We start from the raw sequence: 53,997 nt of genomic DNA, 5'->3' as shown, positions 1-53,997 counted from the left end.
CATGACACAATATGTTACCGCATATGTCAGCAGACAAATTAGGAGCCTTTGTTTGTTTACTTACTAATAAAAGACAAGTTGTCTTGTATGTTCACTATTTTATTTAAGGACAACATTTTTCTTAGATTGCAATAAGAAACATATGTTTAATGTACCCCAAGGTTTTTTGGTTAAATAAAGCCAATAATGCAATTTTGTGTGGTCCCCTTTATTTAGAAAAGTATCAACAAGTATCAAAGTACATTTTGGTATTGGTAAGGGGGAAATCCTCACACACTTAGACTTAGACTTAGAAAATCTTTATTGTCCACACACAGACACACACACGCACGCACGCACACACACACACACACACACACACAGCTATATACAGGTATAAACATGCACGAGTTACCTACATTTCTCTCATCTTTACCAAAGTTTATTAATGATTATACAACAGAAATCTTCTGGATATAACTTATTAAATAGGTCTATTTTCTCTCTAACACTAAATGTAAATGTTTTAATTTCTCTCATATCTGCCGATTTTTTTAGGGATCACGTATTAAAAAAAAAAATCAAATGCATTGGCATTTGTGTAATAATATCATGAGAGCAGCCGAGCCTGGAGGTCCTGCTATAAGCGCTGAGCAAAAATGTTACTTGTTTCCCCCCTTCTTATCTTTGGGGCGCGCCCTGTGACACCCTAACAAGTAACTTGTTCAAAAGTGCTACAATTCAAAAATAGTGATGCCTGTTGAGTATCTAAAAGCCATTCAAGTGATTAACCTGCTCCAATTATTTTTAAATACTCTGACGGTATGAGGATAGTCTTTGAGAGAACCAGCAGGTTGTAAAAACCACAAACAGGGTTGAAGAGCAGGTATATATAAGCGCACTGTAATGATTTACCAGCCTTTAACAGTATTTTTTCAGTCAAATGCTGTGATCAAAATGTACTCTGACATTACAACCAATGACTGCGAACATGTAAAAAAAATGCAGTTTTTACAGTGCATGTTTGTATATGAGGGGCGATTAGGGACATTATTCAGAATTACCTCTTACATACACTACTGAAATGCTCTCACATAAACAACTGAAATCTTTTTCTTTTATACACACTACTGAAACACTCTTATAAACACTACTGAAATGCTCTTACATACACTACTGAAATGCTCTCACATAAACAACTGAAATATTTTTCTCTCACACACCCTACTGAAGCACTCTTATAAACACTACTGAAATGCTCTTACATATACTACTGAAACACTCGTATAAACACTACTGAAACACTCTTATAAACACTACTGAAATACTCTTACATACACTACTGAAACACTCTTATAAACACTACTGAAACACTCTTATAAACACTACTGAAATACTCTTACATACACTACTGAAACACTCTTACATACACTACTGAAACACTCTTATAAACACTACTGAAACACTCTTATAAACACTACTGAAACATTCTTACATACACTACTGAAACACTCTTATAAACACTACTGAAACACTCTTATAAACACTACTGAAATACTCTTACATACACTACTGAAACACTCTTACATACACTACTGAAACACTCTTATAAACACTACTGAAACACTCTTATAAACACTACTGAAACATTCTTACATACACTACTGAAACACTCTTATAAACACTACTGAAACACTCTTATAAACACTACTGAAACATTCTTACATACACTACTGAAACACTCTTAGAAACACTACTGAAATACTCTTACATACACTACTGAAACACTCTTATAAACACTACTGAAACACTCTTATAAACACTACTGAAACACTCTTATAAACACTACTGAAACATTCTTACATACACTACTGAAACACTCTTATAAACACTACTGGAACACTCTTATAAACACTACTGAAATGTTTTTGTCTCACGCACACACACACACCTGGCATTATTTTTCACTAGTATGTATAAACAGGTTTCACCTGTGCGTGTGTGTGCTTTTTACACGTGTGTGTAAGGGACAACAATTTCAGTAGTATGTGTGCAAAGATTTCAGTTATGTGTATGAGCGCATCTTACCATTGTGTATACGAGCATTTTACCACTACGTGTAAGAGCATCTTACTAGTGTGTGTGAGCGATGTTGCATTCCGGTTCCGGTATAATCCCCGCCCCTTTTCAGACAAGTTTATTTTTATTTTTTTTAAAGCCAAGTTGTGGACAAAATGTCTGCCGACAAGTAGCTTAACCGCGGCGGGAGCTCCACTTCATAATTTGAGGGCTTCAGCGGAGAATATAATAACACTTTCAATGCAACAAGGGTCGGACTGCCGCCATGGGTCTCCCCCGCAGGACGCGGCACCTGAGCGGCCACACAGCGGTGCCTTTCTCCTCCCGACAGCCGCAGCCTGGAGCACTCGTTCCATTGCGAGTTTGCACCGCACACATACAACGTTTCAGTTCATGGACATCGGGGCAAAAGGAGGAAAATGTAATTAGACATTATTTATTTCTAAATGATTGTTGAATCACACGAAATGTAAGACAACATGGCATTGTAGTGAGCTACAATGGTAACATGTCGAAATGTGAGTCACGTCGTGTTACGTCAGTAGCTAATCATATACTAATGATAATGGATTGCATTTATTTAGCGCTTATCATCGACTAGATAAGGGGTCCCCAAACTACGGCCCGTGGGCCGGTTACGGCCCTCCAAAGTCCAACATCCGGCCCGCTGGGAAAAACAATTTTTTTGTATTATTATTTTCAATCTGTCTTTTCTAATCTAATCCATTTTTTTGGTGTTCCCTAGCGGCTCAGGCAAATAATATTGTCTACAAATGCATTTCCCTGTATGACTTATATTGTCTTAGCTGTTTTCATGTGATCTGATTGTTACATTCTTATTTCAGAGTCACCACACAGCTGCATGACCATTTCAACAAGGACGGAATAAACAACCTCTGGATTCATGGAACTTCTTTGCACACAAATATATTAATTGGAATATTCAATAAATTTCACATAGAAACATTGTGAATATTATTTTCAACAGTGTGTTGAAAACAACCTTTTTTGTCTCAGAAAGGTTCCTTATGTCTCATTATTCATATCCTTTCAATACTTGTCGGTGTGTAATTCCAGACATAGATGTAAACATTAATGAGACAACAATGAACATTTTTCAACAAGTGAACCCACTTGAAAATGATGGCAACTATGGAATAGACATTTTCACTTCAATTCTGCACTTTATTCAGTGGACAACATGGGAATAATAAGGTTTGTTAAAATGTTTTCTTCACTTGTGCAGTGTATTCTGCAAATTAACATTTTGTTTAAACATTTTGTAAAAAATAAATAAATAAGGAACCTGTTATACAGACCTGTATGAAGTTGCCCACTTTATTATTGCAAATATCAGAATAACACCACAATACGTTTGTGCTGTGAACATTTATGTTTCTACGGTTGATGTTTTTAAGTTATTTTATGTTCTGACTAGTAATGTCATCCAGCCCCCACCCCCACACACACTTTGTCAAAATCTCCCCAAACTTGTCCCAAACGCTTGTGATACACAATTTTTTTGTCTTATGATTATTTTATTTAGGTTAGGGGCTAGGTGTAAATATTAACACATTAACTTAAACTATAATTTTAGACAAACAATATCTATTGTCTGACTACAAGAAGCATTGAAAAGTATATAAATAATAAGGCATAGGGAACCTTTTTTGAGAAAAAAAAAGAAAAATATATTTAATATGTTTATGAGAAATGTATTGAATATTCCAATTAATATATTTGTGTGCAGAGAAGTTCCACGAATCCAGAGGTTGTTTATTCCGTCCTTGTTGAAATGGTCATGCAGCTGTGTGGTGACTCTGAAATAAGAATGTAACAATCAGATCACATGAAAACAGCTAAGACAATATAAGTCATACAGGGAAATGCATTTGTAGACAATATGATTTGCCTGAGCGGCTAGGGAACACCAAAAAATGGATTAGATTAGAAAAGACAGATTGAAAATAATAATACAATTTTTTTTTTTTTCCCAGCGGGCCGGATGTTGGACTTTGGAGGGCCGTAACCGGCCCGCGGGCCGTAGTTTGGGGACCCCTTATTTAGTCGATGATAAGCGCTAAATAAATGCAATCCATTATCATTAGTATATGATTAGCTACTGACGTAACACGACGTGACTCACATTTCGACATGTTACCATTGTAGCTCACTACAATGCCATGTTGTCTTACATTTCGTGTGATTCAACAAATCATTTAGAAATAAATAATGTCTAATTACCTTTTCCTCCTTTTGCCCCGATGTCCATGAACTGAAACGTTGCATGTGTGCGGTGCAAACTCGCAATGGAACGAGTGCTCCAGGCTGCGGCTGTCGGGAGGAGAAAGGCACCGCTGTGTGGCCGCTCAGGTGCCGCGTCCTGCGGGGGAGACCCATGGCGGCAGTCCGACCCTTGTTGCATTGAAAGTGTTATTATATTCTCCGCTGAAGCCCTCAAATTATGAAGTGGAGCTCCCGCCTCGGTTAAGCTACTTGTCGGCAGACATTTTGTCCACAACTTGGCTTTAAAAAAAATAAAAATAAACTTGTCTGAAAAGGGGCGGGGATTATACCGGAACCGGAATGCAACATCGCTCACACACACTAGTAAGATGCTCTTACACATAGTGGTAAAATGCTCGTATACACAATGGTAAGATGCGCTCATACACATAACTGAAATCTTTGCACACATACTACTGAAATTGTTGTCCCTTACACACACGTGTAAAAAGCACACACACGCACAGGTGAAACCTGTTTATACATACTAGTGAAAAATAATGCCAGGTGTGTGTGTGTGCGTGAGACAAAAACATTTCAGTAGTGTATGTAAGAATGTTTCAGTAGTGTTTATAAGAGTGTTTCAGTAGTGTATGTAAGAATGTTTCAGTAGTGTTTATAAGAGTGTTTCAGTAGTGTTTATAAGAGTGTTTCAGTAGTGTATGTAAGAGTATTTCAGTAGTGTTTATAAGAGTGTTTCAGTAGTGTTTATAAGAGTGTTTCAGTAGTGTATGTAAGAGTATTTCAGTAGTGTTTATAAGAGTGTTTCAGTAGTGTATGTAAGAATGTTTCAGTAGTGTTTATAAGAGTGTTTCAGTAGTGTATGTAAGAATGTTTCAGTAGTGTTTATAAGAGTGTTTCAGTAGTGTTTATAAGAGTGTTTCAGTAGTGTTTATAAGAGTGTTTCAGTAGTGTATGTAAGAGTATTTCAGTAGTGTTTATAAGAGTTTTTCAGTTGTGTATGTAAGAGTGTTTCAGTAGTGTATGTAAGAGTATTTCAGTAGTGTTTATAAGAGTGTTTCAGTAGTGTATGTAAGAGTGTTTCAGTAGTGTATGTAAGAGTATTTCCGTAGTGTTTATAAGAGTGTTTCAGTAGTGTTTATAAGAGTGTTTCAGTAGTGTATGTAAGAGTGTTTCAGTAGTGTATGTAAGAGTGTTTCAGTAGTGTATGTAAGAGTATTTCAGTAGTGTTTATAAGAGTGTTTCAGTAGTGTATGTAAGAGTATTTCAGTAGTGTTTATAAGAGTGTTTCAGTAGTGTTTATATGAGTGTTTCAGTAGTATATGTAAGAGCATTTCAGTAGTGTTTATAAGAGTGTTTCAGTAGGGTGTGTGAGAGAAAAAGATTTCAGTTGTTTATGTGAGAGCATTTCAGTAGTGTATGTAAGAGCATTTCAGTAGTGTTTATAAGAGTGTTTCAGTAGTGTGTATAAAAGAAAAAGATTTCAGTTGTTTATGTGAGAGCATTTCAGTAGTGTATGTAAGAGGTAGTTCTGAATAATGTCCCTAATGGCCCCTCATACGTCACCTCCAGTGTTGCTTTGTGTGCAAGTTCTTAAAATAAACTTTACTTATCTGCACAATATCCCGTGTTGTGGTATTTCAATTAACTGGAATCCAGAGTGCTGTGGGGCCCTATTGTAGTGAATCACACCTGAGCCATCATGAATTAATCAAATCTTTAATGGACACGTAAAAGTAAACAATGTGACAAATAACATTTGACAGCAATCAATCTAGGGATCTAGATATCTGGTCAGGACACTCCTCACTCTTTTGCCTTCACCTTCATTGTCCATTCATTTTTGTTGACTTTATATACTCTGGACCTAGACGTTGAGTCTGCGACATACGTGGCGGACAATAACTGATACAGTCTGTTTTGCCAGTCCAAATGCATTCAATGTTTTCCGTAGTCTTCCCTCGACGGCCAGGTAATACAAAGCACACGCGACCTTTTTTTATCACATCCACGGGAGCTCGCATTCTCCTTGTCTCTCCTTCGACATATGGACAAAGTTTTTCGGTAAGTAGAATCACAGCTGACCTGGACTTTCCAAAGTTCTCTTGCCGTCTGAGAAGTGTTTTATCCGAAATAGCTGCAATCGCGAGTTTCCTTCACTTGAGGTATTCATGTGAGACATGGGTCCCACACAGATGCATATGTGGCTCGATCTAAACGTTCGTAAAACAATAAGTTCTCAAATAGGTGATTGAGGTTCCACTGTACATTGTTTAAGTTCTCTACTAATCCATCCCATAGTTTAATCCCTCACACAGATACACTAAAAACTTTCAAAGTTGTGCGTGTATACAAATACTTTAGGTTCCAGTCTAGTACCTGCACTCTTTTACTACGAAGCCACACTGTTGTAACATGTGCAGAATGTGGCTTGGCATTGTCTTGCTGAAATAAGCAGGGGCGTCCATGAAAAAGACGTTGCTTGGATGGCAACATATGTTGCTCCAAAACCTGTATGTACCTTTCAGCATTAATGGCGCCTTCACAGATGTGTGAGTTACCCATGCCTTGGGCACTAATACACCCCCATACCATCACAGATGCTGGCTTTGCGTCTATAGCAGTCCGGATGGTTCTTTTCCTCTTTGGTCCGGAGGACACCACGTCCACAGTTTCCAAAAACAATTTGAAATGTGGACTCATTAGACCACAGAACATTATTCCACTTTGCATCAGTCCATCTTAGATGAGCTCGGGCCCAGCGAAGCCGGCAGCGTTTCTGGGTGTTGTTGATAAATGGCTTTCGCTTTGCATAGTAGAGTTTCAACTTGCACTTACAGATGTAGCGACCAACTGTAGTTACAGACAGTGGTTTTCTGAAGTGTTCCTGAGCCCATGGGGTGATATCCTTTACACACTGATGTCGGTTTTTGATGCAGTACCGCCGGAGGGATCAAAGGTCACGGACTTAGCTGCTTACGTGCAGTGATTTCTCCAGATTCTCTGAACCTTTGGATGATATTACGGACCGTAGATGGTGAAATCGGGGACGGCGTGACGAAGTTGGTAGAGTGGCCGTGCCAGCAATCGGAGGGTTGCTGGTTACTGGGGTTCAATCCCCACCTTCTACCATCCTAGTCACATCCGTTGTGTCCTTGGGCAAGACACTTCACCCTTGCTCCTGATGGGTGCTGGTTAGCGCCCTGCATGGCAGCTCCCGCCATCAGTGTGTGAATGTGTGTGTGAATGGGTGAATGTAGAAATACTGTCAAAGCGCTTTGAGTACCTTGAAGGTAGAAAAGCGCTATACAAGTATAACCCATTTATCATTTATTTATAATTTATAAATCCCTAAAATCCGTGCAGTAGCTGGTTGAGAAATGTTGTTCTTAAACTGTTCGAAAATTTGCTCACGCATTTGTTCACAAAGTGGTGACCCTCGCCCCATCCTTGTTTGTGAATGACTGAACATTTCATGGAAGCTACTTTTATACCCAATCATGGCACCCACCGGTTCCCAATTAACCTGTTCACCTGTGGGATGTTCCAAATAAGTGTTTGATGAGCATTCCAAAACTTTCACAGTTTTTTTTGCCACTTGTGCCAGCTTTTTTTAAACATGTTGCAGGCATCAAATTCCAAATTAGCTAATATTTGCAACAAATAACAAAGTTTACCAGTTCGAACGTTAAGTATCTTGTCTTTGCAGTCTATTTAATTGAATTTAGGTTGAAAATGTTGTATTCTGTTTTTATTTACCATTTACACAACCTGCCAACTTCACTGGTTTTGGGTTTTGTAGATTGAATAGTTTTTGGTAAATGGTAAATGGGTCGTACTTGTATAGCGCTTTTCTACCTTTTTAAGGAACTCAAAGCGCTTTGACACTATTTACCACATTTTGGGACTAAGAACAGACCTCTGGAGTACACCACAAGCAATATCTAAGCACTCTGAAGTTAAGTGTTTAAGTGTACAGTTTATATTTAAACTAGAGTGATCAAACCTTGTATCGCACATTTATTTCCACCTTGCTATAAAACATGCAATATTTGTAGTCTCCTTCAAGGGTTCAGTGAACTTTATTGTCATAACAGCATGACACAAAACTTAATACCAGAGGTCCACACCACAAGAACGGTAGTATGTACATCCATCCATCCATTTTCTATCGCTTGTCCTTTACAGGGTCATACATAATAATTTTAATTTAAATATAATATGATATAAATAGAGTTTATTATAAATAGCACTATTACCAAATAAAAGCACAGTTCAGCACAGATTGGACAAGTTATAGGGGAACTTCCCTTTTTTTGGAATTTTGCCTATTGAGACAATAACACATATGTCTTTTTTTTTTACGATTTTATAAAAAACGCTTAGATGTGGCTAATGGGAATCACCGTTGTAGCATTCAAGGCCCTCTAAAACAACTTCAAAACCCTCCATCAATGTTTTATATACACACTGCAAGTATAAATGAAATGTAGTAACAGACATGTTCATAACAATATATAATATGTTCAATATTTACCCTATTTTGGTCATTTTAATCATTTCTGGGAATGATTTTTTCCATTCAATTCTGTTTCCATAGCAGCACACTTCTGACTTCTAGCAACATGTGTGTGTTCCTACTTATGGAATCAAACACGAGAGTGTTTTCTAATCATGGCAGATTTGGTTATAAACAACGGAGACGACTTATTTGGACAAATGAGGATTCACAACCTCATACTTTTGAAGCTGAACATACTGCTGCTTCTAGAAGTGTGCACGAAGGAAGAGTGAGACGTTGGAGCAGACGGAAGCCGGCAGATGGGGATGAAAGCGATTTTGGCACTTTGGAGACAAGCTATTTCGACATAAATGGATTGCTTACCCCAAATCAACAGGAAACGTCCCAGGCCAGCTGGACCAGACGAACAACTGTCCATCGAGTGAGTCATTTAATATAGATCATGATACACGCAGCACGTCATACCTGTTAGTACAACTACAGTACATACACAGTCTGGCTAGCTCAGCTGTGTACAAACAAAACATGAAATAATACTTTACAGATACTGTAATATGATTGTTCATGTGTTTCACTCAGTACAGATTGGTGTCGTATTAGCAGTGTTGTGCATTACAAACTGAAACGCCATTCATGTTGATGTTGAAGCTAGCTTAAGGGCGGCATGGCGTGGTGGGTAGAGCAGCCGTGCCAGAAAATTGAGGGTTGCAGGTTCACTGTTGTTGCGTCCTTCAGCAGGACACTTCACCCTTGCCCCCAGTGCCGCTCACACTGGTGAATGAATGATAGGTGGTGGTCGGAGGGGCCGTAGGGGCAATCTGGCAGCCATGCTTCCGTCACCCCAGGGCAGCTGTGGCTACAAATGTAGCTTACCACTACCAGGTGTGAATGTGAAATGAATGAATGAATGAATGATGTGTTCTCACTTCTCTGTGAAGCGCTTTGAGTGTCTAGAAAAGCGCTATATAAATCTAATCCATTATTTATCTCTTACCGTAGTTGGCTTATTTTGCTAATACCAAAGCACGCCGATGTGTTACCGTGCTAAAAAAAGAGTTCCTCAGTTCCTCTTACAATAACAATGTTGCTACAGTTTGGTTATTATACAGGTTATGGAACGTAAATGCAGTATTGTTGACGGTTTATGAAGGCATTTTTAAAGTTATTTAGAGGTAAAAATGTATTTCTTCCATTACCTGCATTGCTAACTACCCAGAATGAGACGATTTTTTGTTAGAAAGCAGAAAAAAAAAGTTTCTCCGGCAGCTGGGTCTGCCAGCACCTCCGTTTGCAGCCGCAGAGACACGCCCCTGCTCGCGCTGGCCGCGTCACGCCCACATTTCGACAAGGCTGTGGGCGATCAGCAATCAGCACACCTGGGACTGATGAGGGCGAGCTGTATAAAGACCAGGGGACCCAAGGATCTTAGTCTTCTGTTCATAGTAAGCATCCCGTGTCTGGCTTCCCTCTTGTGTGCTTGATTGCTCTCCTGTCTTCCGAGTTCCCTTGTCTGATCTCCCTTGTGTCTTCCCGCAGTTCTTCCTGTGTCTTCCATAATCGAGCTGTGCGCCTCGACTTCCCCCTTGGACTTCGGACTGCCTCCCTCGATCCTCGACCCCCGCTTTGCACACGGACCTCTTGACGTCTTCCTCAGCCCCACGGACCTACCGCTTGTCTCACGAACCTTCTTCTTCTTTGTCCCTCCTCTCGCCCAACACCTCACGGTAATGCACAACAATTAATTATACACATTGTCACACACACATACACCCCTTGTGGATTAGTCTCACGCCATTCTTTTGTTTAGTATATGTATATTTAGTATTGTGTATTATTATATACCGGGGCGGTATAGCTTGGTTGGTAGAGTGGCCGTGCCAGCAACTTGAGGGTTCCAGGTTCGATCCCCGCTTCCGCCATCCTAGTCACTGCCGTTGAGTCCTTGGGCAAGACACTTTACCCACCTGCTCCCAGTGCCACCCACACTGCTTTAAATGGAACTTAGATCTTGGGTTTTACTATGTAAAGCGCTTTGAGTCACTAGAGAAAAGCGCTATATAAATATAATTCACTACTATTATACATATTGTGTATATATATATATATATATATATATATATATATATATATATATATATATATATATATATATATATATATATATATATATATATATATATATATATATATATATATATATATAATAAAACATAGAGCAACATCACCCCCTTGTGGCACTGTGCCGTCACTACTCCCTCCTGCAACCATAACACAACTTTTGTCTTCTTGTCTCTCATAATTGTGAACGATGGGCAAAATTCCCCAATAAAAGTGCAGTTTCCATTTAAGTGTTCCTCACGCATGGATGGGGAGGGGGGATGGTAATCCATTGCAACAGAGAACATTCAGAGAATCTGTTCCTCAGTCTGTGTGGCGTTCTTTGGCACCAGTCAGGTTACATTGTCTTTTTTTATTTTTTTAAAGGCAGTGGAAGGAGACTTATAGATAACTTTCATATTTGTCAGCATCACCCAAAGGGTACACTGTGTGTGATTCATATGGTGGAGGGAGGTCCAGAGGTTGAGTTGTTGTTGTTCTACACTGGGGTGTTTGACTCCAGGTTGGTTGGTTTGAGTTCCCAAATGCTTCAAATCCAAAGGCAGCTGCGGGATCTGGTGGTTGTTTAATGTCAGGAACATCCAAGGCGGGTAAGACGACTATTGGAAGTTTGACTTTTGGGTTGATTGCATATTTGATATCCAGAATGATCTGTAAAAAACAGAACTGTATTAGTTCCTCTAGTCGTGGATCTAAGCAGTCTGTGTGGTTTACCTTCAGCCTGTACTCCAGCTTGATGATGCCGCAATTCAAAATGGACGACGGCAGCTCTCTAGGGATGGTTATCACCATTTTCACCGTCTCTTTGCTGTACGCGTCAATCGACTCCGCTTTTTCCTCAAGAATATCCATGGTGGAATGTTTCCTTTCACCCTGGGCAAAGAAGCTCTTCTTTTTGTACAACACCATTTTGGGCTTCACCGCACGAGACGATTGGTTATGGACTACAACTTTGACCCGGAGATCTTCACCTGCAAGGAGGCACGACACATAAAAATCACACGTGTCGTTGCACCAGTTGCAGATACATGTGCACATGTTGTTAAATGCCAGGCTTTTATAATGTAAATAAGAAGACACACAAATACATTCAGAGATTTTTCCACATTTCGTGTCAACTATAAGGGTTTCCCTCTAGATTGCCAAGATACCTGTGGCGGAGGGGGGGGGCGTGGTTAGGGGCGTGGCCAATATGACATCTTCACATTATTTGCTATGATGCACATATTTTCTTTAAAAAAGAAATAAATGTAAACATACATTTAAAACAAATCTAAAAGTGTACGCCCTGAGCTCGGTAGGTCGTGAGTTCAAACCCCGGCCAAATCATACCAAAGACTATAAAAATGGGACCCGTTACCTCCCTGCTTGGCACTCAGCATCAAGGGTTGGAATTGGGGGTTAAATCACCAAAAATAATTCCCGGGCGCAGCCACCGCTGCTGCTCACTGCTCCCCTCACCTCCCAAGGGTGAGGGTGATGGATCTATTTTGCTTATTGTGCTTTTATTTATTATATATTTTTCTACAGATTTCTCCAATCCTCTAAGTGACTTTTTTCTTAATTAAAAACGACTGGCAACAAATCTAGCATTTATTTCTGGTGTTATTGTAGATTGTACTAAAGTTTTGAGAGTCTTTATTACATTATTTTGTTTTCACGTCAAAAAGCCTCATTTTTAAGGTGTGGCGGCTAATATATTGCCATGGCGCACCGCCACAATCATTTACATTACGGGGAAACCCTGACTATAGGCAACTTGTCCAGGCTGTACCCTGCCTTCCGCCCGGGTGCAGCTGGTATATGCTCCAGGAGGTGTAAAGTAACGAAAAATGTGGACGCTAAAAACTAGGGATGCACAAAAAAAATTTTTTACAGCTAATACCAATGATTGATTAACTTATTTATATCTAATGCTTTTTAAAATTTAGATATAATTAGTTTGTGTACATCTTCTTTTGCAGTTGGCTTTGGAAACTTTCAAAACTCAGTCATAGCGATGTTGGCTTTTCAGGTGGCTGACAAGGTTTGATGTGTTAAAGCGCAATTTTTTATTTCCTTCCCCATGTAATCTTTGCAGAACATTTATAAAAAAACTAGTACGCAAAAGTTTCACACCATCGACGCCATATTTATTTATAGTGAGCTCAGGGGAGGTTTAGGAGCGCTTCATTTGCTCACACTAACACACCTACAGCACAGTCTGGGTAATGCCACATTTTTAAATAAACGCTTATCAGAGCTTTTTTTTTTTTTAATCTGATTTATTGGTGTTTTGTCATAATTACTATGACTAAATACTGTTAATATTACATGTTATTATGAATGTTGCAACATTACATCCAGCATGTATTCAAAATGATGTTGGAGGGTTTTGAGTGTTTTTTAGAGATCTTTATAGGCATACTACAGGGGTGTCAAACGTGTTTCATTGAGGGTCACATCGCAGTTATGGTTGCTCTCAGAGGGCCGCTTTTAACAGTGAATAATATAAATGTGTATATATAAAGGGTGGCTGGCAATGTTCCCTCTAATTTTTCATGTATTTGAGCAAACGTAAAAACACCCTGAGCACTCAGTGGAATACAGACGTGCACACTGTGGTCATACCAGCAGCACATTTGTCTCAAACCTGACATAACAATTTAAATGTCTTATTATTATAATCAAGTGACAGTAGTCAATTTCAAGAAACTTGTTTCATTGAGGGCCACATCGCAGTTATGGTTGCTCTCAGAGGTCCGCTTTTAACAGTGAATAATATAAATGTGTATATATAAAACATTTGAATAAAAGTCTTTTTTTTACGTACGCTGCACAAAACCAAATCTTTATATTGTACTGTATAAAACTGGCAGTTTAGTCGCCACAATTTCACCATAATATTTGCAGGGTTTTATTTATTTTTTTACAGCATATAAAATAAAATAAAAACCATGGAATTTAATTAAATGGAATGGAAAAATGGTACAACTGGGGTTTTTTTTAACGTAAAAATTAGTTTTTTACACTGTAAAATCTATGGTTGTTGTGTTTTATAGTGTATTATTACTCTATATGGAAAGTGGATTTTACTGTAAAAAAATTGTACTGTAAAATTTTCACATGAATATTTTGTTGGATTACTTGCTTTGAAATCATTAGTCAAGCAGATATTTAAGTATTTATCTTTATTTCAACAATAACATTGTTTTGAAATGAATGATGATATAATTTTTTGTTTTATTATTAGAGATGATTAAAGTGTAAATATATGTAATTGTACACAGTACATTTATATTTGTAATATATTTATTAAGAAAAGATAAGGTACTTTATTTACACATATTATTTCCACGCTTTCGGGGGCCACACAAATTGATGTGGCGGGCCAGATCTGGGCCCCGGTCCTTGAGGTTGAGACCTGTGGCATACTAGATGGTATCCGCCTTTTACTGCGTTGTTAGCCGCCTCTTGCGAGCAGTTTTTCACTAATTAGAACGCACGGAAAAGTGAAAGACGTATGTTCTTGTCTCACGTAAGGATTGTGGATGAAGGGCAAATTTCCCCCCAAAATGTGCCCGTTTCCTTTAAGAGTGTGCATTTTTATGCAACCTGGTTGTTACAGTTTTTTTTTTTTTTCCTCAGTTCACCCTAAAATATACCATCTTATTTTTCAATTGAGTTGTTCACATTGTAGTTCACAATAAAAGTGGCCGCCATGATGTCAGGTGTCCGATCGACGTCATTAAATAGTTTTCAAATATATCACCACCTTGCTGGTATCCCATTCTGCTTGTGTAAACATCCATTGCGACATTTCCGGAGCCAAAAACGCTGAGACTTTTATCAGTGCACTCATGCTGAGGTTCCTGAGAGGAAAAAAAAAATCAATTGGTTAAGTGAGGATTACATTCATGAATCCATCTAAACAGACTTCTCACCATAAGTCCGTGTATATCCATGTCAGCTTTGGAGACAAATGTAAAGTGGGCTTTAGCTTCCTTTGTCAGTTTCATTGACTGTTTGAGCTCTGCCTTAACCTTATGAACAACTTTACCGGTCCCTGACTTGAAGGAAGACGGCATTTTTCTGCAATGTACAAAAGCAGGTTCATGATTCGTCAGCAACACCCAGAAGACAAAATGCATACCTGTCAGGGACTTTGAAGGTAAAAGGGAACACATGTCTTCCTTTGGGAATTGTTTCATTACCTGGATGTATAATCAAAGCATCTTAATCAAAGCTGGGAACAATGATGAAAAAAGAGCTAATTCGATACATTACCGTATTTCAAAATACGTTGTTTGATTTCATAATATTTCTCATCAGACCAGTAGTAACGGTGGTAATATTGTCCATATTGTTCGTACCAGCAAACCGTAGCCTTTCCTTTTCCAATAAAAATTAGAGATTGGACTGTTGTGTCTTTCGAGACCTCCAAAATAATCCTTCCGGTTATGGTATCTCCATTTGTGAAGATATTCTGGCTATTGATGGAATTATATTCAATTAAAAAATCTTTGATGGTCATTTTCCCAAAAGAAATACGGATTATAAAGGCCTCGGATTGATCCAAGCAGTAAAGTGCTGTCTGTTTAGAGCCGGTAGACATGCTATGAACAGGCGGTGTTGACTATGCAGATAATGTAAAACCAGTTTTTCTTGTCCGTCAAAACTTTGTGAACACTCATTGAAGTGAAGTGAAGTGAAGTGAATTATATTCATACAGCGGTTTTCTCTAGTGACTCAAAGCGCTTTACATAGTGAAACCCAATAACTAAGTTACATTTAAACCAATGTGGGTGGCACTGGGAGCAGGTGGGTAAAGTGTCTTGCCCAAGGACACAACGGCAGTGACTAAGATGGCAGAAGCTGGGATCGAACCTGGAACCCTCAAGTTGCTGGCACGGCCACTCTACCAACCGAGCTATACCGCCCCTTTAATTGAAAATTAAAGTCAATACAAATTCTAAACTAGATAAGATATACTGTAGGTTTAACAAATCCAGTGCATTTGTTTGGGACATACAACTTAAAATTATTAACAGAAATGAAACATATGTTTCGTAACACAAATTTCTAACAATTGATAACCATTTTATGGTAAGACAAGTTTTGTGTAAAAAATATGTTCTCCTATATATATCCTCTTTTAAGGTACAATATATCAACAAAAGGGCAACAACAATTATTTTAGTAAAACTGTTAACAATAAAAGGGAAAAAAATGACATGCCAGACTGAACTGACTTTTATTTTATCTTATAAATGAAAGAAAAAATGGTGCATAATAAACCAATGTTTATTGTCATGTTTTGTCTCAGTTTAGTATTTCTTTAGTTGTTGATGTAGTTCTGTTTCGGCACCTTGGTTTGTTTCTTTGTTGCCATGGGTGCTGATTATTGTCACCTGCCTCCGATTAGTGGTCGGGTCGCTCACCTGCAACCGGTCACTAATCAGAGAGCTATTTATCCTGGCCTCATGCCATACTCTGCCTGGCAGTTATGCAGTTGGACGTTCGAAAGCAACGTACAGGTAAGAAAGATGGTTGATTACCGCAATCAGGCAATAATATAAACATAGGAACATGCCGATGGCACGGGAAGATATAAAAAATCTTAGCACAGGAACAAGAAGCAAGAATCACCAACGTAACGTGTTGCATGTAGCGAACAAAACTGCCAGGCAGAGTATAGTGTGAGGCAGGAATGAATAGCTCTCTGATTATTGACCCGGAGCAGGTGAGTGTCCCCACCACTTATCAGGGGCAGGTGACCATAATCAGCACCCATGGCAACAACGAAATAAACCAGGGTGCTGAAACATAACTAAATCAACAACTAAAGAAATACTAAACTTGGACAAAACTTGGACCGGGCGAGGGATCATGACAGTTTATTATCAAAGAGAATGCATATGACTTTGACTTGACAAGGAGACTACAGGAGTACAAAATAATACTTAAGTGTTGAAAGTTTAAAAAAAAAAAAAAATCAGATATGACTAATAAAACTTTTCAGCGCTGAAAGGTTTGTTGGGATTTTTTGGGAAAAACTGTCATTGCTCCAAAAATATTAATACATCACAAAAAGTGTTATTTACATATTAAAAGGTGTAATTACCTTATCTTAAGTAGTTCACTTTGAAACAATGTTTAGAAATACTGCATATTTTGTGTTTTTCCCACGATAAGAAGGCATGTTTTGTTTTGTTTTTTTTACAAAAAGAGCATGAAATACATTTTCCTAAAAAAGCATAATCAAATATATCCATCTATCTATCAATCCATCTTCTTCCGCGTATCCGAAGTCGGGTCACGGGGGCAGCAGCCGAGGCAGACTTCCTTCTCCTCAGCTACTTTGTCCAGCTCTTCCCGGGGGATTCCGAGGTGCTCCCAGGTTAGCTGGAAGACATAAAAGCTGTGTCTCAATTTCGGGGGCTGCATCCTTCCAAGTACCCAGCCCATGGAGTCGACAAAGTGTGGGTCCTGGCGAGAGTCCTCCAGCAGCAGCTGGAGTGATATTAACTAGGACAGTCTAGCCTACGGGACAATTCTTGGTTTTGTCAGTTGTCCCCGCCCTTACATTTACGTCACGTTTCTGCTGCTCAGTTTCCCGAGGTTTACTAATGACGAATTTAAGAGAAGAATGTCGAATAGTTTTTTTGTGTTCTCTTGGTCCTTTACCTTATTCCAGAGGAAGTGTTGACAAGCGTTCTAAAGCTGTTAATCCTAATTATTAGTTAATGATAGATTTTTATGCTTGTGAATGCTTGTTGGAGTGGGACATGTACCTTTTTTAAAAACATGCAGACAATCCAGAAGATGTCCCAGAAAGAGTTCTCACCGTCTATCCCTACCACAATCTCTTATTTAGCAGTTACTTTATTAATATTCGATTCACAATTGATGTAATTTTCTAAACGTGTCACATTGCTTGCATTATAGCCAGAAACGGTAAATATTGGAATTGTATATTATTATTATTATCATATAATTATTTGCCATGAAGGCAGAGGAAATGAATCACAACAACTACAGTTTCAGTACATGAGTTTATTAATGTGAATAGGTTATAAAAATACTTAGTTTTTAAATGATCATCCAAATTGGTATGAACGTGTTTTTGTCATTTATTTGTGCTCTGTTGTTGTCCAAGTCCTCCTTGATTATTCTGCACGGCAAAAAAAACAGAAAAAAGAAACACAAGACCACAATAATCATTGATAGAAATTAACATTTTCAAATAACATGCAAATTTACTTAGAAAACAGCAATAATCAATATTGGTTCATTGATGCACATGTTTATAGCAAATTTTGTAAAAAAAAAACAAAAAAAAACGTTATTTACACAAACAAAATACTATAAAGATATTTTAACATTCTGCTCTGATCAGACTTTTATAATCAAATAACATGTCTTGGAATAGGTGCATGTACTTCACATACAAATAAAAGGTAAGACCACAAATTGTTTTTAATGTTATAAAGTAAATGAACGTATATGAATACATTTTTATGAAAGTGAATTATTCTCTTGTTATCCTATTAATAAGCAGCCTGCATAAGCATTGATGAGACCATATGGAATTAAAATAAAATAAAAAAGGTGCCTAATCTACCTTGAAGCTCATCGCACATCACTGGTGGAAGGATATTTATAGAACATTTCCATATTCGTCAGCATTATTTAAGGAGGGATACACTATGTGTGATTCATATGGTGGAGGGAAGTGAAGTGGTTGGGTAGCTGCGCTATACTCGGTGTTTGGCTCCAGGGTGGTTGGTTAGAAGGCAGCTGCAGGACCTGGTGGTTGTTCTCCGTCAGAAACCTCAAGGGCAGGTAGGACAACGATTGGAAGTTTGATCTTTAGGTCAATTGCAAATTTGATACCAAGGACGATCTGTAAAAACACTACTTAGTTGCTAGCATAACTATATAATAGTTTTAAAATGGTCTTTTCAGACTTGACAGTATTTATATCGATATGGTGGATCAAAGATTACCTTCAGCTTGTATTCCAGCTTGATGATGGCGCTATTCAAAATGGACGTCGGCAGCTCTCTAGGGATGGTGATTATCTTCGTCACAGTTTTGTTACTTTGCGCCTCAACGGGCTCCCCTTTCTCCTTAAGAATCTCCTTCCTGTAAAGTCTCCTGTGACCCTGAGCAGAGAAACTCTGCTTTTCGTACAATACGAATTTAGGCTTCAAGGTCCGAAATGATTGGTTGTGAATTTCGACTTGGACTTGGAGATCTTCACCTGCAAAGGGAAAGTACTGGTGGTGTACTGAACACAAAATCACGGACATGAACAATGTGACTACTTAAAATAAACGAGCAAAAACATGATAATTTACTTTGTTCCTTTGCACGGCACTGATCTGGTGGGGTAAAATGGGAGGAATGCATTATTCAAGAACCGACAGGTTACGGCAGGTGTATGGGCAACCGTCAGGGTTGCACGATATAGACCACAGGTGTCAAACTCAAGGCCCGCCACATCATTTTGAATGGCCCGTGAAAGCTTGGAAATAATATGCATCAATAAAGTACTTTATCTTTCTTTCTTTTTCACAGAAAAAAAGACATGTATTGCATGCACTGATATATCTTTTAAACGTTATCTATCTAATAATGCAACAGATATTATATTATCATACATTCTAAACATTTTTGGGGGTAAAAACATACATAAATATCTACTTAGCCTTATGATTTCAAAGGCCTCAAGTTATCCATAAAATCGTACACTGTAAACATGACAATATATATATATTTTTTTAAATTCCGAATCTTACCGTAAGAAAAAAAACTGTGGTACCATTTTTACATTTACAGTAATTCACTGTAAAAACAGCAAAAAAAAATGTATGCAAAAAAACACCAAAATGTGTGTAGCCTATCACTACATTTTACAGTAAAATAATGTGACCATTTTACTGTAAATGTTATTGTAAAATGATGCCACTTTTTTGACCGTGTAGGTAAAATATACATTTACTAATCAAATGAATAGGTAATCGTGTGACAATATCATGCGGCTAGTCCTTATACTTGTATGTTTCTATTATTAATGTTACAAGCGCCCGGCCCTCTGAGGGCAGCCAAAACTGCAATGTGGCCCTCAATGAAAACGAGTTTGACAGCCGTGATATACACGATAAACGATATTAATTATATAAATCTGGCCGACGATAGAGCTTTTAATTCTTTAGTTGCATCAGGATATTTAGAGATGCAATAGTATTGCAGATATCGCGGTGTTGAGGTTTCAAAGTCCTCACAATAATGTTGTGACGTGTGACAGTATCAGACGGAGACTTGGTTAGTGTACTTTTTCCCTGGATCTTTCAGCGCTCACATTTAGATTTCAGATTTAGATTCAAGACTTAGATTTCAATTTCCATCCATCCATCCATTTTCTACCGCTTATTCCCTTCGGGGTCGCTGGAGCCTATCTCAGCTACAATCGGGCGGAAGGCGGTGTACACCCTGGACAAGTCGCCACCTCATCGCAGGGCCAACACAGATAGACAGACAACATTCACACACTAGGGCCAATTTAGTGTTGCCAATCAACCTATCCCCAGGTGCATGTCTTTGGAGGTGGGAGGAAGCCGGAGTACCCGGAGGGAACCCACGCAGTCACGGGGAGAACTTGCAAACTCCACACAGAAAGATCCCGAGCCCGGGATTGAACCCAAGACTACTCAGGACCTTCGTATTGTGAGGCAGACGCACTAACCCCTCTGCCACGATTTCAATTTAACATTTAGTTTTAGATTAAATAATTCACAATCACATTTAGATTGAAGATTCATATCTAAGATTTAGATTTAGATTGAATATTTATATTTAAAATGAAGATTTATATTTAACATTTAGGTTTGGATTTAACATTTAGATTTACAATAAAAATTTACATTTGGAATTCAACATTTAAATTTAGACTTAACATTTAGGTTTAGATTTAATATTTAGTGCTCAAATTTATATTTAGCTTTAACATTTACATTTGGATTCAATATTTAGATTCTAGATTTAGGGGCAGCATGGACGTACAGGGGTTAGTGCTGGTGCCTCACAATGAGAAGGTTCTAGGTTCGATCCCCGGGCTCGGGTTCTTTCTGTCTGGAGTTTGCATGTTCTCCCAGTGACTTGCTGAAAATAAACCACAGTGCATCCGGAAACTATTCACAGCGCTTCACTTTTTCCACATTTTGTTATGTTACAGCCAAATTCGAAAATGGGATATAATTATTTTTGTCCTCAAAAATTCTACATATTAATGATAATGTGAAAAGTTTTATTTTGAAAAGGTTTTATTTAAAAATAAAAAAATTAAAATGTACATGCCAAAAAGTATTCAGAGCCTTTGATCAATACTTTGTTGATGCACCTTTGGCGCAAATTACAGCCTTTTTGAATACGAGTCCACACACTTGGCACACCTATCCTTGGGCAGTGTCTGCCATTCCTCTTAGCAGCACCTCTGTGCTGCTAAGTATTTGGCCACCCATCCAAATGATCAGATTCAGGTGTCCTAATCACTTGGCCCGGCCACAGGTGTAAAAATCAAGCACTTAGGCATGGAGACCGTTTCTACAAACATTTGTGAAAGAATAGCCGCTCTCAGGAGCTCAGGGATTTCCAGTGTGGAACTGTCATAGGATTCCACCTGTGCAACAAATCCAGTCGTGAAAATTCCTCGCTCATAAATATTCCAAAGTCAACTGTCGGCTTTATTTATAAGAAAATGGAAGAGTTTGGGAACAACTGCAACTCAGCCACAAAGTGGTAGGAGTGTTTGGAGAAGGAGGAATTATGGTGTGGGGTTGTTTTCCAGGAGTTGGGCTTGGCCCCTTAGTTCCAGTGAAAGTAACTTTGAATGCTCCAGGATACCAAAACATTTTGGACAATTCCATCCTCCCAACCTTGTGGGAACAGTTTAGAGCAGGCCCCTTCCTCTTCCAACATGACTGTGCACCAGTGCACAGAGCAAGGTCCATAAAGACATGAATGACAGAGTTTGGTGTGGATGAATTTGACTGGCCTGACTGACCTGAACCCGACAGAACACCTTTGGGATGAATTAGAACGGAGACTGAGAGCCAGGCCTTCTTCACCAACATCAGTGTGTGACCTCACCAATGCGCTTTTGGAAGAATGGTCGAAAATTCCTACAAAGACACTCTGCAACATTGTGGACAGCCTTCCTAGAAGAGTTGAAGCTGTAATAGCTGCAAAAGGTGGACCGACATCATATTGAACCCTATGGGTTAGGAATGGGATGGCACTTCAAGTTCATATGTGAGTCAAGGCAGGTGGCCAATTACTTTTGGCAATATAGTGTACCTCAGATTTGATGGCAAGTGTTGGTTTTCATCCAGGAACGCGTTCTCAATGCAATGTTGCATCCTTCCTAGCGAGTTAGCCTTCCATAGTGCAAAACCACTTCTAAGTCAGCAATCCTCGCCTCAATGGCAGCAAATAAAATACGTAGTATCACCATTGGAGGACAAGGAATAGCTAAATGTTACGGATGGGTGGCATGGTAATGCGCTGGTCGTCTTCCCAAGATGCAGATGAACGTTCGGAAGTGCCGTGCAGGTGAGAAGTTGATTTATTTTCATAAATCAGGCAAGAATACTAAACAGGAAAAATGTGCCGATAGCACGGGAAGCAAAGCTAAAACTTAGCAAAAGATAAACCAGCAAAGGAACCAGAAGCAAATGTATTCAAACGTAACTTGTTGCGTGACGCAAACAAAACAGCCAAACCAAGTGTGGCGAGAGGCAGGAATAAATGGCTCTCTGATTAGTGCCCGGGAGCAGGTTAGCGTCCCGTCCACTAATCAGAGGCACGTGAAAATAATCAGCACCTATGGCAACCAAGAAACACAAACCCAGGGGTGCTGAAAAACAGAACTAAGCGAATCCTAAACATAAAGAAAACATGATCCGCATGGCAGCGGATCATCACACTAAACATGCTACACCACCGGGGGAGGATATGTTAACTGCAAGCTGGAGGTCTTGAATGTAAACAAAGGTGGGCTGATCCATAGGTTTGGTTTAGTTAGCTATGTTTATTATTTATAATGCTTATTTTTGGACCAAACATTTTAAAATATGCTTAAAAAGTTCCACAAAACTATAAAGTTAAGTAGAGGGCCGTAGATTATGGGCCAGTGGGCCACAAATGGCCCGCAGGTTTGAGAGACCTGATTTACAGTACAGTAATGCACTGTAAAAGCAACACTAAAACTGTAAAACTGGCTGCTCAGTTACCAACAGTGGTACCGTATACAATCTTTTTTTTATTTTATTTAAAAACAAAATAATTTACAGTACTATGGTCTAAAAAAAAACAACCAACAATTTAGCAACTGAGCCAGTTTTTTACCATTAAAATTTACCTTTTTATAAAGTACAAAACCCAGGTGTAGTTCGAATATAGCTTTACCTTGCTGGTATCCCATTCGGCTCGTGTGAACATCCATTGAAATGCTGCCAAAGCCACAAGTACTGAGACTTTTATCAGTGCAATCATGTTGAGGTTCCTGTAAAAATAGAACATACTGATGTGAGAACTACATCCATGACTTTTTTAATGAAACCACCATCTGTTATTGGGTGCCAAATTTTAAAGTTCAGTCACACTTTTCTTGCATCTATATTTCTTAGATTAAACTCACATTCTCACATTTAGGTCACTCTTCTCACATTTAAATTGAAATTAAATGTTGACTCTAAATATTATATCCAAGTGTTAAATCTAAATCTAAATGCTAAATCCAAATCTGAAATCTAAATATTATATCTAAATGTTAAATCTAAATCTAAATGATGAATCTAAATCCAAATCTGAAATCTAAATATTATATCTAAATGTTAAATCTAAATCTAAATGATGAATCTAAATCCAAATCTGAAATCTAAATATTATATCTAAATGTTAAATCTAAATCTAAATCCAAATCTAAATCTAAATCCAAATCTGATATCTAAATCTAAGAGTTATATCAGAACCTATATCTTAAATAAGAATCTAAATATTAAATATAAATCCTAAACCTAAATGTTAAATCTGAATATAAATTGTTAAGTGAAGGGAGGTTAATCATAATTATATAGCGCTTTTCTGTAGTGACTCAAAGTGCTTTACATAGTGAAACCCATTATCTAAGTTACATTTAAATCAGTGTGGGTGGCACGGGGAGCAGGTGGGTAAAGTATCTTGCCCAAGGACACAACGGCAGTGACTAGGATGGCAGAAGCGGGGATCGAACCTGGAACACTCAACCGAGCAACGCTGCCCCTTAAATCTAAACTTTAATCTTAAATCCATCCATCCAAATCTAAATACAAATGTTGAATCTAAACCTTAATGTTGAATCCAAATCTTAAATCTAAACTTCAATGTTAAATCTAAATCAACATCTGAAATGTAAATCTTAGCGCTACCGCTAAATGGTAAATCTAAACCTAAATGATGAATCTAAATACAAATGTTATATCTAAATGTTAAATCTAAACCTAAATGTTGAATCTAAATCTTAAATCTAAATCTAAATGTTAGCTCTGAATGGTAAATCTAATAATAATAATAATAATAATACCTGGGATTTATATAGCGCTTTTCTAAGTACCCAAAGTCGCTTTACATGTAGAACCCATCATTCATTTACAACTGGTGGTGGTAAGCTATTTTCATAGCCACAGCTGCCCTGGGGTAGACTGACGGAAGCGTGGCTGCAATTTGCGCCAACGGCCCCTCCGACCACCACCTATCATTCATCATTCAATTCACCGGTGTGAGTGGCACCGGGAGCAAAGGGTGAAGTGTCCCGCCCAAGGACACAACGGCAGCGATTTTTTTTTGGATGGTAAGAGGCGGGGAGCGAACCTGCAACCCTCAGGTTTCTGGCATGGTTGCTCTACCCACTATGTCATGCCGCCCCAAATCTAAACCAAAATGATAAATCTAAATACAAATGTTAAATCTAAACCTTAATGTTAAATCTAAACCTAAATGTTGAATCCAAATCTTAAATCTAAACTTCAATGTTAAATGTAAATGTAAATCTTAGCGCTAAATGGTAACTCTAAACCTAAATGATAAATCTAAATACAAATGTTATATCTAAATGTTGAATCTAAACCTAAATGTTGAATCTAAATCTTAAATATTAATCTAAATGTGAGCGCTAAATGTCTCGCCAAGTGTAAAGATCAATATTTATAGAACGTCAATATTCCACCAATCCAAGGCCTCTCAGCCGCAAAGCCGTGCCCACATCGCTGCCTCTCAGAGCAGACACTCCTACATCTTTCCTACTGCGGAAGAAGGAAACATGACAGATGCTTAAAGACAAATAATGGCAATAAAGTTGCATATTTAAAAAAATGGCAGCTCCAAACGTGTGAGTGTGCATGGGGTGTTGAGACAATCCGACACCCAAACGCGTCGACGCTGCACTTTTACATTGAATGGAATTGCTTTTTACACCGAGGCATGCAGTCTGCTGGAATACACCTATTTCTATTTGTGTGTGTCTTTCATCATTTCGCTGCGCTATTACTTCATGATAGTGTCACATATGAACGTCACGATCATTGTCATATAAGTTTGATGCAGCTGACTGGCTTTGGATCGCTTCTAAAGAATATGTCTTCATTGTGAGATAAATGGTAAAAACATGATCGTAGTGAGTGTGAAGTCATCATTTGAGAAGCGGGAATTGAAAGGAAGTAAGATGAAGGAAAGATGACTTTAATTCACACTCACTATAATCATGTTTTTACCATTTAGCTCACAATTAAGACATATTCTTTAGAACCGATCCAATGTGAGCGTGTCAGCTGGCTTGTGAATGTCTGCACTGTAAAGCAGAGATGTGGGCGCGGCTTTGCGGCAGGGAGGCCTCGAATTGTTAGAAAAATGGACGTCCTACAAGTATTCATCTTTACACTTGGCAAGAGATTTAGTGCGCCGTAGAGATGCGCGGTTTGCGGACACAACCGCGGACTCCGCGGATAATCCGCGGGTCGGGCGGATGCATGACGAAAAAAATCGATTTTAAATATATTCGGGCGGGTGGCGGTTGAACCAATTTGGAAATATATTTACATAGTTAAATGTATAAAGAGAATCCAATGCGTCCCAGCAACAAGTGCCGTAAGTGAGCGCTCCTTCAGCGTAGCAGGGCGCATTTTAGAGGCCAGGCGCTCTCGCCTGAATCCTGGGACTGTAGATGCCATTTTATTCCAGTGTTATGAGAGTAGCGTGTGTGTGTGTGTGGCCCTTTAACAGGTGACAGCATGTGAGGTGAGTGACGTCAGTGAGTGTGTGGGCGAGAGAAGAGAGGGAGCGGTAGCGTGAGTGCGGGCGGGGACTAGTTTGTTTTGTTTTGTGTTGGATTGGCTGTGTGCAAGCAATCAATAAAGCAAGAGTTGCAACTAATCGCCGGACTCTTCATTCACCCTAAAGTCGTCCGATGTGGAGACCCACTGCCGGGTAAAGTGAAGGGTGTTGCCCCGAGCCTACATCGGCCCTGGAGAAGTGTCTCCCCTGCGCTCTTCGACTACGGTCTGGGTGCAGGAAGCAGGAAAGGTGCAACACCTGCATAGTGCTAACAAAAAAAAAAGTAAGTAGACATACGGTTGGATATGTTAAACGAATTACTCTACGTTACCTAGGCTATACCAAATAAGCCCATGTCTAACCTATATTGAGTTCGGTCAGTTGAATAATTGTGATGGTTACGTGTTGTTTGGGCGCACTACAATGCAAAGGGATTAAGGCAATTGCGTTGTTTATTGTGTTTTTTTTCTATTGGAGATATACTACTGTGTGTTAATTATTTGGCCTCGCTTTCAAGTGAAGCGTATCTCCGATTGGCTACAATGTAAGGCTATTTAGCCTGCTTTGTTTGTCGCGACCGTCTATTTTCATTGTAATTCAATTATTATTATTTATTTAATTTATTTTTGTTTAAATAGGGATGACATATATATTTTATTGTATAATTTAAGTTTGTGCGTGTGATTGACAGCCTAAGGCTTATTAGGCACTTTTTTTTTTTTTTTTTAAATTTCAACTTAAAAACGTATGAGCCTATGCCTATGCCTACAACATAGGCTATGTGTTTATCTTTATTTTCCTGCCTGTCGTTGACAATGGAGATTGTCTGATATTTTGTCATGGCTGCAGATCAATCAATAAAGGTTCATCTTTGTCGCAAAATTGTTCGCTGTTTCACTGTGCACCCCACCCTCGTCCCTATTTGAGCATTATAACGTTAACAAGTTAATTTTCATTGAAATACATTCAGAACATTTTTTTACCTAATGAAAATATAGGCCTAATCTTTCTAAAACATGTTTTTAACTTCTTAAAGGCATCCTTCTGCTTGCTGCAACTGCGCACACAAAGTCTCCTTTCTTTAACAGGCATAAGCTTTCTAACCTCACTAATGCTTTGCATCGTCTATATTAGATATATAACAACGGGCGGATGGCGAGTGGGTGTGGTTTTGATAAAATGTTGGTTCGAGTGGATGGCGGGTGGATGACGACTTTTGTGATGCGGTTGCGGATGAAATAATTGCCTATCCGCGCATCTCTAGTGCGCCGATTTAGATTTGCATTTAGATTTAAAATTTAGGTTTAGATTGAAAATGTTGCGCTCACATTTAGATTCAACATTTATGTTTAGATTTAACATTTAGATTTGACATTTAGGTTTAGATTTTTCATTTAGGTCTTGATTTAACATTTAGATTTTACATTTGGATTTAAGATTTGGATTCAACATTTATATTTAGATTCAACATTTGGGTTTAAATTTAACATTTAGCGCTCACATTTAGATTTAGGATTTAGAATTAGATTTAAGATTTAGATTTAACATTCAGCGCTCACATTTAGATTTAAGATTTAGATTTCGAACGGGACAAGCGGTAGAAAATGGATGGATAGATGGATTTAGTTTTAGATTAAATACTTCACGCTCACATTTAGATTTTAGATTTATATCTAAGGAGTAGATTTAGATTGAAGATTTAAAATTATATTTACCATTTAGGTTTATATTTACATTTAAAATTAAAATTTAGATTTAACATTTACATTTCGATTCAACATTTATATTTAGATTCAAGATTTATAGGCAGCACGGTCGGACAGGGGTTAGTGCTGGTGCTTCACAAGAAGAAGGTCCTGGGTTCGATCCCCGGGCTCTGGATCTTTCTGTGTGGAGTTTGCATGTTATCCCCTTGACTGCGTGCAGGGTTCCCTCCGGGTACTCCGGCTTCCTCCCGCCTCCAAAGACATGCACCTGGGAATAAGTTGATTGGCAACACTAAATTGGCCCTAATGTGTGAATGTGAGTGTGAATGTTGTCTGTCTACCTGTGTTGGCCCTGTGATGAGGTGGTGACTTGTTCAGGGTGTACCCAGCCTTCCGCCCAAATGCAGCTGGGATAGGCTCCAGCCACCCCTGCGACCCGAAAGGGACAAGCAGTAGAAAATGGATGGATTTAGATTTGATATATAGATTTAACATTTTGGTACAGATTTAACATTTAGATTCAAGATTTAGATGTGCATTTAGATTTGAAATTTAGATATAATATTTAGGGTCAACGTTTAGTTTAAACTTAAGTGTGATGAAAATGAGCTAAATGTGAGAAATATGTCTGCTACCAAAGATTGACTCAACGTTTTCATTCGGCACCCAATAATCGATTGTGTCTGTCACAGACTTCTCACCATGAGTCCGTGTATATCCATGTCGGCTTTGGAGACAAATGTAAAGTGGGCTTTAGCTTCCTTTGTCAGTTTCATTGACTGTTTGAGCTCTGCCTTAATCTCATGAACAACTGTACAAGTCCATGACTTGAACGAAGACGGCATTTTTCTGCAACGTACAAAAGCAGGTTCATGATCTGTCAGCAACATCCAGAAGACAAAATGCATACCTGTCAGGGACCTTGAAGGTGAAAGGGAACACATGTCTTCCTTTGGGAAATGTTTCATTACCTGGAAGTTGAAATGATTTGCCAAAATTGTCTAAAAATAGTAAATATGACAAGATGCAACATTACCATCTCTCAAGATATGCTGTTTGATATCATAATATTTTTCACCAGACTGGTAGTGATGTACAATATGTGAAACAAATTGACTGGGATATTCATCTTCAGTCCAGTGAACATTTGCACTTCCTTTTCCAACAAAAGCGAGTGACTGGATTGTAGTATCTTTAGAGAGCTCCACAATAATCCGTCCGTTAATTGTATCTCCGTTTGTGAAGATGTTCCGGCTATTGATGGAATCATATTCAATTGAGAAATTCACAATGGTCATGTTCCCAAAAGAAAGAAGAAATACAGATTTAAATGTCTGCTGTAATTCCAGGCAGTAAATGACCAGCTGGTTGAGCTCACAAAGACACTATGAACTGGATGGGAGGATACAAGATACAAAATATGTCAATATGATAAACATTTGGGGAGGAGCTTGCACACTTTGTAAAACCTGTTTTTCCCGTTAGAATCTTGATACCGTGGCTAAGGGAGAATAAACACGAGAGCATCCGGAAAGTATTCACAGGGCTTCAATTTTTCCCCATTTTGTTCTGTTGCAGCCTTATTTCAAAACAGAATAAATTAATATCTGTCCTCGAAATTGTACACACTGTACCCCATAATGACAATTTTTTTTTAAAGTTTTGCAAATGTATTAATAATAAAATAATCGAATAAAATCACATGTACGTAAGTATTTACAGCATTTGCTTAATACTTTGGCAGCAATTACAGCCTCGAGTCTTTTTGAATATGATGTCACAAGATTGAAAGAACTTATCTTTAGGCAGTATTGTCCATTCTTCTTTGCAGCACCTCTCAAGGTCCATCAGGTTGGATGAAAAGCGTTGGTTTTCACCCAGGATGTCTCTGTACATTGCTGCATTCATCTTTCCCTCTATCATGACTAATCTCCCAGTTCCTGTAACTGAAAAACATCGCCACAGCAATAATGCTGCCACCACCATGCTTCACTGTAGGGATGGTATTGGCCTGGTGATGAGCGGTGCCTGGTTTCCTCCAAACATGATGCCTGGCTTTTACGCCAAATAATTAAATCTTTGTCTCATCAGACCAGATAATTGTGTTTCTTGTGGTCTGGGAGTCTTTCAGGTGCATATTGGGAAACTTTTTACTTAGAAATGGGTTCAGTCTGCTGCGATGAGGTGGCGACTTGTCCAGGGTGTACCCCGCCTACCGCCCGAATGCAACTGAGATAGTTCCGGACGGGTGGTTGGTTGGGGCCACTCCATCACCGCCTCGACCTTCTTTGTGTCGGCTCTGATGTGCCCTTTCTCAATGATGTAGCCCAGGAAACCCATCGAAGTAGAGTGAAACTCACACTTCTCAGCCTTCACAAAAAGGTGGTTCTCAAGTAGGCGTGGTATTAAAGGCCTGCTGAAAGCCACTACTACCGACCACGCAGTCTGATAGTTTATATATCAAAGATGAAATCTTATCATTGCAACACATGCCAATACGGCCGGGTTAACTTATAAAGTGCAATTTTTAAATTCCCGCCACACTTCCGGTTGAAAAACTCCTTTGGATATAAGTTAAGCGCGTGACGTCGGAAAATCTACGGAAGTGGTTGGACCCCATCGGACCCGATAGAAAAACCTCTTGTTTTCTTCGACAAAATTCCACAGTATTCTGGACATCTGTGTTGGTGAATCTTTTGCAATTTGTTTAATGAACAATGGAGGCTGCAAAGAAGAACGTTGTAGGTGGGATCGATCGGTGTCTTAGCGGCTAAGTACAATACTTACAGCAACACAACAAGGACTACTTACTTAGAAGACGCCTAGCCAATGCTTGCCCCCAAACCCACGGATGAAGTCCTTCATCGAGCCGTTGATCGCCATATTAACCAAGATACAGTAAAGATAAATTATTTTTGTAAGAACTGACACAGAGGAAATACTTTTCTGGCGTAGTGACACTTCGCCTTGCTCACTTTTTTTTTTTCTTTGACATTTTGACATACTTGCCAACCCTCCCGGATTTTCCGGGAGACTCCCGGAATTCAGCGCCTCTCCCGAAAAAGAAAGAAAAAGGAAGAAATTTTCTCCCGAAAATCTCCCGGAATTCAGCCAGAGCTGGAGGCCACGCCCCCTCCAGCTCCATGCGGACCTGAGTGGGGACAGCGGCAACAGTCTGTTATCACGTCCGCTTTCCCAAGATATAAACAGCGTGCCTGCCCAATCACATTATAACTGTAGAATGATCGAGGGCGAGTTCTTCGTTTCTTATGTGGGTTTATTGTTAGGCAGTTTCATTAACGTCCTCCCAGCGCGGTAACAACACACAACAACAGTAGTCACGTTTTCGTCTACCGTAAAGCAGTTCGTCTGCCGTAAACAGCAATGTTGTGACACTCTTAAACAGGACAATACTGCCATCTACTGGATAGCCTCCGGAACATTGAAATTCAAGTATTTATTTTATTTGTATGTATAATAAAATAAATATATATATATATATATATATATATATATATATATATATATATATATATATATATATATATATATATATATATATATATAGCTAGAATTCACTGAAAGTAAAGTATTTCATACACATTATATATATATATATATATATATATATATATATATATATATATATATATATATATATATATATATATATATATATATATATATATATATATATATATATATATATATATATATATATATATATATATACACACTAGGGCTGCAACAACTAATCGATTAAATCGATTAAAATCGATTACCAAAATAGTTGGCGATTAATTTAGTCATCGATTCGTTGGAACTATGCTATGCGCATGCACGGAGTCTTTTTTTTTTTTTTTGGTTATTTTTTTGTTGTTGTTTTTTTTTGTTTTATAAACCTTTATTTATAAACTGCAACATTTACAAACAGCTGAGAAACAATAATCAAAATAAGTACAAAAACTGTACAAAACAGCGCCAGGGCGGCGGTGAGGCTACGTCTCATGAGGTGGCGTAAGCTAGCCAATGATGTGTCATGTGCAGCTCAAGTGACGACGGCGTCTCCTTTGCTGGAAAAATTCGAAAAATGGCGCAGGAAAACACTACCGATAGTTTAGCGGAGAAACATCTTGAGGTTATTGCTTCAATGGAGAAAAGTGTACGACCTAAGTCGTCAAAAGTGTGGGAACACTTCACTTTAAAGACTTCAAAGAAGACCGTTTCCTGCAAAATGGCACGGAAGTACAACATTGCTTCAGGAGCACCTGAAGAAGAAACATGTTGGCGCCATGGATGAAGGGAGGAACTCACAGTACGTAACTTTTTAAGTCCATAGTGGCAACAGGCATTCATGAGTTCAGCTTTTTTGTGAGTAACGTTAGATGCCTTTGTTGCAACGCGGGGCTGATAATGTGTCTCCGGCACATTTGACTCCATTTTGAGAGAGAAAACGCACGGTTACCAATTTCGAAATAAACGTAACGGACAGAAATATCTCAGGTTGGTTTCATAATGGATCAATGTAGCCGGGCCGATAAAGCTATATAAATCTATTTAGATTTGAGTGACGCTTTAGTACAGACCTGGGCATTGTACGGCCCGCGGGCCGCATCCGGTCCTTTGCGCATCCCTGTCCGGCCCGCGTGAGGCCAATCATAAATTACAAAATAAATTTCAAAAAGTATCTATGTCGAGTGTGCAATACAACGGTGCTGCTTTTGTTTTGAAAAGCGTTATTTGTATTACTTCCGTGTGGATGTATGCGCGTGTGCGATTGTGAGTGAATTGAACGACGCAATCACAAATTACAAAATAAAGTTTAAAAAACATCTATGTCGTGCGCGCAATACAATTGTGCTGCTTTTATTTTGAAATGTGTTATTTATGCCGTATGTCTGGGGGGAACCTGTGAGTGAAGATGCATAGAGACAAGTGATGAGACGCTAAAAAAAGAAAAATTTATGACGAATGGCGTGTTTTCAACAAGACATGGACTGGCAAGTCAATCAATCAATCAATGTTTATTTATATAGCCCTAAATCACAAGTGTCTCAAAGGGCTGTACAAGCCACAACGACATCCTCGGTACAGAGCCCACATACGGGCAAGGAAAAACTCACCCCAGTGGGACGTCGGTGAATGACTATGAGAAACCTTGGAGAGGACCGCATATGTGGGTAAGTATTTCTTTACATAAATTAATGGTAAAGCCGTGTGCTTAATTTGTGGTACACAGCTTGCTGTGTTTAAAGAATATCATTTTAATCGCCACTACACGAAGAAATACGAGGGAAATTACCGGAATGTGTCTGATGAAGCGCGCGCAAGGGAGGCCAATGCGTTGATGGTAAAACTGCAAACCCAATAAGGACTTTTTGCCATATTTCACACCCCCAGAGGTGCAGCCGTCAGGACAAGTTTCGTCATTTCTCACAAAAGCGCCAGAAAAAGTAAGGCGTTTTCTGACGGAGAGTTTATTAAGGAGTGCTTATTGGACTCTGTTGCGCTGATATGCCCGGAGACTTGGACTGTTTTTCGCTAACTTTGGATGAGAGCTGTGATGTACGTGACACCGCCCAGCTGCTCTTCTTCTTACGTGGGATAACTGCAGACTTTCAAATCACGGAGTAGCTGGCAGCCATGCAGTCAATTAAAGAGACAACCACAGGTAATGACTTGTTCACATAGGTAAATGCGTGTTTGGACATGTTAGGACTGAAATGGGACAAGCTGGTAGGTGTGACAATCCAATCACTTTATTTATATAGCACATTTAAACAACAAAATGTTTCCAAAGTGCTGCACAACAATATTAAAAACAATATTCAAATAATATCCTTAGCTCCACCAATGACTGAATAAAAAGAAAAAACAATTACATATAAAACCAATATAAAAAACAATATAAGATACATTTGATTAAAAACTATTTTTAACAACAGATGGTTGTCCAAATCTGATGGGGAAAAATGTTGGATAATGCAGGATAAAGTGACCATCAAAAGCAATCTGCTTTTGTATAAAGATAAGTTAGGTTAAATTAAATTATTATTATTATTAATTATTATTATTATTATTATTATCATCATTATTATTTATCTTACGGTATATCAAAAATAATATTGAGCAAAATTTAATTGAAATATTGTCGTGTGGCCGTCCAGCAGTGCTCGGGTTGCTTATGCGGCCCCCGGTGGAAATGAATTGCCCACCCCTGCTTTAGTATAACTAAACGTTATGAAGGTGCTGGAATATTTCATGCTGTTATTCAGAGGCAGCCTAAAATGAATCCTTTATTATTCACAACAGAAACGTGTACAATATCTGATTCAGTTCTGATGAGTTACATTTATAATAATGATAAATGGGTTATACTTGTATAGTGCTTTTCTACCTTCAAGGTACTCAAAGCGCTTTGACAGTATTTCCACATTCACCCATTCACACACACATTCACACACTGATGGCGGGAGCTGCCATGCATTTCTGTGTTATTATTGGTGTATGCTGCACCCCCAATGTCCACAACATGGTGCCAGTATGCTGTTTTTGTTCAATAAAATACTGGAAAGGATAGAAATGTAGTTTGTCTCTTTTATCCGATTATTAATCGATTAATCTAAGTAATAATCGACAGATTAATCGATTATCAAATTAATCGTTAGTTGCAGCCCTAATATATATATATATATATCATACTTGCCAACCCTCCTGGTTTTACCAGGAGACTCCCGGAATTCAGCGCTTCTCCCGATAACCTCCCGGAATACATTTTCTCCCGATAAACTCCCGGAATTCAGCCGGAGCTGGAGGCCACGCCCCCTCTAGCTCAATGCGGACCTGAGTGGGGACAGCGGCGACAGTCTGTTTTCACGTCCGCTTTCCCACAATATAAACAGCGTGCCTGCCGAATCATGTTATAACTGTAGAATGATCGAGGGCGAGTTCTTGGTTTCTTATGTGGGTTTATTGTTAAGCAGTTTCATTAACGTCCTCCCAGCGCGGTAACAACACACAACAACAGCAGTTACGTTTTCGTCTGCCGTAAACAGCAATGTTTTGACACTCTTAAACAGGACAATACTGCCATCTACTGGATAGCCTCCGGAACACTGAAATTCAAGTATTTATTTTATTTATATGTATAATAAAATAAATATATATATATATATATATATATATATATATATATATATATATATATATATATATATATATATATATATATATATATATATATATATATATATATATATATATATATGAAATATGAAATACTAAAGTTGGTGAATTCTAGCTGTAAATATACTCCTCCCCTCTTAACCACGCCCCCACCTCCCAGAATCGGAGGTCTCAAGGTTGGCAAGTATGATATATAAAGTATACAGTGGGGCAAAAAAGTATTAGGTCATCCACCGATTGTGCAAGTTCTCCCACTTAAAATGATGACAGAGGTCTGTAATTTTCATCATAGGTACACTTCAACTGTGAGAGACAGAATGTGAAAAAAAATCCAGGAATTCACATTGTAGGAATTTTAAAGAATTTATTTGTGAATTATGGTGGAAAATAAGTATTTGGTCACTTCAAACAAGGAATATCTCTGGCTCTCACAGACCTGTAACTTCTTCATTAAGAAGCTCTTCTGTCCTCCACCCATTACCTGTATTAAAGGGAAACTTCGGTTTTTTTCAACCTGGGCCCTGTTTTCATAATTTTTTCTGTATATGTGAGTGCTGGATAAAACATTTTTTGAGGTCGCGCCAGTATTGAGCAGGGCAGGCAGCCTCCAGCCCAGCTAACGCTCGTACACAGGGCAACTGGCTCTCGTCAAAATTCGGCCTATAAACATGCATTTTTTTCACACTGACAGGCTCAGATAGTTACAATGAGTGTCCGACAACATACTAGAAAGGAGAAATTAACGTATGTCTCTACCTTTAGCTGGAGATCGCTGTTTGTTGTGAGCTGTGTCCAAATCTCACCACGCTACAAATCTCGTTCCGAAATCTCGCGATAACTCGCGACAAAACACCGGTGGAAAAACAGTTACCTGACTGAGGTGAAGAGAGATGACTGAAGTGATTTTCTGTTGGATTACCGAAGACTGTTATTTTAGTTTTATAGAAAAGTTTGTTTGTTTGTCTGTCATGGCTGAATTTTTGCCTGATGTGGACGACGTGGATGAAATTGCATTTGATTTTGATGGCCGGCCGTATCTATTTGAGCCGGAGTACACAGATGAAGAGCTTCAAGAAATTGAAGAACGGACGAGGAGAGACGGAGTTGGGCAACAGGCAGAGGGCACGGAACCAGCTGCTGCAAGGCTGCGAAACACTGGAAACTGGTGGTGTTCCTGTGGGTGCTGTGTACCTTTGCCTACAGAGGAGGAATGCCTCTGTTGCAGGGAATGGGACCTTTTGCAGCCAGCTGTGTTTGGGGATTACCCAGTGGATGGTACACAACGCTGTGTAACGTCATCAGAGGATTTCCCCTCCTTGATCAACAGGGCAGTGCTAGAGACCTTCTTCCATGTTCCCAAAATCAACTGGAAGAGGCGGCCAAGACCACAGGGAGAAAACGGCCAGCTGTCTATTGAGTGAGTATATGTGACATATTTAGCTTTGTGTAATTTATTTACTGAGAAAGGTCTCTGGTATGAGTAATTACTGTTACAGTATGTATTTAGTCATTACAACTGTTACAGTATGTATTTAGTCTTCATAACTGTATGTATTTAGTCTTCATAACTGTATGTATTTAGTCTTCATAACTGTTACAGTATGTATTTAGTCTTCATAACTGTATGTATTTAGTCTTCATAACTGTTACAGTATGTATTTAGTCTTCATAACTGTATGTATTTAGTCTTCATAACTGTTACAGTATGTATTTAGTCTTCATAACTGTATGTATTTAGTCTTCAGAACTGTATGTATTTAGTCTTCAGAACTGTATGTATTTAGTCTTCAGAACTGTATGTATTTAGTCTTCATAACTGTTACAGTATGTATTTAGTCATCATACTTTTCACAAATAAACTTGATTCTTTCCTCTTCTCCAGCCAATGCAGACTAGTGGCTTACCGTGTGGTGCTGGAGTGGGCGCTCAGAGGAGAGCGTCTAGGTCGTGGCAATAGGAGAGTGTTGCCTAGATGTATAGTTATGGCTATAAGAAGCAAGTACCCCTCTCCCACCGGCACTTACACTGGCTTCAACGAGGCAGAGGACATCTTCAATATACTGTAAATATTTCTGTACACGTACATATCACTGTAAGATTCAATCTTTTACAATAAAGTAATAACAATAGCACAGCTGTGTTTCTATCTCTTTATTTTAAACCACAAACCAACACCCCCACAACCACACCCCCACACACACCAATAATGTTCTATACATTATTTTTTGTCAGCTTTAGTATGGTTTGAACCGTGAACTGTGCCGTGCAAGTAAGTCTGCCTTTTCAGGCCTCGGAACAGGAGCTATGTTGTGCAGTAATCTTCGGCGTGGTTTGCGACAGGGCAAAGGCTCTGTATAAACAACAGTGTGGTCATCCCTTCTCTTCAGGACTCTCTCCATGAGGTTGGTACGGAAGGTTTGCTTGGTCCGTTCATAGATGGGCTTTGCAACCCACTGTGCGCTTTGTTTAGAGAAGGAAAACCTGTACCGGCATTCTCCTAAGGCAAAAAGAAAAAAACATAAGCTGATCTCTATGATGTTTCCTAATGTATTAGTTGTCACCAGTGCCTCATGTGCAAAGGTAGATATAAAAACAGTCTTATGTTATGTAATTGGTTAGTATAAATATTACATTTTTACACCATGCACACACACACACACTTTAGAAAAAATATTACTCAGATATCAATTTGTGAATATCACTTTTCAGATTCTGATTACTTTATTCTAATATGAATGTGAAACGCAGAAAAGAGGGGATAAGTCTCTATTCATAGGCCATTAGGCTCAGTCGATTTTTTGGGGAAAAAATATGGGTTTAGGTCATGCCATCCTATCATATCAAAAGAATCAAACAAAGGCAATAATCAGAAAAAACTATCCGCAAAGTAGTAGCTATACCACCCATTGTAACTGAGCTACATTTTGATCTAAAAGATATTGTATTGCGCCTGACACCCATATATATATATATATATATATTGTTTATATATTGGATGTAGTGTTTTGAGAATGCTGGATTGTGAAAAAGACCACTGCTCATCCGTAAACTAAATGCTTATAAGCGGTGCTGTAGCTGAATTTACAAACTAAGAAAAACATCAAAACAGCGATCACACATTCAACTCATTGATAAAGTATATGCACAGTGTTTGAAATTACAAACTAGGTCAATTATAGATGCTGTCAGCTACGTATGAGCATCCTTTGTCTGATTTTTACACTAGTTGAAAGTTTACACATGCTATTTGCTAGTAAAGGTGCTAATACAGTGCTTATATTTGCTACTATCATTCGTGTATACTGATATCACATCAACACAACATATTAGCTAATAACGTAACATTACCTGCACTCTGCATGCAGCTGGTGTCTCCCATCTTGGGACTGCACTTTTCTTTAGGTAAAGGTGCTTCGGATTTGGTCTCTTCTTTGACTGGCAGTAGTCATCCCGATCAAAGTGATCACTGCAGACCCTGTGGTCGGCACGGCGCAGTACATCAACAGGAGTGTCGGCATCCATTTGTAGCACAGCTAGCCATAACTTCAGTGTGTCCGTGTTGAAGTAAGGTAGTCTATGAAAGCTGCGCGAAGAGTAGCGCAACATTTTGTTGCCACAGTTTGGAAATGCGCACTCACGAACCATTGTTTTACTTTTATCCTTTTCTATAAAACTAAACTAACAGTCTTCGGTAACTTAGTCCAATACAAAATCACTTCGGTCGTCTCTCTTCACCTCAGTCAGGTAACTGTTTTTCCACCGGTGTTTTGTCGCGAGTTATCGCGAGATTTCGGAACGAGATTTGTAGCGTGGTGAGATTTGGACACAGCTCACAACAAACAGCGATCTCCAGCTAAAGGTAGAGACATACGTTAATTTCTCCTTTCTAGTATGTTGTCGGACACTCATTGTAACTATCTGAGCCTGTCAGTGTGAAAAAAATGCATGTTTATAGGCCGAATTTTGACGAGAGCCAGTTGCCCTGTGTACGAGCGTTAGCTGGGCTGGAGGCTGCCTGCCCTGCTCAATACTGGCGCGACCTCAAAAAATGTTTTATCCAGCACTCACATATACAGAAAAAATTATGAAAACAGGGCCCAGGTTGAAAAAAACCGAAGTTTCCCTTTAATGGCACCTGTTTGAACTCGTTATCTGTATAAAAGACACCTGTCCACAGCCTCAAATAGTCAGACACCAAACTCCACTATGGCCAAGCCCATTGAGCTGTCGAAGGACACCAGGAAAATAATTGTAGACCTGCACCAGACTGGGAAGAGTGAATCTACAATAGGCAAGCAGCTTGGTGTGAAAAAATCAACTGTGGGAGCAATTATCAGAAAATGGAAGATATACAAGACCACTGATAATCTCCCTCGATCTGGGGCTCCACACAAGATCTCATCCCGTGGGTTCAAAATGATCATGAGAATGGTGAGCAAAAATCCCAGAACCACACGGGGGGACCTGGTGAATGACCTGCAGAGAGCTGGGACCAAAGTAACAAAGGTTACCATCAGTAACACACTACGCCGACAGGGAATCAAATCCTGCAGTGCCAGACGTGTCCCCCTGCTTAAGCCAGTTCATGTCCAGGCCCGTCTGAAGTTTGCCAGAGAGCACATGGATGATACAGCTGAGGATTGGGAGAATGTCATGTGGTCAGATGAAACCAAAATAGAACTTTTTGGTATAAACTCAACTCGTCGTGTTTGGAGGAAGAAGAATACTGAGTTGCATCTCAAGAACACCATATCTACTGTGAAGCATGGGTGTGGAAACATCATGCTTTGGGGCTGTTTTTCTGCTAAGGGGACAGGATGACTGATCCGTGTTAAGGAACGAATGAATGGGGCCATGCATCGTGAGATTTTGAGCCAAAACCTCCTTCCATCAATGAGAGCTTTGAAGATGAAACGTGGCTGGGTCTTCCAGCATGACAATGATCCCAAACACACCGCCCGGGCAACGAAGGAGTGGCTCCGTAAGAAGCATTTGAAAGTCCTGGAGTGGCCTAGCCAGTCTCCAGACCTCAACCCCATAGAAAATCTGTGGAGGGAGTTGAAAGTCCGTGTTGCTCGGCGACAGCCCCAAAACATCACTGCTCTCGAGAAGATCTGCATGGAGGAATGGGCCAAAATACCAGCTACTGTGTGTGCAAACCTGGTAAAGACCTATAGTAATCGTTTGACCTCTGTTATTGCCAACAAAGGTTATATTACAAAGTATTGAGTTGAATTTTTGTTATTGACCAAATACTTATTTTCCACCATAATTTACAAATAAATTCTTTAAAAATCCTACAATGTGAATTCCTGGATTTTTTTTCACATTCTGTCTCTCACAGTTGAAGTGTACCTATGATGAAAATTGCAGACCTTGGTGAATTCTAGCTGTAAATATACTCCTCCCCTCTTAACCACGCCCCCCGCCCCACCCCCGACCACGCCCCATCCCACCCCCCACCTTCCGGAATCGGAGGTCTCAAGGTTGGCAAGTATGCATTTTGGGAACTATTATTTTAGTTTCTTTGTGGTGTGTCTTGGCACCATTCTGTGTACATTGTCGTTAGTTGAAATAAAAACATGTTGGAAGGCCGTGCGGTTAAAGTGTAACTTTCAATAAAAATGTAACCCACATTAATATTTATTCATTAAACTGTATTACTACACAGTAGTATTCTTAGTCAAGCAGGCGCTTGATACCATATTTTTTCCACTGAAGTCAGAAGATTTTAAATGAAAAAAAAAACGTTATTAACACAAACAAAACACAAGAAAGATTTATTAATGTTCTGCTGTGATCACACTTTTATAATCAGCTTTTTAATAAGCTTTCCCTGGAATAGGTGCATGTACTTCATATACAAATAAAAGGTAAGACCACAAATTGTTTTTAATGTCATAAAGTCATTTAATGTGATTAAGAAGTATTTGATTAAAATGTTATGAAAGTGAATTATTCTCTTGTTATCCTCTTAATGAGCATTGACAGCATATGAAATTAAATGTAAAAAAACAACTCCTGCCTTGAACCTCATCGTACATCACCGGTGGAAGGAGATTTATAGAACATTTCCATATTTGTCTGCATTATTTAAGGAGGGATACACCGTGTGTGATTCATATGGTGGAGGGAAGTCCAGTGGTTGGGTTGCTGCGCTATACTGCGGTGTTTGGCTCCAGGATGGTTGGTTTGAGTTCCCAAATGCATCAAATCCAATGGCAGCTGCAGGACCCGGTGGTTGTTTTCTGTCAGAAACCTCAAGGGCAGATAGGACAATGATTGGAAGTTTGATCTTTGGGTCCGTTGCTAATTTGACATCCAGGAAAATCTGTAAAAACAGTACTTTGTTAGTTTCCAACATTACTATAACATAGTTTTAAAATTGTCTTTTCAGACTTGACATTATTTATACCGATATAGTTGATCACAGATTACCTTCAGCCTGTATTCCAGCTTGATGATGGCGCTATTCAAAATGGACGTCGGCAGCTCTCTGGGGATGGTGATTATCTTCGTCACAGTCTTGTTACTATGCGCCTCAACGGGCTCCCCTTTCTCTTTAAGAATATCCTTTGTGTAAAGTCTCCTGTGACCCTGAGCAAAGAAACTCTGCTTTTCGTACAATACGAATTTAGGCTTCAAGTCACGAGATGATTGGTTGTGAATTTCAACTTGGACTTGGAGATCTTCACCTGCAAAGGGAAAGTACTGGTGGTGTACTGAACACAAAATCACGTACATGAGCAATGTGACTACTTGCGCGACTAAATAAAATACACTAGCAAAACCATGATCCTTTACTTTGTTCCTTTGAACGACACTGATCTCGTGGGGTAAAAAGGGCGAAATGTATTGGTTAAGTAAATCGATTGTGTTCATCTTGTTATGATCCATTGCCCGGATCATGTAAAGTAATGTTAGTTTTGACTACCTCAGTTCTGTTTTCCACACTCCTGGGTTTTTGTTTCAGTTGCCAAGACTGCAGATTAGTTCCACCTACTTCTGATTAGTGTTCAGGACGCTCACCTGATTCTGGGCACTAATCAGAAAGCTATTTATTCCTGTTTCTTTCTACAATCAGTCTGGCTTTCTTGTTTGCATTGCGCAACAGTGACGAAACTGAAATATTTAAAAAAAGACTCCACCGAGGAAAGGAAAATTACTTTCGAAGACTTTACTCAAGCCACTACTACAGTCAAACAAAATACCTGGTAAGATTACAACCATTTAATACCCACGGCCAACGTCACCCCCCTTATATTTGGAACTCCAAAATTACACAAGAAAAACACACCATTACGACCAATAGTTGACAGTATAGAATCACCCACATATAACTTATCAAAATCTTTGGTTGAAATCATCAGCCCCCTCCATGGTAACACAACACCACTGCAAGAACTCTTAAAAAGGACGAAATATTCATATCTCATGATGTCACCTCATTATTCACAAAATCCCCGTAGATGTAACCCTTCATATTGTCACAGAAACACTCAAACAAGACAGAACCCTCAAGACACGCACAAATCTGACAATAAATGACATCGCCACTTTCCTCCGTTTCATCTCCAAATCTACATACTTTCAGTACAACACAGTAATTTATAGACAGAAGGGAGGTTTCGCCAAGGGAGACCCGTTGTCTGCGGTCATGAACAATTTCTTCGAGGACATGGAGGAAAAAGCCACTAAAATTGTTTGACTTTTAGCTGGTTGATATTTCGGATTGATTACAAAGCTTTAAAGAGGTCGTCACGGATGTAAACAGGGTAGGAGTTGAACTATTATATATATATATATATATATATATATATATATAATATATATATATATATATATATATATAATATATATATATATATATATATATATATATCATACTTGCCAACCTTGAGACCTCCAATATGGGGGCGTGGTTATTTACCGCTAGAATTCACCAACTCGAGTACGACAACAAGATGTTACTGTTCGCTTGACCTCACTTCATTTGACACTCTCAGCGATTTAAGGAATAACAGATGGGAGGCACATCATGTCTTTACATCAGAGAGGTCCACAAAGTAAGCATCAATCCGTAAAAGACACTTATTCGTGCATCGGTAAGTACCGTATTTGATTGAAAATAATGATCAGTGCTAATCTTCTGTGATCATGACGCTAATTACACTTCTATTCTACAAGATGATAAAAGTGATATTTTTAAGAGCCTTTTTCTTCGACGCACTTTTGCTTTTTCTCTGGCTTCATAACCTTTATGAAAAACTTATTTCAGGACCCTTTGTAAGCTCTTTTTTATCTCTGTCGTCGAACGATTGGAACACTCAAGAACAATACAAGAAATACAGCGTTTTCTTCTTAAACATTACACCTCTCACTTGTTTTAATGCTCATCTCAAACTGCTTGATCATCGGGTCAATTCAGCTGCAAAGAATAACAACTGACGTCATATGCAACCCAGCAATCGCTAAACGTGCTACACGACACACCACCGTAGGAAGATATGCTAACGGCAATCTAGAGATCTTGAATGTAAACAAAGTTGGGCGAGTCCTTTGGATTTGTTCAGTAAGACATTTTTAGGCTTCAAAATGTTTATTTAAGGACCAACATCGTGAAATATGCTTAAAATACAATAATTAAAAGATATATTTGTATATTTTTTGACTAAAAAAAAACATCGTAAAATGTTTAGCTGGTATTTTACCATAAAATGTACTGACTTTTTTTTATAGAGTACAAAACAAAACCCTGGTGTAGTTTGAATATAGAATATATACTTTGAGTATATACCTTGCTGGTATCCCATTCGGCTCGTGTGAACATCCATCGAAATGCTACCAGAGCCAAAAGTGCTGAGACTTTTATCAGTGCAATCATGTTGAGGTTCCTGGAAGAAAAAAAAACATATTTGTGTAAAAACTACATCCATGACATTTTTTTATAAAGCCACCGTGTCTGTCACAGACTTCTCACCATGAGTCCGTGTATATCCATGTCGGCTTTGGAGACAAATGTAAAGTGGGCTTTAGCTTCCTTTGTCAGTTTCATTGACCGTTTGAGCTCTGCCTTAACCTTATGAACAATTCTACCAGTCCTTGACTGGAAAGAAGACGGCATTTTTCTGCAACGTACAAAAGCAGGTTGATGATCCGCCAGCAACATCCACAAGACAAAAGGCATACCTGTCAGGGACCTTGAAGGTAAAAGGGAAGACATGTCTTCCTTTGGTAATTGTTTTACTACCTAGAAGTTGAAATGATTAGCCAAAATTGCTTTGGAAACAATGTCTAAAAATAGTAAATATGACAAGATGCAACACTACCATCTTTCAAGATATGCTGTTTGATATCATAATATTTTTCATCAGACCAGTAGTAGTGGTTATGTTTTTGTCCGTGATGTTCAGTCCAGCGAACCTTTGCACTTCCTTTTCCAACAAAAATGAGTGACTGGATTGCAGTGTCTTTAGAGGTCTCCACAATAATCCGTCCGTTAATTGTATCTCCACTTGTGAAGATGTTCCGGCTATTGATGGAATTATATTCAATGGAGAAATTCACAATGGTCATGTTCCCAAAAGAAAGAAGAAATACAGATTGAATTGCCTCCTGTGATTCCAGGCAGTAAATGACCAGCTGGTCGAGCTCACAAAGACACTATGAACTGGATGGGAGGAGCTGGCAGACTTTGTAAAACTTGTTTTTCTTGTCTGCCACGTTTGAACGTTAAACAGGATTTTGATATTTTGACTAAGGGAGAATAGACACTCTAAAACCCAAATAGTACAACCCTAACTTTTTCTGGCACAATTGTTTTTTCCCATGCTGGGTTCCAACATTTTGTTGAATAAGACACAAAGATTTGCCGTATTCAAAGTTTCTACCTTTATTTAGGCAACCTGCAGAGCATTTGTTGAACAAAAAAATAATTGTTTGCTCCACGTGTCCATGTCATATACGTCTTTCAGGCATTTACATGTTTTTTTTTCGAAAGGCCATGTGATTTTGCAATGCAATGTAGGGGCTGTGTAGACATACTTGTTGGATATAGGCTTTGTTTACAATGTGAAAACAAGCAACACAGTAGATTCCAATGGATCGTACAAAATAAAAACAATGGACTGTATCGACAAACTATACCATATTTCAAAGGCTCGCTACCGGGATAAAATGATAAAACATGGTGGAATTTACTCATATTTGCTATGATGGATAGAAGATTTGAGTCAAGTAAAAGTGCCACCAAACTTGCATATATTTCATCAATGAAGTCAGTTTAACAAGCGGTGAATAATTTTAGAATGCGAAGTCTATTAAGGCACATTGTCCTTTGTTGAAATTGTGCTTAATCTCTAGCTTTCATATCATATGTGTCAGAGATGCGTAAAGGTCCCCCGGCCTCATTTCATTGGCAGGTTTGCCCGAAAAAAACAAGCACGTTGTTACTTGTATATAATTTGATACTTGCGCTACTACTCCGAAAATAATACTTTCATTTTTGTGCTTACTCAAGAGAAGATAAAGTAAAACATGCTTTGATTCAAACTTACCTGTCTGAAAATGCAGTGAAAACATCAACATGCACCAGGTGATGGCGTTAAAACACATGTTTGATTGTCTCACAGCTGAAAATCAGGCTATTTGCCATCTCTCTGTATTAGCTTTATAATCTCACCAAAATTTTTTTATTTCTTGAAGTGATCGTGACCACGATTGTGGCAGTTCATGATGCCGCACGTTTGCGCAATGTTTTGAACTTGTTAAATAAAAAAAACTAAACTAAACTTCCACAGACCACATAGTCTTGCATTCGGCCATGTAAATAAGCCATTCTGAGTCCAAGAAGACCCACAATGCAATGCGTTTCCATGTCACAATTCCAAGCCCGATTGCCAAAAAGTGAGCCTCGTTCAATATTTCTTATAGTCCATGGCACAAAAAGGCCGGTCCAGACCTTTTTGTCTGGTCCAGACAAAACATGTTCACGGTCAAAGGAGTCCTTCCAAAGGAGGGGGTGAATCCAGGGGAAAAGGCAACAACAATCCAAAAGGCCATTGAGAGACATCGAGATTTGTATCGTATTTTCCAAACTATAGAGCACATCGGTAGATAAGCCGCACCCACTAAATATCAGAAGAAAAAAAATTCAAATGTGAGACGCACCGCATTTATTATGTTGTGAAATTAGTTATTTACACAAAAATATTTTGGAAATGGTTACAGTGTCTGTGACACGGCAGTAAAACGGATGATCCAACAAAACAGAAGTCATCATCATGGACCCATTCGCTGTGAAAGCTAACTCTCCAATCAGCTAAACAGACTCAATAACTCCATGGTGATGTCATGGTGAATTTACTAAGAAATTTGTAAAGCTTAAACAATACAAAAAAAAATGCTGTTGTAAGTTAACTCGTAAACGTGTTAGCATATTAGCTAATGCTAACAACACTCACTTGATTACAACACGCCAGAACGTACAAATATGCATGAAAACGCTCCTTCAGACATTACACATGGGACGGTTTAGTAAGTACAAACAGTTTAGTTGTGTTGTAAAACTTGTGAAGAATCCATACAAGTAGAAAACACTATGGACGGCTGGAAGACGGAACAGCCTTTTAACTAAGGGTTGAAAGCACTGCAGCACCTGCAGTGAGCGAACTCATCCAAAAGATGGCGCCATAGCAAAAACAAAACACCTTTTCAGTATCTTTGCTTGTTTTTTTAAAACTATTTGTATTCTGGCTGTCAGCAAAGAACAATCCTTAAATCAGCCGCACCGTTTTACTAGACGTAGGGTACAAAGTGTAGGAAAAATGTGGTGGCTTACAGTCCAGATGTTACGTTAATTATTATGTTAATATTAGTTTTGAGTTCACAAAACCCAGAGTCAACATTCTTACAGTCATGTGCAGTGATTAGGAGTAGCCAAAACAGTTTCATGATGATTTCACAACAAGAAAGATCCTGTTGGAAGTCATGGTGACAGGTCAGGAAGCCCGGAAAGACAGACAGCCTGTCGCCAGCTTACATGGAATACAGTTTGAGTTTAAAACTGTATAGAGTGCATTTAAATGTATATTTGCTATAGGGTTGTCCCGATACCAATATTTTGGTACCGGTACCAAAATGTATTTCGATACTTTCCAATACTTTTCTAAATAAAGGAGACCACAAAAAAATGGCACTAATTGCTTTATTTTAACAAAAAAATCTTATGGTACATTAAACATAAGTTTCTTATTGCAATCAAAGAACAATGTTGTCCTTAAATAAAATAGTGAACATACTAGACAACTTCTCTTTTATTAGTAAGTAAGCAAACAAAGGCTCCTAATTAGTCTGCTGACGTATGCAGTAACATATTGTGTCATTTATCATTCTATTATTTTGTCAAAATTATAAAGTACATGTGGTAGAAATGGATTATTAATCCACTTGTTAATTTACTGTTAATATCTGGTTATTTTGTTTTTTAACATGTTCTATCTACACTTCTGTTAAAATGTAATAATCACTTATTGGTCTGTTGTTTGATACTTAACACTAGTTTTGGATGATACCACAAATTTGGGTATCAATCCGATACCAAGTAGTTACAGGATCAAACATTTGTCATATTCAAAGTCCTCATTTGTCCAGGGACATATTTCCTGAGTTTATAAACATAATATGAATTTGAAAAAAAGGAAAAACGATTTTGTGACGATAAAAAGTATAGATGTAATCATAGTAGTATCGACTACATACACTCTTGTATTTTATATCATTACAGTAGATGTCAGGTGTAGATCCACCCATGGCGTTTGTTTACATTCAGGTCGCTAGCTTTTGTTAGCGGTGACGCCGGTGAGCTATTGTATCCTCATATGGTGTGTAGTGAAGCATTTTTAGCTATTCCTCGTCCTGCAGGGATGATACCTGTAAGAAACTTACTTTATTCGTCACCATGGAGGCGAGGATTAGTGATTTAGAAGTAGCTAAAACACTGCCGGATGGATGTTCGTTGCTAGCTAGCTAGCCATGTCTTAAAGCACCTCTTCAGAAGAATATGTCATAATTACATTTTAACAGAAGTGTAGACAGAACATGTTAAAAGAGAAAATAAGCAGATATTAACAGTAAATGAACATGTAGATTAATAATACATTTTTTACCACTTGTCCTTAATAATGTTGACAAAATAATAGAATGATAAATGACACAATATGTTACTGCATATGTCAGCAAACTAATTAGGAGCCTTTGTTTGTTTACTTACAATTAGAAGACAAGTTGTCTAGTATGTTCACTATTTTATTTAAGGACTTAACTGCAACAAGAAACATATGTTTAATGTACCCTAAGATTTTTGGTTAAAATATGGCCAATAATGCAATTTTTTGTGGTCCCCTTTATTTAGAAAAGTATCAAAATAATTTTAGTACCGTTTTATTTTAGTACAATATATTGATATCGTTACAACACTAGTTGGAATAGGTTGAAAAATGTGGAAATTGTGCAACTTGGAAAAATGTACTATTCATTTCAATGGGAACATCCTGGAAATTTGGGAATTTTTGGGAAAAGTGGGATTTTTAAAAAAGGATTAGGAGTATGAATGTCCTGAATGAGCTGAATTGGTTGGTGTTGGAATTCTTTAAATCGGTCAATAAATGTCGAAGTAGTAACAGTTTTTTAATTGAATTTCGGGAAAAACCGGGAATTTTTTAAGTTCTTAAACCAACCTGTTTTTTTTGTCCTGGCTAAGATGAATGTTTTGACTGGGGAACGGTTGAAATGGGTTGAAAAATGTGAAAGGAGTCATCGCACTAAAAAAGGTTGAAAAAAAGGTTTGAAAAAACCCAGGAATTCCTGGAAATTTGTTAAACTTGTAAAAATAGTTGTTTGGATTTCCAGGATGAAATTAATGTGTTGAAGGTGTAATGGTTTGAATCGGTTGAAAAACACGGGAACTGGAAGTTCGAAAAATGGATAATTAATTTTGAATGGGGAAACATATCTCTAAAAACTGGGACTTCAAAGAAATCCGGGATATTTTTTTAAAATACTTTTTAAAAGGGAGCACATAATTCCTGAACAGGCTGAATATTTTTGAAGTTGGAACGGTTTGAATCGGATAGAAAATGTGGGAGTTGTGGTACTTTGAAAAATGTCCCATTCATTTCATGGACATTTGGGAATTTCGGGAAAAGAAGGAATTTTTGGGAAAATGCTGAAAATGCTAAAAAAAAAAAGTGAATATTCTGAAGTAGTAATCTTTTTAATTGAGAAATGGAATTACAGAACTCCTGGAATTTTGGTAAAACCGGGAATTCTTCCAGTTAAAAAAACAACTTTGTTTTTGTCCTGATTAAGAGGAATAATTTGTTGGTGCAATGGTTGAAGTGGGTGGAAAAATGTGGAAGGAGTAGTTGACAGAAAAAATGGTTTGAAACGGGAATTCTGGGAATTCCTGGAATTTTTTTGAACTTGTAAAAATGATAGTTTGAATGTCCAGGATGAGTGGAATATGTTGAAGGTGGAATGGTTTGAATCGGTTGAAAAATGTGGAAATGGTGGAAGTTTGAAAAAAAAAAAAGGCCAATTCATTCTGAAAGGGAGAAATGTCCGGGAAAACCTGGAATTCTGGGGAATCTGGGAATTTTTTGAGTTTTTCAAGGGAAAGCCCGCGATTCCCGAATAGGCGGAAGAGTTTGAAGTTGGAACGGTTTGAATCGGAGGAAAAATGTGGAAGGTGGAACGCGCCAAATTCTGGGGAATCACAAATAGATTAATTTTGGTGTACAAAATGCTTTAGAGCATTCACTCAATTAGAGCACAGGACAAAGCATGATAGAGAAACTTGGTATACGTTTTTTATTGGTGTTTTTTTTCTTCTTTACAGTCCGCTTACATCATTGTCAGAACCAGTACTGGATGGAAACAGTGCTTCATAGGGTGGTGGGGGCTCCAAAGGTTGAGGTGTGCTGCTCCAGGTTGGGTGGTTGGGGTTCCCTGATGCTTCGCCCTCAAAAGCTGCAGAAGACTGTTGTGGAACGCCAGGCAGGACAATTACTGGTATCGTGATACCATGGTCTTCGGTGTATTTCATATCCAGATAGACCTGCCAAAATGACTGTGTTAAACCAGTTTCCATACACATAGGGCCTGAGCTAGCAAAGGTTTGTGTGTACTAAAACACGTGCAAACTTGATAGCGCATGCAAAGCTGAACTACTAACATTGTGTGTCTGCTAACTGAGCAAAATAGGTGGCGCGATCTATTTAACTTGTATTTGTTCATGAAAATCCATGTCAATGCAGTGTTGACTCTAATAACACAAAGTGTTTTTTTTCTTTAAAGCTGACATTGCTCCACTTTCTTCACATCAAAAATTCCACTTTAAAATATTTATTGGGGAAAATATTACATATTATGTGTATTTGCCATATTGAAAAAAAGGTTTTCTCTGACAATGAGGGCATTGAAACAGGTAGATCTGAAGATGATCTATAGACTTAAGTGTTGAAAGTAAAAAATAAATGTAGCACTTATTTGTGGAACCCAAATAATTTGAGTGTTTTTTTGTTTTTTTAAACTGTCATTGTGATGACATATTGACCTAATTAAGGCTCCAATTATTTCATATCAAATATTCCACTTTGAAAATCTTTTGGGGGAAAATATTGTATATTTTGGGTTTTTGTCATAAAAAAAAGTTTTTTGACTAAAAAGGCATAACACAAAAAATAGAAAGATATACCAACAGACTTGAAGTTGATCTAGAGGTTTAAGGGTTTTAATTAAAAAAAAAAATATATATATATATATATATATATATATATATATATATATATATATATATATATATATATATATATATATATATATATATATATATATATATATATATATATATATATATATATATATAAATTAGACTTAAACTTAGACTTCCTTATTATTGTCATTCAAATTTGAACTTTACAGTACAGATAAGGACGAAATTTCCTTATGGTAGTGCAGGATTAAAAAAGCAATAAGGTGCATTTATAAATAAATAAATAGGTTACTGTACAGATACATATATTGCACTTTTTCATATGCATCCACGTTTATGTATGTATGTTATATTGTCTTTTTTATTACAGCGAGTTAATCCATTTTGGGGGGAATTGAAGGGATAATTATGATGCGTTCAAGAGTCTTACGGCCTGAGGGAAGAAGCTGTTACAGAACCTGGAGGTTCTGCTTCGGAGGCTGCGGAACCTCTTTCTAGAGTCCAGTAGTGAAAACAGTCCTTGGTGGGGGTGGGAGGAGTCTTTGCAGATTTTTTGAGCCCTGGTCAGGCAGCGGCTTTTTGCGATCTCCTGGATAGGAGGAAGAGGATTCCTGATGATCTTTTCCGCCGTCTTCACCACTCTCTGCAGAGACTTCCAGTCTGAGGCACTGCAGGCTCCAGTCCAGACAGAGATGCTGTTGGTCAGCATACACACACGTGTAGATATATATATATATATATATATATATATATATATATATATATATATATATATATATATATATATATATATATATATATATATATATATAAAAATTAGGGCTGTATATATTTATAAATTATATATAAAATACAACCCTAACTTATATATATGCAAATTACACACACACACACACACACACACATATATATATATATATATATATATATATATATATATATATATATATATATATATATATATATATATATATATATATATATATATATATATATATATATATATATATATATATATATATATATATATATATATATATATATATATATATGTATGTATGTATGTACAAACCCCGTTTCCATATGAGTTGGGAAATTGTGTTAGATGTAAATATAAACGGAATACATCCATCCATCCATCCATTTTCTACTGCTTATTCCCTTCGGGGTCGCGGGGGGCGCTGGAGCCTATCTCAGCTACAATGATTTGCAAATCCTTTTCAACCCATATTCAATTGAATGCACTACAAAGACAAGATATTTGATGTTCAAACTCATAAACTTTATTTTTTTTTTGGCAAATAATAATTAACTTAGAATTTCATGGCTGCAGCACGTGCCAAAGTAGTTGGGAAATGGCATGTTCACCACTGTGTTACATGGCCTTTCCTTTCAACAACACTCAGTAAACGTTTGGGAACTGAGGAGACACATTTTTTAAGCTTCTCAGGCGGAATTATTTCCCATTCTTGCTTGATGTACAGCTTAAGTTGTTCAACAGTCCGGGGGTCTCCGTTGTGGTATTTTAGGCTTCATAATGTGCCACACATTTTCAATGGGAGACAGGTCTGGACTACAGGCAGGCCAGTCTAGTACCCGCACTCTTTTACTATGAAGCCACGTTGATGTAACACGTGGCTTGGCATTGTCTTGCTGAAATAAGCAGGGGCGTCCATGGTAACGTTGCTTGGATGGCAACATATGTTGCTCCAAAACCTGTATGTACCTTTCAGCATTAATGGCGCCTTCACAGATGTGTAAGTTACCCATGTCTTGGGCACTAATACACCCCCATACCATCACAGATGCTGGCTTTTCAACTTTGCGCCTATAACAATCCGGATGGTTCTTTTCCTCTTTGGTCCGGAGGACACGATGTCCACAGTTTCCAAAAACAATTTGAAATGTGGACTCGTCAAGACCACAGAACACTTTTCCACTTTGTATCAGTCCATCTTAGATGAGCTCAGGCCCAGCGAAGCCGACTGCATTTCTGGGTGTTGTTGATAAACGGTTTTCGTCTTGCATAGGAGAGTTTTAACTTGCACTTACAGATGTAGCGACCAACTGTAGTTACTGACAGTGGGTTTCTGAAGTGTTCCTGAGCCCATGTGGTGATATCCTTTACACACTGATGTCGCTTGTTGATGCAGTACAGCCTGAGGGATCGAAGGTCACAGGCTTAGCTGCTTACGTGCAGTGATTTCTCCAGATTCTCTGAACCTTTTCATGATATTACGGACCGTAGATGGTGAAATCCCTAAATTCCTTGCAATAGCTGGTTGAGAAAGGTTTTTCTTAAACTGTTCAACAATTTGCTCAGGCATTTGTTGACAAAGTGGTGACCCTCGCCCCATCCTTGTTTGTGAATAACTGAGCATTTCATGGAATCTACTTTTATACCCAATCACGGCACCCACCTGTTCCCAATTAGCCTGTTCACCTGTGGGATGTTCCAAATAAGTGTTTGATGAGCATTCCTCAACTTTATCAGTATTTATTGCCACCTTTCCCAACTTCTTTGTCACGTGTTGCTGGCATCAAATTCTAAAGTTAATGATTATTTGCACAACATGTTTATCAGTTTGAACATCAAATATGTTGTCTTTGTAGGATATTCAATTGAATATGTGTTGGAAATGATTTGCAAATCATTGTATTCCGTTTATATTTACATCTAACACAATTTCCCAACTCATATGGAAACGGGGTTTGTATGTATGTATGTATGTATGCATACATACATACATATATGTATATATATATATATATATATATATATATATATATATATATATATATATGTATATATATATATATATATATATATATATATATATATATATATATATATATATATATATATATATATATATATATATATATATATATATATATATATATATATATATATATATATATATATATTTGTGTGTGTGTGTGTGTGTGTGTATGTTTATATATGTATATACATATATGTATTTGAATTAAAACCCTTAAACCTCAAAACCTCTAGATCAACTTCAAGTCTGTCGATG

At 38.1% G+C, this 53,997-nt stretch overlaps 4 protein-coding genes across 4 annotated transcripts in view; all 4 read right to left on the bottom strand.

Annotated features, from left to right (window-relative positions):
* Positions 1–11,073: 11,073 nt before the first annotated feature.
* Positions 11,074–15,516, bottom strand: LOC133651583 (arrestin domain-containing protein 3-like). The gene is made up of 6 exons (XM_062049562.1): positions 15,212–15,516; positions 15,078–15,138; positions 14,869–15,016; positions 14,700–14,796; positions 11,660–11,916; positions 11,074–11,596 (listed from the first exon to the last, which is right to left on the bottom strand). The coding sequence occupies exons 1-6, from the start codon at positions 15,456–15,458 to the stop codon at positions 11,327–11,329; spliced, it is 1,080 nt and encodes a 359-aa protein (XP_061905546.1). The 5' UTR covers positions 15,459–15,516; the 3' UTR covers positions 11,074–11,326.
* An 829-nt stretch (positions 15,517–16,345) lies between these two features.
* Positions 16,346–29,354, bottom strand: LOC133652180 (arrestin domain-containing protein 3-like). The gene is made up of 7 exons (XM_062050634.1): positions 29,039–29,354; positions 28,913–28,973; positions 28,704–28,851; positions 23,396–23,492; positions 18,934–19,190; positions 17,245–17,329; positions 16,346–16,365 (listed from the first exon to the last, which is right to left on the bottom strand). Exons 1-7 carry the CDS (start codon positions 29,298–29,300, stop codon positions 16,346–16,348), a joined length of 930 nt encoding a protein of 309 aa, XP_061906618.1. The 5' UTR covers positions 29,301–29,354.
* An 11,611-nt stretch (positions 29,355–40,965) lies between these two features.
* LOC133651582 (arrestin domain-containing protein 3-like) lies at positions 40,966–44,804 on the bottom strand. Its single transcript, XM_062049561.1, has 6 exons — positions 44,517–44,804; positions 44,377–44,437; positions 44,168–44,315; positions 43,985–44,081; positions 41,626–41,882; positions 40,966–41,518 (listed from the first exon to the last, which is right to left on the bottom strand). The coding sequence occupies exons 1-6, from the start codon at positions 44,761–44,763 to the stop codon at positions 41,249–41,251; spliced, it is 1,080 nt and encodes a 359-aa protein (XP_061905545.1). The 5' UTR covers positions 44,764–44,804; the 3' UTR covers positions 40,966–41,248.
* Positions 44,805–50,040: 5,236 nt separating this feature from the next.
* LOC133652318 (arrestin domain-containing protein 3-like) overlaps positions 50,041–53,997 on the bottom strand; it is a 27,556-nt gene continuing 23,599 nt past the window's right edge. The window contains exon 6 of the mRNA XM_062050923.1: positions 50,041–50,302. Coding sequence (XP_061906907.1) covers positions 50,078–50,302 — 225 coding nt within the window. The 3' untranslated portion in view covers positions 50,041–50,077. The remainder of the gene's footprint in view (positions 50,303–53,997) is intronic.

Source organism: Entelurus aequoreus, linkage group LG06 (assembly GCF_033978785.1).
Source record: "Entelurus aequoreus isolate RoL-2023_Sb linkage group LG06, RoL_Eaeq_v1.1, whole genome shotgun sequence".
Taxonomy (NCBI): Eukaryota; Metazoa; Chordata; class Actinopteri; order Syngnathiformes; family Syngnathidae; genus Entelurus; species Entelurus aequoreus.
The sequence above is the reverse complement of the archived record's forward strand: the minus strand, read 5'-3'. Positions and strand labels throughout refer to the sequence as shown.

Excerpts from the sequence above, each read along its gene's own strand:
- LOC133651583 (XM_062049562.1), bottom strand. The coding sequence starts at position 15,458 with ATGACCATCAAAGATTTTTTAATTGAATATAATTCCATCAATAGCCAG. Across the intron at positions 15,139-15,211 it reads ACAACGTATTTTGAAATACG|GTAATGAAACAATTCCCAAA; the intron begins GTAATGTATCGA and ends TTATACATCCAG. Across the intron at positions 11,917-14,699 it reads CAGAATGGGATACCAGCAAG|GTGAAGATCTCCGGGTCAAA; the intron begins GTGGTGATATAT and ends GCCTCCTTGCAG.
- LOC133651582 (XM_062049561.1), bottom strand. The coding sequence starts at position 44,763 with ATGACCATTGTGAATTTCTCCATTGAATATAATTCCATCAATAGCCGG. Across the intron at positions 44,438-44,516 it reads ACAGCATATCTTGAAAGATG|GTAGTAAAACAATTACCAAA; the intron begins GTAGTGTTGCAT and ends TTCAACTTCTAG. Across the intron at positions 41,519-41,625 it reads AGCTGGAATACAGGCTGAAG|ATTTTCCTGGATGTCAAATT; the intron begins GTAATCTGTGAT and ends CTGTTTTTACAG.
- LOC133652180 (XM_062050634.1), bottom strand. The coding sequence starts at position 29,300 with ATGACCATTGTGAATTTCTCAATTGAATATGATTCCATCAATAGCCGG. Across the intron at positions 28,852-28,912 it reads ACCTTCAAGGTCCCTGACAG|AAAAATGCCGTCTTCGTTCA; the intron begins GTATGCATTTTG and ends TGTACGTTGCAG. Across the intron at positions 23,493-28,703 it reads TGGATATACACGGACTCATG|GAACCTCAACATGATTGCAC; the intron begins GTGAGAAGTCTG and ends CTATTTTTACAG.